Source organism: Heteronotia binoei, chromosome 5, assembly GCF_032191835.1.
Source record: "Heteronotia binoei isolate CCM8104 ecotype False Entrance Well chromosome 5, APGP_CSIRO_Hbin_v1, whole genome shotgun sequence".
Lineage (NCBI taxonomy): Eukaryota > Metazoa > Chordata > Lepidosauria > Squamata > Gekkonidae > Heteronotia > Heteronotia binoei.
The window spans coordinates 113,305,528-113,377,100 of NC_083227.1; the positions used below are offsets into that span (position 1 = coordinate 113,305,528).

Here is a 71,573-nt window from a genome sequence, read left to right on the forward strand (position 1 = left end):
GCGGAGGTTCAGACCCAGATGGCTTGGATTTAGCCACCTTTCTGTGTTCCTGGTTCTGTTGCTGGTTCTTACTGGCATCCCATCCTCGTCGCCAGTGTAAAGTACTGGGGTTGGCGCAGTAAGAGACCAGAGTCGGAGAGTGATTTCAGCAAGCTTTACTTCAGGAACGCACACACAGACTGAACTCTATTCAAACTTCCCGCTCTTTTATACAATTCTTGCCCCCTTCTGATTGGTCCTTAACTATCTACATGGATTGGCTATTTACAGGGCCCTAAGGGCCTATCAGGGTACAGTATGAGCCTAGATGTTGATTGGCTACTTATGTTTCAATCCTTCCCCTGATTGGGCACGCTTAGGCCTTCTCTGGAACCCTGGTGTGGGGTACAAGCTTTGGCTTGTTCAGCTTCCCTCCAAAAGTAACAGTTCCCTCCAAAAGTAACAGTTCTCCCATTTAAGCCTAGGACACAACAAACACCATCTCCCCACCTTCTGTAGTCCCATTCTTAATCAGCCTATGTACCTTTTCCCCACACTGAGCTCTTATGTCCTTCCACTAAGCTCTTATGTCTCCTCACTACAGGAAAAGACATGGCCTATAGACAAGAAAGGACAGTGAATTCAGAGCCCAAACATTAGTGACTAGGAGACCAAGGCTGCCATCCTAAAGACGCTTTCCTGTGAGTCAGCACCACTGAATAACATAGAAGTTTCTTCTGAGTAAAGCTGCTTAAATGGTCTTGTACTGCAGATGCCAAAGGAGACCTCCTGCTGGGATCCTCACCAGTGGGATACTCACCAATTACATGCCTGGAGTCTGGTAGGCTGAGAAGCTGCTGAAGAACAAGCCCCTCTATCTGCTGGCCTCGAAATGTGGATATGAATTGTGAAACCTGAAAAGAAGCCAGAACAGAGAATTCTGTTCAGGGTAGAAAGACGTAGCTTCTGTTCCTCCCTATACTTGCCATATACTGTGGAATTGTACACAACAGCCATCTCTACCAGGGAGTCAAGCAAAGGTCTAACGGAAAGGGGAAGCATCCCGATCCCATTGGCTTCCTACAATACATGACAGAACTCTTGATGGAGCTGTGAACTACTGTTGTAATTGCAATGTAGAAAAATCACAGAAAATTCAGCAGAATTGCTAGCCATGCAAAAGTAATGAAATTCCATTTTAAGTATATTTAGGGGATAGCTTGGGGGACTAAGGCATATAGTATTGAAGCATCCATGCAGTAGGAGTAGTAACAAAAACAAAAGGGCATTTAAAAAAAAAATCAGACACTATGAATGGGAGAATACAGCTGGGGAAATTTTAAGAGACCAAATCTGGTCTTAATTCTATCTGATACATGGCAGTTAAGAAAATCAGAGTAATTTTTCAATATGAAATGGATGTATATGTTATTAAATTTTTGACAGATTGCTATATAGGTAAATTAGAACCAGTGAAGCATGAAGGCTATATCTCCATCTATATCTGGTACTATGTTCCAGAGACCTCCTCTTTATATAGTCAGCAGAATTATGGAGTAAAGTTTTTCTTTGACTGTACCACTTGCAGCTGCTATTGGTAAGGGCTTGCATGTTTAAATTCTTCCCACTGAATTCTTATACTTACCTGCAGCCTCAAATGATATGGTCCTTGGCAAATTTTGCTATTAAATTCTATTTAGTGTATAAATGAGGTGAGTGACAGGGTTCTGCTTGTAGGTCCCCTTATAGAAGAACTATGTATTATATTTAATTGTGTGATCATTTTAAATATTTATTTTTTATTCGAAATAGCTGCCTTTTCAAAAAGTAGAATGAAACAGCAGGGTATGTTTGTGTGTGCTCTCTAACTCTCTTCTCTCCTGCTGTTTTTCTACTGAAAAACACCAGCCTAGGCCACTGTAACCCATGCCAGGAAAAAAATATAGATGGGTTCCTACAGTGAACAATATGTCCAAGCCGTTGGTAATTCTTGTTTTTCTATATGACTGCCATTTTAGCAGGAAAGAAAACTGGTCAGTGCTAATATATATAATCTTAATACATACTTGAAATTAGGATCAAACTGAAAAACAAGCCAGTTTGACTGACTGACAATGCCTAGCACTGTATAAGGAAAAAAATCAGCTGGATGATCATCTTAGTTACCACCCAGAATGGTGCTGTCAAGTACAAGATGGGAAGGAAGAAAGGAAAGACGAGCGTATCTTTCTGACATGTGTAATACTAAACCCCTTTCCTGACTCCAAAATTGTTTTGCGAAGTCACCCTTCTTCACTGTCAAAACTCATTGAAATGACAGCAATAACCATACGATGCCAGCAGAGGGCTCCTTATAACAGCAAGTTCTCTATGGAGTAGAGATTTTGAGGTGGTCCATATCCATAGAGGGAAGCACCCTGCTGAGTCACTCACTATCTCCCCAGATTGGGGCTCATAGAGTGTGGGTTGAGATGTGCCACTGGCGATCCAGACAATGCCAACAGTTGCCACATAGCACAGTGCCGTAATGTTACTGGTGAATGGGCCAAGGCGATGGATCAGCTGCCCATCCTGGGACCAGATTCCAACTGTCTGATCAAAAGAACCTGAGAGCATTCTGCAAAAGAGAACACAGAGCAGGGGTTCAGTGAAGTGGGAACCATCAGTGTAGTGGAGCAGGCAAGTATTCTATAAGTAGTAATTCAGTTTTCCAAGCTACACTTTTCCAAGCTACAATTGTCTTTCCAGTATACTGTAAAAAGCATTTCACCCTTTTCTATATATCATAAGGTCTCATGCACACTCTCCCATTCAGTTCCCTCCCTTTTCCCTGCCGTTTTCACTTCCTCTTTCCCATAAGTATCATCCTTCCCAAATCCTCTAGCCTCACATTTTTTTACAGTGCAATCGGAGCAATACAACCCATTCAAAAAAAGAGGCATTGGGGCAATTCCCCAAATGAACTGCTTCCAACACAGCACTTAATAGGCAAGAATGGATGGCCAAATGGAAACAGGGTGTCTGCCTAGCACTTTTAAAGTGAGTTAAATGTGCATTCAGTGCATATATTGCAAAGGTCAATATGTCTACAGGCGACAATGAAGAGGAACCCCTGAATAATTAATGAATACCTCAATAATAATAATAATGGAAAATATGGTTGTGCCTTCAAAAGAGAATGTCTGATGCAACATTTAGAGTGACAGTTAAGAGGCCCCTCAGAGGAGCTTCTGCTAAACTGTTAAAACCAGAGAGGCTAAGGGTGTGAATCCAAGATAACAGGGGCCCCGCAGAGAAGGAGCTTCTTGCTGATAACACAGAGGGACAGAGCAGGGGAAAACTACAAGAAATTACTGGAAGGAAAGCAGGAGGTGGAGCATTTGAATTAGATAAGAGGGGGCTTGTCTGCTTGTTTTGGGGATGAATAAAAATGGTCAGAAGGCTGATGATTTTAACAGTCATTTTGAGCTTATGCTGACAAGTTCTACTTTGATGTCAAAGTAAAATACCTTGCTTCAAACCAAGCAATGTGTGGGGCTTCGTTATTTACCTGCTACAACAACAGTGTTAGTGCACACATTCTTCAGATACAGGACCAATGCGGGCTATGTAGTTTGGATAAGTATTATTGAAACTTGTGATAGAAAAAAGCAGAACTTTCTTTTCCCAGTAAATGCTTTGACCACTTCTCCATGAGTCTAGTTTTATACTAATATGAGTGGGCACAGCCTAGGGTGCAAGTCAGTATAATTTGTAACTATCTTTCTGCCTTGGAAACTCCCTTTCATGGGGTACCTGTTGGTGACTAATTACTTGCTCTTCATTGATTCCTTGTCTTGGGGAAGGACACTCAGTTAGATACTTCCCCTCATCCAGACACCCCTTTCCAGATCCCCTTTCTGAGACTCCATCAATTCCACCTGTCCTTCATTTCCCACTGGGCTTGTACCGTGTGGTTTCTTGCTGGCGCACTAGCAGCAGATGGGTGATGGCTGCCTTGTGGGCATGTGAGATACAGTGCTTGGTTGTTAGGCCTTTCCTGCTCGGAGACTGGTATGTGTCAAAGATCAGCAGCCTCTTGTCATACCTGGGAAAGGAAATGGAGAACTGATCTACTTGAAGGAGATGCTGGTCTCAGTAGGTTGGATTTAAAACTCTTTCAGAAGTAGGACCATTATAAACGAGAGCTTTCACTTGTAAAAGGGAATTGCGTATCCCTCCAGTTTGCAAGAAAGCCACATGACTCACTGCATTGTACCTCAAAGTCACTTGGTGAGCCTCATTACTGTAGCATTTCACAGAGTTGTCATTCTCTTCTAGTGCTCTTCAGTGCTTTGGTAATGCTCTGCATGACGCAAGTGGATAAAAACAGCAGAACTAACAAAGCAGCAACATCAGCTGGTGTCTAGCCAATGGCAGTACCTCTCACTGGCATTTGAGAGAGAGCTAGTGTTTGAAGCCTATGTGCAGATGAAAATCAAAGTCTTCACCCTCACCCCCGAACTCACCCTGCAGTATATATATTGTTGTCTAAACAGGCAATGCAGGACACGATATCTGTGTGGGTCTGGTCTGAAAAGCCCTGGCTCAGGTTGACTGCATGCCCAGACTCTCTCCTTTCATCCAAGGGGAAGGCCACCAGACGTCCCTTGCTCCCACACAGCAGTAGGTGGCGAGCCAGGCTGATTGCCAAGGTAAAGATGGGGTAGCCTAGCTGGAGAGAAAGGGCTCCGCTGAAGAACAGCAAAAGTGTACATAAAGCAGGGAGTTCAAGGAACCAGGGATGGGTAATGTTGCCACAACAAAACCTAGCCAAGCAATGGCAGACTGGCCAGGGTGTCAGCTTGCCCAATGGCAAGTAGGCCCTGTGGGCCCCTGATGAAGTGGGCCCCCTTAAACAATATGTTAAAAATGTTAATTACCTTTTAGTAGCTTGAAAATATAATAGATGTTCCAATATTATTACTGTAATGCAACTAAAATTTATTTTGCATTACTATTTTAATGTATTTTTTTAATAAAATCATTTTTCAAGGATACCTCTGTATTTCTCTTCTGCACTTTCCCTTTCCTCTGTAGTTTCCCTTCTACCTTCAAGTTTCCTTGCCCCCAGAGGCAGGTCCCCTCCCCCCCACACAGACAGAGGCATGAAACAAAAAGTTCTGCCAAGAGATGGTCTAGCTGGTCTAGCAAACCTTTTTTTTTCCCTTCCCTGTGCTGTGACCCCTGTGTTTGTAAATGAAGGGCACCTTGCTATCCTTGGGACAGAGCATCTTCAGTAGAGCTACTAACCTCAAGATGGAGCCTAGAGTTCTTATGCTGATCCAGCCCAGAGAAGAGGGGCTGGGTAAAGAGACAAGCAGTACATGGCCCAAGCAAGCATCATGTAGCCAGATGCTCAGCCCAGAGAAGGCAGCACCCTAGCTCAGACAAGTTGCAGACATATGTGCGTAGCCTAGCAGAGCCTGGTTTAACATACTGATGGACATACATAAGTTTGGCAGGGCAGTGGGAAGTGCCCAGTCAAGCCATGCAAGCTATAAGACTGGCTGGTTTTTTCTTCTCTTTCTCCCTCTTTTCTGGGGGTGTGGCCAGGCTGGGATGTGGGGCAGCCCCTTTCCAGAGCTATTTTTCCCTCTTGATCTGCTTTCTCCTACCTGATAAGTACAGGAGAAATGACCCATGAAAAATACCCATGGGGCTTCTCATCACGCTCCTTATCTCAGCAGAATAACTTTCCATACTCTTCCTCTGGCTGGACTCTCCACACAATTTAACCACAAGTAATCTGGGTGGATGTTCTGCTGGAGGGCTTTCTGTTGTTTATTCCGGAGCTTTGTGTGCCAGTAATACATTTAGTAAGTTTTTTTATATGTACAGTCCCTTGAGTTGAGGCAACTGACATGTCTTAAGAAGATTTCCCTTCCCAGACCATTAGTGCAAGTGTGGACATTTCCATCTTGTCTTACTTGAATCTTAACTGGGAGGCTGAATCACAGACTATGATTTATTTCACAAAAGTTTTAATTGTACCTTACGTGTTTTTTGAAAATTTTATTTATTTCTTATTAAAAATTGATAGCCTTATAACTGTGGGTGGGCCCCTTTGTCTCCTGGCAACCAATATTTTTAGACCCAGTCTGCCACTGTAGCCAAGTCATTGCCCTGCAGGATTCTTAGGAAGGTCCCGTACATTGTATAGATTTTCATGGCGCTGGACCAGAAGGAAGTCAGTACCATCTAAAGTTGATTTTGTCTTGCAAAATTACCGTCTTGCTGCAAACCTAAGGGCTCCAAATAATAAGCACAGGCAATACCATAGTTTCCCATTGATGGGCAAGGGTCTGGCATGGTCATCATAGGCTGTGTGATCAGTCCTATGCAATGATGTATACCTTGTGATGAGTTATTTTGGGTCCTCCTGGGGTAAAATAAAGAGGTGGTTCTTACCTGAATACGGTCAAGGACTGTGCCTCCTGGAGCCCACACAATCACAGAGCTATCATTGGAGGCAGAGAACAGGAGACGTGCCTGTATCCAAGACAGGAACTGTGTGACCCGGCCAGCATGCTCCTTGGTGCACAAAGACATGCGGCCATTGTCCATGTCCCACCATTTGATCACTCCATCTAATGGGGCAAGAAAGAATTATATAAGGTTTGGCCAGGGAGCCATTTTTTAGTAAAAGCCACAATCCATTCATTTCCATTATATCTGAAGAAGTTATACAGGAAAAGGTTATCAGCTTTTGACAAAGGATACTATGTTAATATGGTATTCCCAGGTGAGCTGAGGCATGCCTCTGGAAGGAGCATTTGGATGTGGGTTCCTGCTTGTTAAACATATGCTGAAAACACATGGATGAACTGGGCTTTTGCTATGCATGGTGATCTGCTCTGGGGATATTTAATGGACCTGTGCTTTATTGCAGGCAATCAAACAGCAGCTTTAGTATGTAGATACCATTACCCTCAGATTGCGCACACATATACAGAGGATGTATGGCCGTGGAAAACCACTCCTCTTCATAAGGCTCAGAAATAATTGAGAAAGATGTTCCTTTCCAGTTCTGACTTACCCTCGAAGCCAGTGAGGCACTCACGTCGAGCTGCATGGTAGCCAAGAGCTGTTATAGGATGGCGATGATGTTCCCTTATATACAAATGCTGTTGCATCGCCATAGCTATGGTCACTACTGAAGAAAGACAATATGGAGAAGTTTCCAAATTCCAAACACAATATGACAAGTTTCCAAATGTACAAATGTCAGAGCTTCAAAGACATAAGTGACCATGTGATCCTTAGCAGAATCTACTCAAAATTCTATTCAAGTCTACCCAATGGGCTTACTCCCAAACATGTGTTCTTAGTGAGTTTTTTGCAAATGTGGAGACTAGTTTAAACTGAGGTGAATTTACCACAAATCCTTAAAAACGAAAAGAAACCTTGTGGTACCTTTAAGATCACTACATTTACTGAAGTGCAAGCTCCAGTCACCAATGTTAGTTTGTCCTTCTATACATCCATTAGTTTTTAAAGTGTCATGAGACTCCTTTTTTCTTTTGCCACAGACTGACAGCATGGCAACTCCACTTGAGTCTGCAAACAGCAGTAGTATTATTTTAAATAATTGTTTAGCCATCTGTGGCATGATTTTTCAAAGGCCACACAGCAGCAGTGTTTTTGCATTGTGTCTCCACAAACTGTATGCCATTTATTTTGATCCATCATAGATCCTCAGACACCATGAGAGGAACCATGTTCTGTAAATGAAGAGCCCGGTAGGAGAAAGACCTCAACCCTGAGAAGGAGTGGGGAGGCAGCAGAGAGGTGTTTCCTTTCTCCTGTTGCAGTCCTGAACCATCTCTAAAAAAGGCAAGGCTGAGTTTCTGTCAGGGATAAAGCAAGCTCTTCAGTCCCTCTCTTGTTCCTAATTGTTCTGGCTTTACAACTCTTCAGCATTGGCTTTGTAGAAGGGAACAAGTGAATAGCTTCCCGAGGAAATTCTCTCTGGACCCATGTAAAAATAATACTTGGCTGGTATATGTCTTATGCCTGGAAAGCATTATAGAGCTGGGTGGGAAGGGGATCAGAGCATACAGGGGCAAAGGAACAGACGGATCTTAACTGTGAAAGAGAGGGAATTTCAGTATGTGGGACTTCCCGTGTTCGGCTGCACCGAGTTTTACCGCCGAGCGTTCTCTTTTACACAATCGTCGAAGGTACAGAAAAAGCCCCTGTCGTCCTCGGCGTCTGGCCAGCCAGCGGGACAAGTTACTCTGCAACCTTAAAGGACTCGGCAGACATCGCGCCCCCAGTCCCCCTCCCCTCGCTCTGCCTGCGGTGAAGGAGGGATTGCACAATTTCCCAGAAGTTTCAGAGGCTGCTTACGTTGTGGTGCTCCCAGTCTCTTAAAAACATAGATGATCCTAGTTTAGTCAGCCCTTCAGAGCTCCCCAATCGTTTTTCCTGAGACTTGCACAAATATACAAGGTACAGCCAGGCGGCAGGGCTGCAGAGGGTTTCTCCGGAACCTCAGGCTGCCTGAAGAGTTTCTCGTTTACTTCCTTCTCCTGTCACCATGGAAATAAGAGGGCGGGAGTGAGCTAATCCCAGGGTTTAGGCAGAAGCAGTTCATGTCGTGAGAATCCGAAGCATACCATTTTTGATTGACGTCAAGCGCACAAGATTTTGTCTTTATCCAAAATAAGTTTTCCCCACCCCCCAGAAGCACTGCAATGGTAGGAAAAGTCCCATTCGTTTAATATTCATACCCTTAGCTACTGTAAGCAATTTAAACTTGTCTTCACACTAGGGCACAATTAGGGAATTCACTGCTAGAAGATGGCTGCTAGTTTAGATGGTTTTAAAAGGAGGTTAGACAAATTCTTGGAGGATAGATCCATTAATGGGTATTTGTTCTCATGGTGCAGTGGAACCTCCATGGTTTGAGGAAGTGTACCTACCTCTGTATGTCAGTTGCTACTGGGGGCAGCAAAAAGGGGAAGCTTTGGCCTCTGTGCCAATCTTGTACATTTTCTGGGTGCATTGGGGCAGGGTTGCCAAGTCCTGGTTGAACAATTTCTGAAGATTTGGGAGTGGAGCTGGTTTGGGGAGGGGAAGAATGACCTCAGCAAACTGACGCCATAGACCTTGGCCTCCAAAACAGCCATTTTCTACATGGGACCTGAAACCTGTAGTTTGGAAGTAGTTGTAATTCTGGGAGTCCTCTGGTGGTTAGCAACCCTAATAGGTGGCTATTGGCCTCTGTGGAAAGCAGAGTTGTTCTAATATAGTGAGGCTTTTCTTTTGTTCTGAGTGTGTTTTCTGTGTGCACTCAGGTAATGTGGGTTTCTCTGCTCACTGGTTCTTCAGCCAGTTCCATACCTCCCAATTTTTGACAAAAGCAGGAAATTTGGGGTAATCCCTGTAAAAAGAAAATGCTAGATATATAGGCTATTTGGATAATATTGGTTTATTTGTAAATATATAAGTGGAGTGGCCAGGAGGTAAGTGCAAAAAAACAGATAGTTGTGGCCTTTTTAGCAGCCAAAGTCCCCCATATCATTGGTCTTTTTTTCTTCACAGGTAACTGCAAAATGAGACTCATTCACAATGCAACCCCATGCATGTTTATTCAGAAAGACGTCAATTTTTTCCAGCAGAGCTTATTCCCAGCAAAGTGTTTTTAGGACTACAACTAACAGTGAACATCAGAAGGTGCCTAAACAACACTAGCACAAGCACCTGCCACTTTTCAAATAATGGCTGGGGTGGAGAAATTGTCATTTTTTCAGCACCAGTTAGGAGGTTAGGGAAATGCCCTTCTGAAGAACAGGTTTACTAGGTAGGGTAAATTCTTTAAACTGCATTGTACTTTATGGGTAACTACTGCAAACATCATATTGCTGGGGAAGCTTCAGAGACTACTTTATCAGGTGCATGAATTATATAGAGAAGATGGCAGGTCTGTTGGTCTGTCTATCTATGATCTAATATTCCATGCAGGACATAAACCAAATTAACAAATGGGAATTCAAGAAGTGTGGGAATAAAACATGAAAACCGGACGCTGATAGCTGGGATACTAAAGATTAATGCAGAATGTAACCTAAACATTTGCTGGAATATCAAGTATGAATATTAAACACTTACTGAAGAACTATATATAGTTACAATTCATAGCCTAGTGGGAAAGAACCACCCACGATCTTTGTCCAAAAACCCTGAGGAATGCAGACAAATTTGTTAGTGGATCTGTTCTGTTGTCTCTTGTTCCAATTGCATTAAGTGTTCTAGAGGCTACCGCTTGCATATCTAATAGCAGGTTAAGGACACATTGATTACAGCATCTGTGACAGTAGGGAGGTGGGAAATGTGGGTTTAGGATTTAATCCTTATTGTAGCACAGAACACATCTATATTATGGCCATATTATCTGTATGGAAGCAACTGTATATTAACACAAAACCCAGCTGGGGCTGTAGTTTCTCTCAAGGAGTCTAGGCATGGTAGTTGTGCTGGTGTCATGGACTTATAGAGCCACTGCCTTGCCCAGTAATTATCATCCTGCTTTGCCCCTGCCATTTTGTCTGCAGGCTTTACAAAAACAGTCATCTCTTGAAACACTGATAGAGGAGGTGATGGCTTTTTCACTACTCCTAACACTAAAGTGGCTGGTCCCCAATAGGATAATGAAAGCTGCAACACAAGCAGTTTCTATACACTCAGGGGACAACCTCCCCCACCCCCATGTATGCAGAAAAATATGACTTTATAAATCTACCAAAAGATAACAACACACACACACACAAACACCACCAAAAACCCCCAGCATAATGAGGACCAAATATGCTGTAAAATGTAGGGAATACTGAGAGCAACTAAAAGAGAAATTAGAGGATGGGAAATATGCTTATTCAAGCCCCAGAAACTTCAAGAAATTTCTGAGGGGGAGTTTTTGAGGGACTGAGGTCTGATTTCCAAATCATTCCCACCACAGTTCCTCATAGCCTTCTAACTTTTTAACAAATAAAAATTGTTGACTTCCGGATTTCAGCACCTTGAGCTCAGTGGTGGTCTGCGGAGCTCGGCTCCAACGACCCCCTTGAATCGGGCGGTAGGAGGGGTGCCGCAGTCGCGGCATCTCAAGGGGGCTCTGGAGGGGTCTCCTGACAGCAAGGAGCTCTACAGGAGCCAGGGAAACAACACTGGTGCTCTGCTGCCACAATCATCATTATGGCAGCAAGAGGTGAATGTCCGACTGCTTTCCTCTCTTAACAAGCTTTTGATGCATCATTCTTCTACCTTAATCACTAAAATTTTACCATACAAGTAAGTCTACTTTCCAATACTACTGGCTAATGGATTTTTTAATATAACAACAATTGGGACTGTTCAAAAAGAAAGGGGAAGAGGAGGATAATCCCCCCCTTCTCCGCAAGGGAGGCTTCAAAAAGACAAAGAACAAACTTGAGAATTTTCAATAACTTAAATTGGACTGAGCGCAGATATTCAAATTGATTTGGTTTACAATTAAACAAGTTATAATGAGACCACCACTAGGATTTAGAAGGGTAGAAGATTTGTTAATACTAGATAAGTTAAAACCATTACATGAGTTTCAAGAAGTCGTAGGAATACAATACTGGCTTAAGGCTACAGGATTGTATACTAAAGTTAAGAAGGAAGTGGAGAAGAGTAATTTAAATGAAGAAGAACCTATGGAAAAGTTTTACAAATTAATGGGCAAAACAAAAAAAGGATTAGTAGGCATCCTATACAGGAGTATGAATTCAGGCAACGAAGGAGCAATAAGCTACCTTCAACGGTCATGGAGTTTAGAAGGCAAAATAACGAAACGAACAGGGGAGAAGATAATGGAAGGTTTTAAAAAAGTTAAGATACATAAGGTTAGAGAAATGGAATTGAAATTTTTTACCAAATGGTATAGAACTCCGGCTACTTTAGCCAATATGTTTCCTGGGTTGAGCCCTAAGTGTTGGCACTGTAAGAAAGAGAAGGGATGGTATACCCACATGTGGTGGGAGTGCCCTGAGGCCAAGAAACTATGGGATATGGTAGTGGGAATGATAAAGAAATTCTTTCAGGCAGAGCCGAGAATTAACTTTGAACTAATGCAGATGAGTTTATTAGGGAATGAAAAAATAGGGAAGAATAATCAAGATTTACTAAAAGCAATGATATCAGCGGGTAAAGCGGTAATAGCGGCAGGATGGAAGGATAAAAGTAAATGGAAGGAAAGAACTTGGCATAACTATCTCTTTGATTTTGTCCAGTCAGATATAGCTGCTACAATGTCGCAAGAAGAATCATGGGAGGAAAGAAGATCAAGAATCAAAGAAAAGTGGCAGACCTATCTGAAATGGGCGAAGGAAGAAAGGAGAGTGGACATTCAGTGGAAGCTTCAAGTCCTTTGTTCCTGGCTGGAAGAAGAAAAGGATGTATAGACTAAGGGGGGTGGGTTGGGGGAAAATGTAAAATGGATATCAGAAATCATGTAGAGAAATGGATAATGTATAATAATAATAATAAAAATATACATTGGGAAAAAATAATGAGACCACCACTTGGTTACAATACGGTCTGAATAAAAACGGGATATACTTTTAAGAGAAATGTATGTGCTGCTTGATCAGGACTGAAATGACTACAATTGAAATGCAGGGGAAAAGCACACAGCTGGAGGAGATTTAGAAAGACAGACTAACTGGGACTGTGAGCTACTTTTTAACTTTGATTATCAGACTGAGTTATTCTGTGGAGAAAATAGCATTGCAAATTAAAGCGTTTGATAAAAAAAGATGTTAGGACTACCATAATCTCCTTAAAGCAGGAAATTGGTCTGTTAACAGAGTTGATACAAATGCAAAAGGAAACTTTTATTCTGAAATACAGTGAAACTGAAAATTTATATGAGCAGAGTGGTAAAGAGACCCCAGTGATGTCTGCTGAGTCGAGAAAAATGGATAAGGTGGGGAAAGGTGCTGAAGGAAATCAAAATAGAGACAACGTGCGCAGTTACAAAGAAGAGGCGGAAATCAAGACTGATCAAAGTTCTTACAGGAGAAAGTGACGGTGTGGGGGCCTTATCATTCTCAGCAAAATGGAGGAATGTGCCAAGAGGAGAGGAGGCACATTTCAGTAAGATCAAAACTTGGAAAGCCTTCAAGAAGAAGGGATTATAAACTGTTTTTTCTGCATGTAATCAGTTAACATTGAATCAGTAAAAGGAACTGGCATGCGATTTTGAAATAAGCCAGGCTTTCGGAACCTGGATGTTTCTCTTCCATTTGTTATTTTCATTTATGGAAGCTAAATAGAGTAATGTAAATAGAGAGTGGGCTATGGAGATTGTATGATTTTTCCTCTGTGTAAAAATAAACAAGTGTGGGAGATGTGGCAGTTACTGCATATTAAACTTGTGCCTCTTAGAGTAATATGAAAATAGGAGTTATAGTCTCCAAAAGTTTTTAAAGAATTTTAAACATCCTAAGTAGACAAACATTTAACTTGGATTAACTTGTAACAAGGCAGACAACACAAATATTTTATAATCTTAAAGATTGTTCCTGATATTTCTGACTGGAGAAATTATTTATATTAAAATAGGCAAAGTATTGTGTTTTTTGTTCTTCTTTTCTCTCTTCTGCTAGAAACCAGTAAGTTAGTATTAAGGATAAAGAAACTATGTTTATCTTTTATGCTTATGTTAATGGTTAATACTGTTAAATTAACTAGTTAGCTCTTATTTTTAATATTGCTACATTTAACCAGTTAGCTCTGTTTCGTGATTGACTTTTTTGTTTTTCTCACTTGTATGTACTGAAGATGAACAGTTTAGATTTATATCGTAAGCAATAGAATAGTTAAAAGTATATAATGAAATAATAAGACTGTAGAATTTAATGGTTATACTGCAGGCATGTCCAACTTCGAACAAATCATGATCTATTTTTTCCGGACAAAAGTGCTGGTGATCTACCACCATGAAGTTTCAAATTAGTTTTGAATTAGATTTTAACCCACCAAAGTTGGGTTCCACCGCCGCCCTTCCCCCCACTTACAATGCACTTTCTGTCATTTACTGGTAAGCAAAATAAGCAAAAACAAAACAGAGATGAAGATCCAGAAAGAACTGCAAACAGTTTTTCTTAAATTTTTATTGTTATAACTTTCTTTAACTGTCTTAATAACTTTCTTTAACTTTTATTGAGTAATTTGTGTTAAATGTAGGTCAAGTATTGATCCAGGCTGATCTTGCACAATCTTTAAAACTTCGCTCTTGCTAATTAGTGAGACGTCTGAGCCTGCATTTCATCCACCAGCTTTTTGAAGCTGGGTGAATACTGCGTAAGGGCCAGTGTCAGGGAATCCTGGAGATGTTCATCTGTCATGTTGGAATACTGTGTACTCTTTGTCATTTTCAGATGGGAAAACGCAGATTCACACAGATAAGTTGAACCGAAACAGGAGTGTACAGCTTCACTGCATCTTCTCAAGCTGGGAAATTTGTCTCTAGGCACTAGCTTCCAAAACGATTCTTGCTCAGCACGGGTCTTGAGAAAAATGTCATTTTTAAGGGTTACTATTTCGTTTTCAAGAGACGTTTTCAAGTTACTTGTTCAGTGAGTAATTTTTACTGATAGCAGCTGCAGTTTCCTTAATGTCCATATCTGCTTTGAATGGGTATGACAAGTACTCCACAACTTTTTCAATTCTTTGGAAGTCACAAAATCTTTTTTCAAATTCCTGGATAACAGAGCAGATTTCTGTCACATACTTCTCATTCTGAAAAACAAAATTTGGATATTGTCCCAGATGGTTCTGCGTATTAGGAAAATGATCGAAAGTGTTGTTTGCAAGGGCAGTCATCATTAGCTCAAATTTGCTCTTGTAGGATGAAACTGTACTCATCATCTCGCCAATGCATTTGTTTTTACCTTGTAGTTCAATGTTCATATCACTTAGTTTTCCTGTAAAGTCAGTGAGAAATGGCAGATCACATAACCACTCCTCATCTTCCAACTCTGCTTTGTCATCTCCCCTCTCCTTCAAAAACCTTCTTATTTCATTCAGCAAATCATGGAATCTTTGCAGAATTTTGTACCTACTTAGGCACCTTACATCTGTGTGCAGAATGATTTCTGCTGCCCCTTCATCAAGAGTAAGATTGAAAAGCCGTCTTTGAAGTGATCTTCCACAAACTGAATTTACAATTTTGAAAGTGTGTCCATGATAGTCTTTGTACTGAGTCCTTGCTTGCCAAAACTTGCTGGTGAATGATGTTGTGGTAAGAAAGGAAATCTGGAAAGTCATCATGTCATCTTCAGAGGTCTATGAAACTGTTAACCTCACCTGTCATTGCTCTTGCTCCATCAGTAGTGATGGAAACAAGTTTATGCAATGGAAGATTACACTTTGTCACAAAAGAATGGAAAGAGCTGAATATTTCCTGACCAGTAGCTCTCCCTTTTAAAGAAATCATTCCAAGTAGTTCTTCTTTAACACTGAAGTCTTCAAAAACCATCTGGATAAAGACTAGCAACTGGGCTGTGTCTCTTATGTCTGTAGATTCATCCATTTGGAGTGAGAAAGCAACACAAACTGAAACATCCTCCAACGATTGTTCAGTTGTGTCTCCACACATCTTTTCTATTCGGCGCACGATGGTGTTTCTTGACAATTGTACATCTTGAACAGCAGCTATGATCTCTTTCTTATTCTTAAATCCTTCAAAAAGATTGTCTGCTGCTTCAAGAAAACAATCTTTTACAAATTCTCCTTCATTGAAAGGTTTGCATTTCTTTGCAATCAGGTTGCTAACCTTGATGGATGCCATGGTTGCATTGATAGAATGTGACCTTGGCTTCGCCATCAACTTGCTGTGCAGCCAATTTAGATTTAAGTTCTTTGAGCTTCAGTTTACGAATTTCACTTTTAGGTGGAAAATCAGCATCAAACTTATTGTTATGCAGAGCCTTATCCTTTTTGGGCAAGGATACAGTGGCGTTACAAAGTAGACAACACTTGTCTTTCACCATGATGAAGAAGTAGTCCATTTCCCATTCATCATGGGAAAGTGGCAGGTTTTGCTCTTCTTTGGAACACTCGTCTTCGTTTTACTGGGGTAGCTGGGGTGCTAAGTTAACTGTGGCTGAATCTGGTCCAAAACTGTCACTGTCCCAAAGTATTAAAGATCAACAGGAACGGAAGACCTCTGGATGATGCCAAAACCACACATGCAGTTCTAAAAGTAAAAATAAGAATTCATCATACTGGCACCAGTAATCAAATACCACCACACCAAACAATCATCAAAAAACCCCCAAACACCTGTCCAGCAGACCATAAGTGGGGCTGGTGATCTACCTCTGACCCCTCTGCGATCTACTGGTAGATCGCGATCTACCTGTTGTACATACCTGTTATATTGGGTAAAAATTTAAAGACTTGCTGGTAGAAGGAATTTGGTATTATGTTTTGAGGTAGAAATGTAACAAATATATTTGCTGCTATTCTCTGTTCTTTTTTTGTTTTTCTATCTTGTACCTCCCCCTTTTATTTTTGCTTCTGTAACCCCACATTATTCTCTCTTTTTATACCTAAACGTAATAAAAAATTTGAAACTGCAACAAATAAAAACTGTTAAAAATTACCATAAGACAAATGTACAGCTTTAATAACATGCATTATTATTTTGACAGGCTGTCCCAATAGAACCTGGATGCTTTGAGTCTACACTCAGGCTGATTTCAATCAGGGATGATATTCTGTATAATGTCATATATAGCCATTTTATGCTGTGGTTGCATGTGATTGGTCTGACTGTAGATTTTTAACTCTTTTTATAAACCCTGGCCTCCACTGAGAGCCCTGATTACACACCTCTGCATTCAATCCTGAGAGTGTTTACAATACAAGAGTCTCCCTGGGGGATTTTCCTCCAGTGTTACCTGCAGTGCCAGCTGTAGTGCCCCCCATGGGGACTAACATTGAAGGTGAGGTGTTTGCATTACATCCTAGAATCTCCAGCCTATTCAGATTTGCAGAGCCAGCGCGTCCGTGAGGCAAGATTCGGCAGTTGCCTTGGGCGCCGGCTCTTGGGAGCACGTTATTTCTGGGGGCACAGGGGTTGGAAGAACTCTCCCAGTCCTTGCGTGCCCAGAAACAACGTGGCGCCTATCAGTCCTGGGGCACTCTCCGAAGGCAGGGAGCCTGGGGACTGTTACCTCGTAGAGTTCTTCTGAAGCCATGCTGAGGCGCCCGCCCGGCTGCCTGCCTCTCAAGGTGGACTTGGGTCCTGGTTTGGAGATACTTTTTGTTTCAGCTGGTGTCTGGTGTGGTCTTTCCTTTTTCTCCTTGCCTGGCCACTGCTTCTCCTCCTCCCCCTCGGGGTGTCTTCCCCCCCCCCACTCTAAAGGGCTCCTCTTTCCCCCTCTGGCCAAATACGTGTCTTTAGTACTGGTGGTGCCTCTGCCGCCCTCCACTGCTGCTACTGCTGCTGCTGGTAGTGCTTCTGTGCAGAGCAAGCTGTGTGATGGGACTCGTTGGCTCACTCACACTCACTCTCGCACACTTTGCTCATGAGGCGCTGCGGGGGGGGGTCGGAGGGAGGAGAGGGGGCGGCTGCAGCAGCAGCGATGATAACTCCACACACCCACTGCTGCTGCCACCAGCACCACCATCCCTCGCTCTGGCGCCTCACTTGCCTCACATACTGGCTCCCCCTCTAACCTTGCTAATCAAGCACCAAGAGAGCACCACATGGCTCTGCTCCAGCCTTGCCTAGTGCCATCCTCTTCCTTCTCTGTCCCCTCCCCTTCTTTGATCACCCATTGTCTCCTCAACTTGGAGAGTGCCCACGACTGAAAGGCGCCGTGTTGTTTCTAGGCATGCAGGGGCTGGGAAAGTTCTGGCCCCTGCGCGCCCAGAACAGCACATAATGATGTCATCATGTGACATCATCATGCCACGCGTGTGCGGTGGGATTACTGGGGTGGCTGGGTTGGGCGCACGTCAGGATTCTGCCTCAGATGACAGAACCCCACACGCCAGCCCTGCAGATTTGCTTATTCATATTTACAGCACTGCATTAGATCAGGGCCCACTAATATCCTCCAGGCAATAGTCAAAACATCATAAGAACATAAGAGTCCTGCTGGGACAGGCCAGTTCATCTAATCCAGCATCCTGTCTCACACAGTGGTCAACCAGTTCCTCTGGACAGTTAACACCAGGGCATAGAGACCAAGGCCTTCCCCTGATGTCACCTCCTGGCTCTGGAATTCAGAGACTATAAGCCTCTGAATGTGGAGGTTTCTCTCAGCCACCATGGCTAGTAGCCATGGATAAGACTTATCCTTCGTGACTCTATCTAATCCCCTTTTAAAGCTGTTTATTCCAGTGGCTATCACTGCATCCTTGCAGTGAATTCCACATTTTAATCACTCTGTGTAAAGTAGTATTTCCTTTTGTCCTAAACCTACTGCCTATCAGTTTCATTGGATGCCCTCAAGTTCTAGTGTTTTGGGAGTGGGACAAAAACTTCTCTTTGTCAACTTCCATCCCATGCATAATGTTACAAACCTCTCCCATGTCCCCCCTTAGTCGTCTCTTTTCTAAACTGACTCTTCAGCCTTTGCTCATAGGGAACGTGCTCCAATCCCCTAATCATCTAGGTTACCCTCCTCTGTTCTTTTCCCAGCTCTGCAATACCCTTTTGGAGATACAGTGACGAGTACCGTACAGTATTCCAAATGAGGCCGCACTGTAGATCTGTATGACAATCTAGACACCTCATGGACAATCAGCCAATTCAGACTCCTCGTGGATGGCCAGACTGTATAATACAGTTGATATTAAAGAGCTGTGTAAGCAGGGGTCCTGAGGAATTAATGTATTTCTCAAGAGGCAGAGTGGCTGTCATCCTCTACTTTTTCAGCAAATGTATTCAGCACCAATACAATAATATTTATGTAAAATGAATATGGGGATTCATTGTAAGCAAAACTGTAGATTTGGATACCACTTTATCCTGGTACAAGAAGACTTCCCCTCACATAGAAGGTTTTTCTGCCAGCAAAAGAGTGGATCTAACCCTAAGAGGTCTGTTCTGGACCACAATGATTAAAATGTGATAGGAGTACAAAGAACCAGGTAAAACTGCATCAGGGATCAAGACCAGCTAAACTGGTTTTGGTAGTTATTAAGCTATGCATTATATCAAACAGATAGGCTGGATATCACATCTATGACTATTTGGACTAGGCTCCACACACACACAATGGTCCTTTCATTTTCCAGTCAGGATTTTAACAGGTTTTAATTATTATTGGTATCATATCCCTATTGCCTCATTGCTGCAAATGGTGTTATTATTAGGAACATATTTTTCTGGTGACTCGAGGGACCCTTCTATGAAGGTTCCACTATTCTGTGCTGAAGCCCAGACACAGAGTGTCCCCATCAACCTCTTGCCTTCTTGCTCCTTCTCTTTATACTGCTTTTCTGAAACATGCCCTGTTACCTTGCTTGCAGTTGTTCAGCTCCTGCCTATGGAGACTCCTTGCTTTGGATGCCAGTAAATTTATTTGGCTTCAGCTTCTGATGCTCAAGGTTCCTTTTCCTGAAACCAGAGTTTTTCCCTGAGAACCTTGTGCCCCTGCCTTGGCCATTTTATAGAGCCCTGGGCTGTAGGTGTGGGGCTTTGCTCTCAAAGCGAGGGAGTCTCTCTTCCAAACCCCATTTTGAGCTGTGGTTTTGGTTTCCATAGTGACACTTCCTGTGGTAGAGAAAAGAGGTAGTGAGTGCAGCGCTGTGAGCGTGGCAGGCGGCTGCACTCCTTCTTTCTCTCTCTACCGGGGATGCTCTGAGGGCTCAGCTGCAGCCTCAGGGAGGGGCTCCTCCTGGGCTGATGGTCCTGAGTTTAAGGGACTACCTGTGACAGCAGTACGAGGCATGCTGGGAAAACCCAAACACCTGGGTGTCCAAAATGGCCGAATGGTGAGTGAGCACCCTGCTACTGGGGGTGGGGGGATGGAAGGGCCAGAGGCCACAGGAGACTCTGAGGCAGTTAGAAAACAAGCTTCTCTGTGTTTCCTGTAACCCTAGTAAAGGATGCTCCAACAAAGCTTCTATGATCTTGGCATTTGAAGGTGAGGCTGTTGCCTCTCCAAGAAAGCTGGATTCACTACCTTTCTCTTGGCAGCGCCTTTGGGCCAGCTGCAACTTTTAGGGTGTCTTTTGTTTGGAAGGGTTACTGAGATCCACAGAGTTACAGGGGAAGCACTAACAGTAAAATTTCTACAGTTGAGACTGCAATATGACAGAAAGATCACTTTCTTTTCAGCTTGTATTTAATCTGTTTGTCCCACCCTATTTGTTGTAACTTGTAGAAGTACAAGCCCATTGTAAATGGTCTGTGTAACAAAGCAAGAGGTCTGTGTAGTGTCCTAGAGGTACTTACTTCCCTTGTGCAGAATTTTTTTTTTAAGTAGCATTGGATATGAGTAGTCCTGTGACCTACAGAATCATAGTGCTTTTTAGAAATTTCCAGTTTGCACTGAAGTGCACCATTGCGAGCACAGAGACAGTGCTGGCATTTGAAGCCTCTGATGTCACATTGCACAACTAAGCATGACTGGAAGCCACAAAAGGCAAGAAAGGGCTGTAATCACATTAGATGGGTTGACCGAACTGTGTGTGGGAGTCTCACATGGTGAGCAAAACAAAAGCAAGAGGTGGGGGAAGTGGTAGAATTTGTTTGAGGAATCCTGCTGTGGAATAGCAGGGCTCTGCAGGTATAAGTGGGGGAAAATACTGACAGCCAAGCTCAGAAGCTCAATTAGTTGCTTGGAAAGTAAGCATGGCCTTTTGTTGTGCCAAGTGGGAAGGAAGACAACCCCAGTATGTGGTAGCAGTTGCAGAATCTTTCAGAGATATCTCAGATCTGGTCTGTGAATACATTTCTTTTGACACACAGAATCCTGTAACCCTGTCCTGATCATAATAGAATTTTCAGATAGGCACCTTGGGACCATGTATGTTGTAAGTTTCCCCTAACATGTAGCATTAGATCAGATTCATCCTCACTAAGGTAAAGCCAGCTGTGAGTCTTGGGGGGGGGGGGGGAGGACGGCTGCTCATGAGCCAATTTGCAGAGGACAAAGCTATCATGCATATTCCACCACATGGAAACTGTAGCATTAGGACTTAGAACATGTCATTTTGGAGGTATGGGCTAATGATACCACTTACCTTATCACATTGCCAATATGTGATTTGTCTGAGTAAATTATAGCAGTTTGGTAGGGTTTCTATGTAACATCTGAATGGTCCTTGTGATGGGGCTCCAGGCTCCTGATTCCTGGCTGTGGTTTTTTGGTACTACAATTATATACAGAGAAATCTTATGGCTATCACTGACCCTGGTTCAAACCACCAGACGTGGGCCTGGAAACACTGGCTAAGCAAAGTCTGCACCTTCCTTTCAGTAAAAACAGCAGCATACAGCCAGTGACCATATTCTTGTCAAAGGCATCAGAGCTTCCTCCTCACACCATCTTGTGTTACTTGCAGGTGGTTTTGATTATACAAAATTGCCATAGTAGCATATAGGTGTGGGGTAAGGCTGTTCTGAGGCTCCTGTGAAAGGAGATAGTTGGCCTATATCTATGCAGGAGGAAATATTCTGTGAAGGTTTTTAACACAGAAACAGGAACCCCTGCCAGTCAGTGTGGTAAAGTGGTTAGAATCTTGGGGAGACCCAAGTTCAAATCCCCATACTTCCATGAAGCTTGCTGTAGGATTGCCAGCCTCCAAGTAGGGCCCAAAACTCTTCTGTTATTCCAAGCATTTCCTCACCCAGAGCCAGCAACCCTACTTCACTGAGACCCTGGAACGGTTATATTCTCTCAGTCTACAAGGTGGGGCCTGGAGTTCTTCTGCTTTTACAACTGATCTCTAGCTGGCAGAGATCAACTCCCCTGGAGAAAATGGCAGTTTTGAAGGATGGACTCTATGGCACTGTACCATGCTGAGGCTCCTCCTCTCCCCAAAACCTGCCCCCTCCTGGATCTACCCCCAGAGTCTCCAGGTGCTTTTCAACGCAGACCTGACAACCCTACAGTCTACTCTATTTCACTGAGTACTGGAAAGGTTAAATGTGGAGGGAAAATTATACACAGCACTCTGGGAAGGAATGGGGGGATAAAAATGTAGTATCTATCTTTCTCAGGACTGCTTCTGCTTGGATTCCTCTTCTTCACCTCAAAGAATCTTTTGATCATGCTCCTCCTTCTCTTACAGGGCCTGGCTGTATCGGATGGGGGTAAGTTGAACCTTTGTGTTGGAGAGTGATGTTGGAAACTTGGGATCAAAGGCCTGAAGTGTCTTTGCTCCTTATGAGGATGCATGGACTTGTGAGAAGGTCGGCAGACTCATTAAAGAAGAGAAGAGAAATATTCATCAATAATTTGGCACTATGGGCCACATAAAATTCTTGCTGCTAAGTGTAAAACAATTTTGGCCATAGTGTCCCAGGAGGCTGGATTTGACTGGGAACTCAGGTCATCATAGGTCAGCCATTTCCAGGCCCAAGACCTTTAAACAGAAGCCTTGGCCATTGTCAAACTGGGCTGACTCTGCTGGGTAATTCCTCGCAAGTGTGGTTTTTGTTGGTGTAAGGAGCATAGAGTGTGCTGTCTCATGAACTGTAATTGTCCATGTGAAGCATCTGAAATATCTCTCTGTATCATAGAGTTAAACAGTTTTGAGAGCCGGGGCAGCAATAACAGTGTGGCCAGCTTACCAACTAACCAGAGTGCCACCCATTCCTTGGGACAATCAGTAGTCCGCTGGGCTGAATCCTTTGAGACACTGCTACAAGACCGGCTTGGAGTTGCCTACTTCACAGTAAGTTCCAATGCCTTGCTTTTGTCTGTTTTGGTCTGCCTCTACATGCTCTGTGTCTTTTATTCTATTTCTTTCTTGATGTCCTCTTTTTCTGCTGTACCACATACACAGGACCTGTTTAGTCCCTGATTACTGCTGTCTGATTGGAATCATCCCATTCCCATCTCTTCACTTTCAGGCTCTTCTCATCTTGGCTAGATGTTTATGTTGTTTATGTTTAATTCGATTTATACCCCGCCCTCCCCACCGAGATGGCAACCTGTTCTCTGCTCTTTCTGGGCTTCTCCAGATACATATTTCTGTAAAATGTTCTATCAAGCCTGTGTTGGCTACATTGCTAGGGTTACTGTGCACTGTTAGGAAAGATATTAACTAAATCTAGTTTAATGCTACATGGATTCTTTGATTCTGTCTTGGCCATCACAGAAGGTTTCTGGATTAGAGGTGGACAATTATCATTCTGATCTTTCTTTTTCCAGGAATTCCTGAAGAAGGAATTTAGCGCAGAGAATGTGTATTTCTGGCAGGCATGTGAACGGTTCCAACAGATCCCAGCTTGTAGCACCCAACAGGTACGAAGATTGCCTGGGGTAAAGGAAGCAGCAGAAATCCAAATTCTATATCGAGTGATTTCCAAAACCTGCACTCAGAATAAATTATTTCACTGGTGAAGTTTAGGTCAGTTTGCTACTAATATGCACTGTCTATAATGAGGGCTAGAAACTCCTTTATAAAATGAAGACTGAGATTATCAGGAAGAAAAAAGATTCAGTACTGCTTGTAGCTAGCTCATTTGTGAAATTATGAGAATACTGACAGTCCTTGTGAGCAGAAGAGATGTGGACACACCAAGATGGAAGCCAGATTCTTTTGCAAGAAAACCTTATTTCTGATCCCCTCCTCATTTGTTTTAAACAAGCAAGGAGTTAACTTTTATTTAAGGTTTGAACATAACTTTGGAGAAAATCAGGTAAAGTTACAAAAAAAATTTCTGTTGTCATTATTGCTGCTTTTGCTATGAAAAGCACTGAAGTTTCACACCTGATGTAAGGAAATCCCACTGATAAAAATGTTTTTATTGAGTATTGTCTATACACTTTCAGACCTATCTGCATAGTCATAAGATGCAGAAACCTTATTTTAAAATAAAGATTGAAGTCTCAGAATGATTAATTCTACACTCAAATTAACGCTAAAAACTTAGGCACCACCCTATGAGAGATAAAAACAACCAGGATTTCTTTCTCTTGCATCCTGCTCCAAGGGAGGCAATAAAGTAGAGTTGCCAACTCCAGCTTGGGAAATTCATGGAGATTTGGGGGCAGAGCCTGGGGAGGATAGAGTGTGGGGAGGGGAAGGAGCTCAGTGGGAATGTGATACTAGACAGTCTGCCTTCCAAAGCTACCATTTCCTCTGGGAAACTGATCTCTGTGGTCTGGAGTTCAGTCATAATTCTGATAGAGGTCCTGGCCACAGCTGGAGGTTAGCAACTAACCATATAGCACAGATAGCAGCAGTGCTGGGTACTTTTTCTGCTTCTCTAAGGTAAGACCAGACTGGTAATAGCTTCAGTGTCTGACTCTCATCCCACATCCTTTCTCCATAGTTGACCCAGGAGGCTAGGAGGATCTATGATGAATTCCTGTCAAGTCATTCAGTAAGCCCAGTAAATATTGACAGACAGGCCTGGATTGGTGAAGAGATGTTGGCTGCACCCACCCCTGACATGTTTCATGTCCAACAGCTCCAGGTGAGAACTACCTCCCCTAGACCTTGGAGTATGTGAGGAAATGACATGGTAGGAGCCAGGGACTCTTATCTGTTCCTCCGCTCTAATTTGAAGTATGTTGCTTTGGTACTGTAACTATCTCTACTGTTCACTTTTTGATAAGGCTGCCCTAGGAGCTGATAACAAGGGAGGGCTGCATGCAAGAGGACCCAGGATAGCGCTAACTCAGTGTTTCTTCCTTCAGATCTTCAACCTGATGAAGTTTGATAGCTATGCACGATTTGTCAAATCTCCTTTGTACCAGGCATGTGCAAGGGCTGAAAGTCAGGGACAGCCTTTGCCAGAGTTGAGGCCCCACTCTCGGAGCGGCAGCCCCCCATCTGATCATGGAAAGGTAGAGAGAATCATGTGGCATTTAGAGAATTTAAGGGATATCATTTCACTTGTCCTCCTAATCGTGTCCAGTATGTTCTTAGCTGATGTTCTCTGACTTTTCCCTAGAAAACAAAACTAAAGCCTGGGAAATCACTACCACTGGGTGTGGAGGTGGCTGGCAACTTGGGCAGTAGGAGTCCTAGGAGATCCTTCCGAAAACCAGATCATAGGGAACGACCCTGGGGAGGTGAGTCAAATGCTGAAAGATGGGGGGATAGAACCATTGTTTAGTTTATTTAGGGGCATATGTGGATAAGAATTGCTTTATGGTTAAGGGTCCTGTGCCCTCTTAAGTACCTGATCTAGCCTGTGATTGTCTGTCCTACCAGAGGAGAGAAACGGGAGTGAGGGGCCATCTCTTTGGCGTGAATCTCAAGGCTCTTTGAATTCCTCTGCAAGCCTGGACCTGGGTTTCCTGTCATCTTGTGCAACCAGCAGCTCCCAGACAGAGGTGAGTGCTTCTGGGATGCAGGCCCTCCCTAAAGCAGCAACAGATGAAACAAGAGAATTAGTGCAAATAAAGAAACACATTTTAAAATGCTCCCTACATTCATTTCTTAAAAAAAAAATATCTGCAAATGTGAGCACAACAGGGAATAAGATGGGCTTTCTATGTACTTTGATTGCTTTTTATATATTTGAGACGTTATTACTGGGGGAGTGTTCAAAAATGGCATCCCTCCACTTACATTCTGAAGTGCATTCTACTACCCCATTCCACTGCCTCTCCATACAGGCCATACTTTAGCCTGGAGACCTTGGGTTAAAAATGCGCTGATGGGTATCCTACTCATTTGGTCAGACTCCCTTCATTAGTGTGGGTGCATGACTCTTGCCTAATGTTATGTCGTGACTGTCACCACAGGCCCTGCCCAGCCCACCCCCCCTTCAAGGCTATAATGGGCTATGACTGTGCAGTGTGGAGGAGTTCTCCACAATATGAAATTCTGTTACTGCTACTGAGGCAGCTTCAGTATTTCACTGAAAAAACTTTGCTTACAGCCATACACATTTCCAGCTTCTGGAAACACAGTCTGTTCTCCTGAATACAAACTCCAAAAAAGCAAGAATTGAGAATGAAATAGATCAGGAAGAGACTCCTGGAGAGCTGAAAGTGCATATGTGTTTCGTATGTGTGTATGTGTGTGCATGTAAGTGTTTGAATACAATAGGATTGCCACATCTGCATAATAGGGGTTATTTAAGACTGCCTCAAGGCCTTTTCTAGTGAAACCTGCTTCTTGGGAACAAAGAGGCATGTTCTTTTGTGGCCATGTTTCTTTCTGAAGGCAATGTGTGTGCATGTGCTGGTGGCATGCACACAGCGTTTACTTTTGGAATGGCGAATTGGATCCTTTTGATTTGAGAATAAATGCCAGAAAATGACGTGTGTGTTAATTTGTGGCATGCATGTAAAAGAACTGAGCACTGTATTGACATCATCAAATGCAGACCCAGGGAAGAATCTATTAATAGGGCTGCCCACAGAGAGTGGGAACGCATGGAGATACCAACAAGGAATGTTAATTCTGATTATGTAATATACAGGACTTGGAACTGATCTACATGTTACGCATAATGAGTTGGTAGTTTGAAGTGGTAAAATTCTGGACTATACTATTTCAGTCCAAGTGTGAAGCGGGAGTACTATATTTGGATACTATATTTGGATCATCTCCTCCAAGGAAAGGAAAGGTCCCCTGTGCAAGCACCAGTCATTTCCGACTCTGGGGTGACGTTGCTTTCACAACGTTTTCACAGCAGACTTTTTACAGAGTGGTTTGCCATTGCCTTCCCCAGTCATCTACACTTTTCCCCCAGCAATCTCCTCCAACAAGCTCCCTATCTAGAAGATACTACAATTAAATGGATAGGGAATGGGTTCAGAACAGACAGAAGAATGTACTGGAGAAAATGGTTGCTGGAGAGTGGACTCTATAGTGTTATACTCCATTGAGGTCCTGCTGGCTTCCCTAATCCCACCCTCCTCAGGTTCCTCCTTTAAATCTCCAGAAATTTCTCAACCCATAGCCAGCAGCCCTAGCAGACACGACAAAAACATATTATGTATTATTAGACTATTATGTATTAGAGATCCATAGTTGTAGGAAATCATACAACTCTGAGATTTTAATCTGGGGATCTAAGCAGCTCAGTGTGTTTACAAATGATAGTAGTATATACTTCTCTTCTCTCTAGACCCACAGGAAGAGCCTGACTGGTCCAGAATCTGACAATCAGAACCAGCCTATCAAATACTGTTGTATTTATCTGCCTGATGGGACTGCTTCTCTGGTCCCTGTGCGTCCTGGCCTCTCCATCCAGGACATGTTGTCTGGAATTTGCCAACGGCGTGGCTTCCACTTGCCTGATATCAAGATTTATCTTGTAGGGAATGAGAAGGTAGGCCAAACCTACAGAGAGGCCAAACCTCTGACAAATTCAGAGAGAGAGATCTGTAATTTCTTTTGTCTGGCAGACTTGGCATGGAATAATTTTAGCTCAGTGGCTTCACACATGAGCTGTAAATTGGGAAGTCCCATGTTAGAATTTCACTGCAGCCACAGTCTATGCTTGCCCAGGCAGGGAGGAGGGTAACAATCTGGTTGGAAAGATATCTACTTGCTTAGGTGGAGGGTATCTGTTCTAGTTTACAGAGAATTGCTGATTTTTACAGACTTACACAGAGATCAGTTCCCTGAAGGAAATGGCAGCTTCAGGGGCAAACTGTTAACCTCCCTGTTCTCCATAAACACCCTTCCCAGGTCCTGCTTCCAAATCTCCAGGAATTTCCTGAGCTGAAGTCAGAGCTGGGTTTCTAGAACAATTGAAAGCCTTGCTAGGGCTGGGGGTATACAAAACCCAATGATTTGACTGTCCTCGAGGCTGGTTTTCATTGGGAATAAATTTTCTAAAAACCCTTTCCAAAAAAGAAAAAAAAGACCCTTGTGTGACACCTTCCTAGTTCTGTGGGCTGGTTACATTTTTGCCCTAGGTATTGACTTCTGTACAGTGTGTGTGGGGGGGGGGGAGAGACCAGATGGTCTCAGACCCAGAAGAAACCCCACTTCTCACCTGCCCATAGTGGGTCATTGTTTAGCAGTGCTTAGGGAATGGACGCACATGCTAATCACAGTGCGACATTGGTACCGTACCGAAAATTTTTGTTCTGAGAGAGATCAGCAGTATTTGTCTCCTCCCTCCTCTAGACAGGTGCAGGAAGCCATAGATTCCGCTCACATGCAGGTCCCTTCTTTCCCCCAATGCTTGGTTTTGACCCAGAGAAGGCAAGGGGAGAGAAGCCTCCAGCTAGGCCTGAGATCTCCCTGGGTTAGATGAATTTATTTCGTGACAGATTCTCAAGGAAACCTGGATGAGAGAGTTGGTGTTGTATATCAGGTGGGGAAACAGCTGGATTGGTGAGTGGCCACCAGGGATATGGATATGCAGTTTTAGGGCATTTTATTGCAGAATCATCTGTTCTGAAATGGTGGCCAAATTCCTGCTTCTTTTTGGGAAACAGCCAGAAAAACCCTAAACCCATAATCTCAGCCAGGTGGTTGCTCTAGTTGACATAACAGACTCATTGCACTGATCAGGGCTTTTTTTGTAGAAAAAAACCAGCAGGAATTCATTTGCATATTAGGCCACACCCCCTGATATCACCACTGTTTCACATGGGGCTTTCTTGTAGAAAAAGCCCAGTAGGACCTCATTTGCATGTTAAACCATACCCCCTGACACCAAGCCAGCCGGAACTGCATTCCTGTGTGTTCCTGCTCAAAAAAAGGCCAGGCACAGATCAGTGAAAGCCATAACATTTTTAGAAGAAGATGAAGATACTGGATTTATATCCTGCCCTCCACTTTGAATCTCAGAGCAGCTCACAATCTCCTTTACCTTCCTTTCCCACAACAGGCACCCTGTGTGGTGGGTGGGGCTGAGAGGACTCTCACAGCAGCTGCCCTTTCAAGGACACCTCTGCCAGAGTTATGTCTGACCCAAAGCCATTCCAGCAGGTGCAAGTGGACGAGTGCGGAATCAAACCCGATTCTCACAGATAACAGTCCGCACACTTAACCACTACACCACATTGACTCTCAATTTTACTCCTGTATTTGCCAGTAGATTAGCCCATCTGATGGCTAAACTCAGTACTTAAAGGTCAACCTGGTTTTCTGCTCAAAGGGAAAATCCCTGCCACCCAAATGCCCTGCTACTTTCACTTTCCATTGTGTCCCCATCAGTTTGGGGATAGCCTTGCCAAGCTGCAAAGTTTGGTTCGACCTGGCTCTTCTGCTTCAGGAATGTAGTTGAGTGCCAGCACAGCCAGTTAACTGACCCGCCCCACCCCCATGGGGGCTCCACTCAGCACCCCGGCCACTCAGGTGCCGCAGGGCAGCAGCAGCAATCTGAGGTCCACCTGGACTGGAGCTCCCTCAACCATGCTATGAAGGAGGTGGTCATGGAGGTGCTGCAGCACCACAGCTGGACTGTCACTGTCTCTGACCTCTACGCCATGTGCTTCAACCCCATCCTCACCCGCAAGAACATCACCGGTAGGCAGGCAGGGACCCCCCCTCCATGGACCCCCCTCCCCAACCTTGGAGCCCCCCTGGCTGAGCGCCTTCTGCTCATTTGCAGGCCACCTCAGGGACCCGGAGAAGTTCAAATACACGACTGAGGCCAACCTGACCTGGAAGGAGGGGTGCCTGAGTGCCAACATAATGGCTAAGCAAAAGAAGCTGGACTCAGATCCTCCCCTGCCGCCAGCTCACAGCACTGGCTGGACAGCGAGGTGGAGGAGGGCAGCTGCAAGGGCGAGTGTGATGGTGGGGTAGGGGAAGCAGGGGTAGCGGGGTGCACACAGAGAGGGGGTGCCCACCACCCACCCCTGTGACCAGGTGATGCCCTAGGTGGCCACCTACCTGGCCAACAAGCTAGTGCCAGCCCTGCTGCCAACCCTAAGTGAATGCAGTTATATTCATTGCAGAAATATTGGGGTGAGGGTGGGTGGGAACAATCATGTTTTAATTCCCTCAGAGAAACCAAGACATAGGCAACATACCCACTCTCTGTTTCTCCTCATTTGGGCTCTGAGCAGAATGAGAGAAAGCCAATACTGAGAGAACTCTGTAAAATAGTTATTAACATCAAGTTTAATTTTTTTCCTCAAAAACAGATGTTTTAATATAAAGACAGAAATAACACACTTTGACACATTCACAACAGAAAGGCAGTCTCCAAAGTTTCAGTAACTCCTATTTATTTTGCTGCTTCTGAGTAGCATGGCTACCCACTGGGAATTATCATGCTAGAGAGAAATATTTACTTATCAGATATCCCTAGTATGCCCCAGATAGCCATCCATATCAAGTCTTTCCAAGGCATATTTGTCAAAGACAAAGAATGTTCTGCTGATAGCTGATTATGAGACTTTCATATAATCAGGGATGATTTCTGAATGAAATTACCAAATCAGAGTTCCTTGTTACAGAAAAAATTAACATGAAATGGTTTAAATCATTTATGAATGCCAAATGCTATAAAATCATGTTAGTATTAATAATTTACAATAAAATTTAGAATTTACATACCATTTTATGAAAACTCAGCATACTTCACGTATACTATTGTTGCAGAAACCCTTACAATAATTGTGTAAAGAATAAACAATATTATGGAAGAATAATATGCATGGAAGAAAGGCTGAGCAGATAGCACGAACTGTAAATTTAGCCAAGAAGACCCAATGCTGCTAAAAATGCATTTTTCCCCCCAGTCGCCCTCCCAATGTAAGAATTTGTAAGGAAAAGAAGAAAGGCAGTTTTAAATTTACTTTTATCTGGTTTCTGAACTGGTGGATGATGGGGTTACCAGCTCTAAGTTGGAAAGTTCCTGGAGATTTGAGGGTTGGAACCTGGGAAGGGCAAAATTTGGAGATGGGAAGGACCTCACTGGGGTACAATGCCATAGAACCTGCCTTTCAAATCAAAGCTGCTATTTTCTCGAGGGGAACTTGTCTCTGAGAACCAGTTTGGTGCCGTGATTAGGAGCATGAACTCTAATCTGGGAGAACCGGGTTTGTTTCCCCACTCCTCCATGTGCTGTTGATGTGACCTTGAGTCAGTCACAAGTTCTTTCAGAGCTGTTCTCTCAAGAGCAGTTCTCAAAAGAGCTCTCTCACCTTCACCTATTTCACAGGGTGTCTATTGTGGGGAGGAGAAGGGAAAAGAGATTGTAAGCCGCTCTGAGACTCCGACTGAAGGGTGGGGTATAACTCCAATTTATTCCCTTCTTTTTCTCTTCTGTTGCCTGGAGTTCAATTGGAATTTGGCAACCCTAATCGATGGCTAAGCAGGAAGCTGGATTTACAATAATCTTTCAACCTTCCTATAGTGCACTTGGGATTTCTACCTTACACTATGGATGTTCTCGTTTACAGGTCTCTCCTTTCATATAATACCCCTCAGGGGTTGAACAGGGATTGACTTTTATCTCACTACAGGTGTTAAATATTTTAACAAAACTTGTAATTCCCCACCCATTACAAGTGTTAACTCATTTAGCTTAACCAGTGATTGGTCTCTGCATTTTTCTTGTTGTAAATCTGAATTTTATATAATTACATTTCACTCTGCACCATGTATTTCATGGCTCTTTGGCCACATAGGACATTTAAAAAAACTTCTACATAAAATGTCTGTATAGTGAGGATCCATTAATGATATCTGAAGAACTGACTTTAGTCCACAAAAGTATATGCTGGAATAAAATCTTTATAGCACTTCAAGATTCATATTTATTCCTCCAATAAATTACAGTAATTCTCTATAGTTACAGGCAGTTACCATTTCTGCCAAAATGCACAAATCAATAAATCAAAATATTCTTCCAAAATAGCCAAGACAGATATTTCTAGGTAAAATACAAACAAAACATGATCTCAGGGAAAGATTTCTGGGAGATCACTGGGCAATGTTGTGGTTCATAAGGAATGTAGGAAAGAACTGATGTCATATACCCACATGACAATGCTTTGAAGCTCATATTGGAAGGTGATGTCATCCCCAGGCAGAGGAATATAACCAATACAATGTAATATAGTAGTAAAGGAAATATGTAGTATAGAAAATATATAATGTAATATAGGAAAAAGCTGACATCACCAGGAATCCTGTCTCTCATAATAAGATGCTGTTAATACCATCCTGTTAAAACTACTTTCTATTCATTTATATATGTTATCTTATTCTATAAATTTACAATAATTTTATATATCACAAACCAAAATGTATACATACAATAGTATGTAAGAGTTTCCCTCCCACACACACACGTATTAATATTTCTGCCTGGCTTGGGCTCCCCCCCCCCTCCTCAGAAGCCGCTGGCACTAAACCAGGATAGCGTAATTCTGATGGACCAGGAGGTGAAGCTGGAGACCAGAGTCAGCTTTGAGTGAGTATAATCTCTGCTGTAGACTCTCCTACTCTGTGTTGACTTGTGTATCTTGAACCTGGCAGGAACAAATTGTGCTTCACTCTTCTCCACATGGGGCCAGGGTTCCTTGCCCAAGGAGTGCAGCCAACCCCCTCTTCCCCCGGCAAAACCCCACTTCTTTATCTCTGTTGTTCCTCTGGGGGCTTTGTTTTGGTGGCTGGACAGTACCTGAGCAATTACTCCTGAGAGCTGCAGGCTGTCCGTGTCTGAACAGATACCTGAACAAAATAGGAGTCAATGGCACCTTTAAGACCAACTTAGTTTTATTCAGAACGTAAGCTTTCGTGTGCATGCACACTTCTTCAGACGAGGAATGAGGTACAGTAAGAAGAGCCACATATAGCTGGTGGGGTTTGGAATGCCTTGAACAGTTCCGCAGGGCCTGCAAGACCTTCCTCTTTAGGATGGCCTTTACCTGACTGAATGATTGATGGACTCGTCCTAAGGGATTCCACCATCATATATACTTGCATCTAATAGAATAGCACCAGAAATGTTAATTTTAAATTGGAATGTTTTAAGTTGAATGTTGATTTTAAAATTTGTTGTATAACTTATTGTATAGACTGATTATGTTGTTAGCCGCCCTGAGCCTGCTTCAGCGAGGAGGGTGGGATATAAATAAAATGTTATTATTATTATTAATGCCAAGTGGTACAAAGTTAAAAACCAATAGCAGAATAGTAAAATTAACAAACTCAGAAAACCTTTGATCTGGGTTGAGTTAACGGGGAAGCCATAAAACAGTAACATGTCAGAATGTGAGAATGCCTGTTAATTATTCTATTGCTAATAAACCTGAGTCAAAAAGAGGGCATTTCTTTCCCAGAAGCTTTTCCTGTCCCAACTAATTTACCTTTTAACATGTAGCATAAATATATACATCATTCTAGCTTGCAATTAGGAAAAAATACATTAAAATATAGTAGAAGATGGGTTTAATATATGTAATGAGATAAACAGACAATATCCCTAGTTTGAGTATGTCAATACAAAAGCATTATTCTGATACAGTATCCTAAAAGAGAAATACATTGGAATACTGTGGCTATATCGCCCTACTTGGTGAAAGTGGGTTGCATATGTAATGAGATAAAAAAACAAAACAACATCTCTGTTCAGTCCTGGGGAGGTGTTTGTTCCAAGTTTCATAATAGTTTGTAATTCAGCAATTCCCCTCTCCATTCTGTTCTTGAAGTTCTGAGAGTGGGTTTAGTATCTGTAATGAGATAAAAAACCAATATCCCTGTTCAGTCCTGGGGAGGTGTTTGTTCCAAGTTTCATAATAATTTGTAATTCAGCAATTTCTCTCTCCATTCTGTTCTTGAAGTTCTGAGAGTGGGTTTAGTATCTGTAATGAAATAAAAAACCAATATCCCTGTTCAGTCCTGGGGAGGTGTTTGTTCCAAGTTTCATAATAATTTGTAATTCAGCAATTTCTCTCTCCATTCTGTTGTTGAAGTTCCTTTGCAGTAAAACAGCTACTTTGACGACAACCATTGAATGCTTTGGAAGGTTAAAGTGTTCCGCCACAGGTTTCTCAGTTCTGTAATTCCTGATGTCAGATTTGTGTCCATTTATCCTCCACCAAAGAATAAACTAGGGATATTGCCTGTTTTTCTCATTACATTTATTAAACCCATCTTCTACTATATTTTAATGTATTTTTTCCTAATGGCAAACTAGAATGATGTATATATTTATGTTACATGTTAAAAGGTAAATTAGTTGGGACAGGAAAAGCTTCTGGGAAAGAAATGCCTTCTTTTTTACTCAGGTTTATTAGCAATAGAATAATTAACAGGCATTCTCACATTCTGACATGTTACTGTTTTATGGCTTCCCATGCTAATTCAACCCAGATCAAAGGTTTTCTGAATTTGTTAATTTTACTATTCTGCTATTGGTTTTTAACTTTGTACCACTTGGCATTCCAAAACCCACCAGTTATATGTGGCTCTGCTTACTGTACCTTATTCCTCGTCTGAAGAAGGGTGCATGCACACGAAAGCTTATGTTCTGAATAAAACTAAGTTGGTCTTAAAGGTGCAATTGACTCCTATTTTGTTCTACTACTTCAGACCAACACGGCTGCCTATTTGGATCTGAACAGATACCTGTGTGAGATCACTCACTGCCTGTGCTGGCTTGGAGATACTATTTTTTCAGTATTGCAAATAAATACATATTTTTTAAAGAAATAAATGGACATTTCAAGACCAGTATGAATGAGGAGTGGGTTTGCAGTCTCAGAAGAGACTCAGCTTCTTAGATCTCAAACCAAAAGAAAAAGAAAAATCTCTTCTTATTTGCTGCATGCAGATAAATATTAAGATTTTAGTTCAGCAAATCTAGAGGGGTTTTCTTCTCCCCGTATCATTTTGCATAGCTTGGTTTCCATAAAGGTCCAATATAGCATCTTGACCCCATCTCATATTGCTTTCCTTTGTTCTCAATTTCTGTGATCCTGCCCATAGGGGGAAATTAGTTGTATTGACATAAGCCCTCAGAAAGGTAAGATGCATCCTATCATCTTTCATCTGGGGCTCCCTCTACATTGAGGTGATTCTCTGTTGTGAGTTCATTGCTACTGCAAATGCAAAGATTTACAGTAGCAACAGAAAATCTGCACTGGGAGATCCAGTATGGTGTGGTGATTAGAGTGTCGGATCAGAATCTGGGAGATCCAGGGTCATATACATGTTCTGCAACTGTGAGAGGCATGGAAGCTTGCTGAGTAACTATGACCCAGTCACTCTTTCTGTGTCTATTGGTCTCCACTGGAGAGAAGGGCAGGGTATAAGTGAAGTAAATAAATTCTGTCTTAATTTCCTTGCGTCCATTATTCCCCCACCCCGCCAATGGATGAAGGACTTTCCCCAGCTTAAAAATAGGTAGTAGGTGTATTGCTTTAATGTTATAGCAATATACCTCATAGTAGTTTTTCAAAATTACCAAAAAATCCCCTACCAGAGTGGTGAAATGGCAGGGAAATGGGAAGGGAAAATGGCACTGGATGTCAGCAGGGAGATGAGGAAATCCACACTGCACAAAACTCTGATTTGACAAGGGTTTCCATCCTCAAGCTGGAGTCTAGAGCTCTCCCACAACTACAGCTGGTCTCCAGACTACAGAGATAAATTCCCTTGGCGGAAATGACAGCTTCAGAGGCAGCACATCCCCTGCTGAGCTCGCTCCCCTCCCCAAGCTCCACTCTCCCCAAGTACTGTCCCCAGATCTCCAGGAATTCAGCATCCCTAGCTCTGATCCTGGTCTTCCCAGAAATATTGGCTCAAAGTAGGTTCCTGAACAATCAGAGGAACTGAGGGGAAATCACAAAAGGTGACAAAAGAGTACCAGAAGCAGGATGACATTAAGTGGATGCTTTGAGAAACCCTGATGCAGTATGGGAACCAGGGCAGAGCAAAGTCCATGTGGAAGCAGCTGGAGTAGATTAAGGAGGATGAGAAGCAAAAGTGCTGTATGTTGTGTGCTGTGTCCATGGGGGATATTCAGACAGTGTCCTCTTCCTGCAGGCTGGAAATCACACAAATCAATAAAACGGTGCGCATTATGGCAAAATCTACTAAGCAACTGCGAGAGGCACTGAAGCCCATTGTGGAGAAGTATGGCCTGGATGTTACACGGGTGCTACTAAGGCGGGTGAGAGTGGTCTTGAAAGAAGTGGGATGAGTAAAATGAAGTCTAGGTAGCCAAAGTATTAGGTAGTAATAGGATCTGGGTAGTATTAGGATCTGTCAATACAAAACTGGTAATTATAGGTGCTCTCATCACCACCTCTTGTTCAGTATTAGAAGAAATGTTCATCAGAAGGGGGAGTTAAGAGGCAGGCCAGAAAAGACTGTTCCCAGACTGGAGTCCATGGTGGTGTACTGTTAGTGTTAAACATACAGATCATTTTCAGGTCCAGTAGGTCCCCAGGCAAGCAAAAGAATCTCCAAGATCTTGGAGCACATACATTATTTTTGGTGACTGACAATATATAGATAGTTCTATTCAGCCTCTTGTTGAGAAGCTGCCTGCCTTTGCAACATGTATGCAAAGTGTCCATGCTGGCATGAAATCCTGGCCTTTCTCTATTTCTAACTCTATATTTTTCTTGCAGCCTGGTGAGCTCCATGCTATAAATATGGAAGAGAAAGTTAGCACAGTGGCTTCTCAGAAGCTTGTGCTGGAGTCAGATAATACAGGTATGTGAAGGTCCAAGGCATACATATAAGATCCTGTATAGTCCCTATGCATAGCAAGTGGACTGCTCAGCATCACTCAGTCTGAGAGAAGGTCCTTGTCCCAAGGTGGGGAATAATGACCGTGTGGATCCCAGAGTGTCAGGAGGACCAATGTTCCATGACTGCCTTGCTTGTTGTGGCTCTTTTCTTGGTACCAGCTTTAGTGAATGGGTTATCTTCCTCATTCAGAGGCTTCCACTGGTGAAGGTGGGTAAACACCACAGAAGGCATATTTTCTGAGGTACCACTCTAGTTATAGAATACCCTCTGCCTCTTTTATGACACTTTAACCTGCTCAAAACTATTTTGTTTTCCTAAGTTTTTAATAAAGATGCAGCTTCTTTTCAGAGATTCTGTTTTATTGATATTTATTATTGTTTTATTGTATTTTATCATGTTTTGTACACCACCCTGAGAAAAACCCAAATCATTTTGAAATGCTATTTGAATAAGATAACGAATAAATAGTTTGCCATGAGTGGTAGTTGAAATGTAAAGTCATAATAAATAAATGTTGCCCCCCCCCCCAGTCTGTGGAATGTTGGGAGTAGAATGGCATCTAAAATTTAAGCTTCCTGTCATGGTAAAGAAGTCAGATGAAGAGCGGGCAGCTGTCACATAAGCAGGCAAGGACCAGAGGCTCATGCTGAAAGAATATTTCACATGCAGAGCAGTCATGGGCTTAGGTACTGAGAGTAAACAAGACATCAATGGATAAAAATTGTGCCTGATAAAAGGCAATACTATACCCTGTTCTCTGGGTGTATTCATAATGGCCCTCAGCCTCTCTTTCCTATAGGCACTAGCCTTCACCTCCTACTCCTAATCTATGGGTTGGATCAGTGTTCCCTCTAAGCTGAGTTAGTGTGAGCTAGCTCACACATTTTTAGCCTCCAACTCACACATTTTTGTCTCAGCTCAGGAAGAATGACCGCAGAGCACAATAATTTATGCAGTAACTCACAACTTTAACACCAGTAGCTCACAACTTTAATACCCGTAGCTCACAAAGTAGAATTTTTGCTCACAAGACTTTGCAGTTTAGAGGGAACATTGGGTTGGATCCAGACTAAGTTTTCCACTCATACAAGACACTTCTATGAATGGAACACAGCCTTCCTGCCTCCCCCTTCCTGCTGCAGCCCATTGATCATTGCCAAATGCTTCTCCTGGGGGACAGGGAGCACTCGGTCGGGAACAGCATGAAAGGCAAATGGGGCATCTGCAGCAGAGGGAATCGATGGAAATTTCCCTTCCATTTCTATTAGCAGAAAATTTCATTTGGATCAAGGTTACCAACTTCCAGATGAGGCCTGGAGTCAATCTCCCTGAATTACAACTGGTCTCCAGCGATCAGCTCCTTTGGAGAAAATGTCTGCTCTGGAGAGTGGCTCCTGTGGCATTATAGCCCACTGAGGTCCCTGCTCTCCCCAAATGCTGCTGTTCCCAGGCATCACCCCCAAATCTCCAGGAATTACTCAGACCAGAGTTGGCAACCCTATCTGGATCAAAACCTGTGACTTTTGTAATTTCAGGTGCACTAGAAAATGTAAACATTTCTTCTGCTCCTTAGCCCTATTTTTGAAATAGAGCTGATCAGTGTTCCCTCTAAGCTGAGTTACTATGAGCTAGCTCACAAATTTTTAGCCCCCAGCTCACACATTTTTGCTTTAACTCAGGCAAATTGACACCAGAGTACAATAATTTATGCAGTAGCTCATAACTTTAATACCAGTATCTCACAGCTTTAATACCTGTGGCTCAAAAGGTAGAATTTTTGCTCACAAAACTCTTAGAGGGAACATTGGAGCTGATCCATGTCTCTTATCCCAGTGCTGTCTTGACTGCTCACTTCAAGATGAGTCAGCCTGTGATCCCTCTACTCTCTAGAGTTGTCAGCTTCAAAAACTCCTGGGAATTCCAACAGAACTCCAGGCTCCACCTGGAGCTGGCAGCCCCACTACTTTCCCAACCTCCATCACTGAAGTTTCTGTCACACTGGCTCCTCTAGAAAGTTCTTGGACACTTCCACCAGATTTTCTTAGTTACCTTCCCACTCTGTTCCTACTGTTGCCAGAACTGCCATTCATTGCTCCCTGAACCCACCAGGATTTTATATTCATGTGTTTTCTTGCAGAGGTGAAAGCTGTTGGTGTCAGTCATGCTGTTACAAGTCCATCTTGTGGGCAGAGTGAGGTGAGCTTGACCACAAATGTGGTATATCTGTTGCTAGAATGGTTTTAATTCATCCTGCAGCTGGGGGATCATTAGAAGTGAATGCTTTTTATAGTTAAAAAAAATTACACCTAACACTGTCTATGCACCGAAAATCAGACTCAGAGAGAACAGTTCCAGCTTGTCTTCTCCCTGATTATTCTATTTTTAGATGTGCAGATAATTTGTTTTCTAGCCTTGAAATCCCTATACCTGCAATATGATGTAGCAAAATCTAGGAAACGTTTGCCACCTCACTTACAGGTTGTGTTCATTGTCATTGTCATGGAGAAGGCTTCAGAGATCCTGTCACTGAGTTGTTCATCTACTGGCTATATTTTAAAATTTAATTTAATTTAATTTGTGATTTATACCCCGTCCTATTCTGTTAGGTGGGCTCAGGGTGCCTTACAACATTAAAACATCACAGTAACAATAAATAAAACATCCGACTAAACACAACAAATTTAAAATATCTCATAAAAATAATACATAAAATAGAGGGTCACAACTCCAACAATAACACAGCCAGAAGCCACCGTCCAGCAGTTGGTATGACTTCAGCTGGTTAACACCACTTAGCACAGTTTCAGGTCATTGACACCACTCAGACCCTTGACCAACTCAAGCACAAGGATAATAAAGTGCTGGGGGAAGATTTCAGAGGATGCCCGCTAAATTGAAAGCTTGAGAGCTCTGTCTTACAGGCCCTGGAAAACTTAGGTAAGTCCCACAGGGCCTGGATCTCCAATGGGAGCTCATTTCACCAGGTAGGGGCCCAGATTGAAAAGGCCTTGGCCCTTGTTGAGACCAACTGGGCGTCCTTAGGACCAGGGATCACAAGAAGATATCACTAATCTCATCCTCTCCCACTGTGGTTCCAGGATGATAGCTCTGTAGAGACAGAATCGGAAGCAGAGTCACTCTCAGAGATGCACTGTTCCTTCACCAGACCCACCAGGAGTAACCCGAATCGACGCACATATGACCTGGAAGGTAAGTAATCACTTCTATTACTCAACATTTCTTTCCCTAGCAGTTTGGCAAAAGAAGTCAATGAATGCTGATTATTGGCCACGAAGCAATCAGCAGAGAGGATGGGGAAGTGGGTTTGAACATATGAACATATGAAGCTGCCTTATACTGAATCAGACCCTCGGTCCTTCAAAGTCAGTATTGTCCACTCAGACTGGCAGCGGCTGGTGGAAGTGGCGACAGCTAGCCTGTGCAGAACTACCTGTGTGCATTTTTATTTATTAATCCCTATAAATGTAGGTAAACATGGTATTATGATATTTAGCAGGGCTTTTTTGTAGAAAAAGCTCAGCAGGAACTCATTGGCATATTAGCCCACATCCCCTGCTGTCACTATTGTTTCACGAGTTTTTTGTAGAAAAAGCCCAGCAGGAAGTACCATAATTTGCATATAAGACCACACCCCCTGACACCAAGCCAGCTGGAACTGCGTTCCTGTGCATTCCTGCTCAAAAAAAGCCCTGATGTTTAGTATGTCTGGGAATGATGCAGACAAGCTAAGCATTTTTGAGTTCATCAGTTTCAAAGAAAGAGCAGAGATTGTTTATTTCGCTGTTCTAGCACTGGAATGCTCATCTGCTTGCTCATTTTATTTTTTAAATGCACAAATAACAGTATGGCTGTCTCCACAAGTAGGTCTATCCTTGCCCCTCCTCATAAGAAATGGATACAACTCTATTGCCATTTATTTGGGACTTGTGGGACTATCCTGCAAAGAATCTATGTGTGCCAGTATAAATTCCCACAGAGTTCAGTCAAACTAATTTTAACCACTGAATGCAGGAGTTCGAACTAATGCAAATTGGATCTCAGACCTTCACAAATTAGCATGTGAAGCTAGGCTATAGTAAAAATACCAAATGCATATTCTATTTGTAAAAGCAAGAAAATACCTAGTTCGTAACATATGTAGGGTATGTTTACTGCTATTTGACTTTATTTAGTGATCACTGAACAAAAAAGTGGCACAGTCCCTATCCAGACTGGAATTAACAGGATAAGAGAGTGGTGCTTAGGGCTGGGCTGGAAATGTCAGGAGGCAATGGAAGTAAGAAAAGAAGGCTACAGCTTTGCTGAGAAAAGGCATCTCCAGCAATGATGGTGGCCTTCCTCATTCACATTATCCAGCTTGGGAATGAACACAGAATTCAGAATTGTGAGAATTGTAGCTTCCTTCTGAAAAGTCTTCAGCCCTTCAGAGTATAGAGAGGCTTCAAAATATGTGGGCAATGCTTGCTGTAATCTCAGAAGCAGGAAGGGAGACTGAGCAAGCAAGGTTTCCAGTTGTCGCAGGGCTAAAAGTTAATGCCCCTTGTCCCTCCTCCTCATGAGCAAAACTCTGTAAGTAGATATTAGCCAACTGTGAAAAATCTGTTTAATTGATATAGGTCACAGAATGTAGCTATCCTTGAGGCACAGTTTTCATTACTTTAGCACTGATAACAGGCAACTCTGGTGGTCGTATTTAGCACTGATGTAGCACAGGCTCTGTGTTTCACATACTTTCTCTCAGCAGTCCTTACAACACCCCTGTGAAGCATGCCACCATTATCCTCAAATCACAGATGGGGAGGAGCAGCTGAGGCTGAGAAAACAGTGGCTTGCTATAGCAGGCAAAGTTCCAGTTCAACCCTAAGGACATTTTCCACTGCATAGACTTGAACAGGATTTTAAGTAGATGCTCTCTTCCATGGTTCAGATGAGGTTTGACCTAGGGACCCACAATAGTCACATTGATATAAAACTGATAAAAATTAGTTGTGTAAATGTGTCACAAGGGTAGGGCAGTAGTAAAGATCAAAATGTTGGCTTGGAGAGTCACAGCCCCAAGCCAGACCTACCATGAATTATTTCTTGTTCCCAGGGTTAGTAGAGCTGCTGAACCGGGCACAGAGCTGCAGAGTCAATGACCAGCGTGGGATCCTGTCCAAAGAGGATCTAGTACTACCTGACTTTCTTCAGTTGCCTGAACAAGATGGGGTCTCTTATGAGGTCTCATCCTCATCCAAACCTGACCTAGAGAAGAAGTGCACACCAGAAGTCACTATCTCCCATTGTCAGTCCCAAGAGCAGTCTGAGACTCAAGCTTCCACTTCAAAGCAGAACACAGGATGTCCATCGTCACCTAGTGCTGCTGGGAAAACATCAGCCATGTGATATCTTCCATTGGTCCCATCCCCCCCACCTCAACCAGCCAAGACTTTTAGTCAGTCTTCTGTTCCTAGCCCTACAGCCACATCCTTCCTGTCTAATATCTGGTGCAGTGTCATGCCCTGCCTCACAGATTCCTTCCTTGGCATAGGGCTATGATTGTTTTCAGGGGCTCACGCCCAATATTAGACTCAGCATTAGAGATCCCCAGCCTGTCTTCCAAGAATGGAAGTGTGTACTGTTAATGTTCTGGCAGAGTCTCACTCCTTGGAACTGCCCATATTGGCAGGGCAGGGAAACACCAGTGTTGCTTACTTCCTAAATCAGGCTATTGTAAGGTGTTGCTCTGTGTTGTAAACCAACTGCTGCCCGTGGCCGCACTAGCGGCTACTGCACCTCTGTGACTCGTGGTGATGGTGCCTGTATATAGTTTGTATTTTTTTGGTCTCTTTGTAAAGCATTTTGGAATTGTAAGATACACTGCAAATGAAGTCCTAAGTCTCTGTGAATCTTTGCACACACATTTCCAGGCAGCTATGGTGGTCACTGGTAAATGTATAAGCCTTCCAGGCAGACATGTTTCTCTCTGTACATGCTGTTCTACACCTCCCCAAGCAATATCCCTGGGATCTCCACATCTCTCATGTATGTTGGGACAACATGCTGTGTGATAAGCAAAAGACAAAGGGGAAGGGGAATTAAGCCTTTTCTCCTTTAATCTCAAGGATTCAGTGCATTTTCAGCTTTTCAGTAGGTGCATCCATCAAGTTTGACAGGCCCCGTGAGTGTGGGTATCGCAGGCAGGTGGCTGCTCCAGCTTTATACAGACATACATCTTGCTGGGAACATGTCTTTTGAAATCTCCAAAATACACCTTTGAACTGTACCCATTCTCTTCTGCTACCAAAGAGAATTATTATATTTATTTATTTAAAAGCTCTCACCCCACTTTTTCTCAATGCTCAAGAAGTCAGCTGTAGGCATGCAATTTCTGTAACAAAAGGAATATTTTGAACACCTGGGAGACCAGAAGCTCTATGATTGTGGGTGGCTGCACAGCCACTTCCTAAAACCTCCCTTAGGCAGTGGTGACCCCCCCACATCTTTAGGCTCTACTTTGTCTGAATGTGTTGGTCCAGACACACAGTAGCGCCAGAGACGACCGACACTCCCTTGCCCTATTCATTCAGACACTGAGCTGTCTGCAGATCCGCTGCCTCGCATGCAAAACGTGGCAGAGGCAGCAGCTGCTTCCCTATTGGCTGCCCCCGGCCGCATGTGCCAGCCCCTCACCATCTGAATGAGAGTGGGGACGGGAGAAGCAAGTGTAGGCTGCAAGTCCGGAAGGCAGGAGCCGACGGTAGCCCCAGCGATAGACAGGTAAGCGCGGGAGAAGCTGACTCTTGTTGGGGAAAGACTGCGGCTGGGCTATCGCTGATGGAAAAGGGGAGGGTCACTCAGGAAGTAAGGGGCTCTCTCTTCAGTATGAGAGCCCTGCAGTGGTAGAGGGCGCTGCGCGTGTAGGGAGCAAAGCAGAGGGCTCGCCTATCTTCACAGGCTCGGCTATCCCCGTTTCCTCTGTATAGCACTAGGGGATGCTGTGGTACAGGGATCCTTAAGGGAGGGGGGGGGGTCAAGAAGACTCCTCTTGGGAGTCTGGAGTCAGACTTGCCTTACCTTTGGGCTTCCTTTTCTAGTGTACAGTTAGTTTGAATTCTACTCACTATTGTAGGATGTTTTGAAGCACTGTGCTCCTGCCAATATAGGGTGGCCATAAATCTGGGGCCCTATTGATTTAATTGGGTAGATTTTGATGGGCACTAGGGATGACTTTCCTTAATTAATATCTTGGTCAGATTCTGTCTTCAGACCGAGCCTAGGTTCTACTTATTGCTCTATCCTGACTACCTGGGCTTCCATTCTCAGGAGCTATGATGTGGCTCCTGATTCTGAGAAAACTTCACTCCAAGGAGGAATCCTATAGGTACACCCCAGAGTCATAAGAAATAAAATAAAAGGGATGGGAGTGTGGGATAGCCTCTGCCTTTGCCCAGTTTGTGCCAAACAAGACATTTAACAAACCTGTGTCGGGCCGGGTTGCCAGGTCCCACCTGGCCACTAGTGAGGGATGAGGGGTAGGGTTGCCAGAGCCAGGTTGGGAAACTCCTGGAGATTTGGGTGTAGAGCCTGGGGAGGACAGGGACATCAGTGGGGTACAATGCTTCCACTCTCCAAAGCATCCATTTTCTCCAGGGGAAGCGATCTCCATAGTCTAGAGTTGATCCCCGAGGCCCACCTGGAGGCTGGCATCCCTAGGGGCCATCTGTGTAGGAGAAAGTGCTTGCACACAGATATGTGCAGCGTATCAGCATCATGAAGCCAGCCCTGCCCCCGCAGTCCACAAATGGACCTGATGCTTTCTGTTTACTGCACTTGACTTTTAAAGCAGATTCCCACTGTCCTACATGTGAAGTATACTTCAGCAAGGGAGTGTCTCTTTCTTGGGCTGGATGAACAAAAGGGTAATAAAATGTGAATTTAGCTCCCTCATCACCTTTGTACACTGCAAAGATGGAAAGGGGGTAAAGGACTGTTTGTTCAACTACAGAAATGCACTGTTTCTGCTAATGACCACTTGGCATTTCAGGGACTTTTCCACTGAGCAGTAGAAAAGAGTAATAGTCCAGTAACACCTTAAAAGACTAACGTAGTATGAGCATTCATGAGTCACTGCTCGCTTCTTCAGATCTTTTCCACTGATGAAAATGGCTGAGCTGAAAACAACATTTCCCACAACTGAGCTATGATGATGAGGAAGGTGGGCAGAAGGTAGAATAGAGGGTCAGGGCATGCTGCTTTCCTCTTTGTTACAAGTAGGGTTCAGTAGCACCAAAAAGCTCACAATAGGAAATGCGAGTGGGGGTAAACAGCAACCTTTTTGCAACACAACATTGTATGTTTTCTATGTGGTAATGAAGAATCACATGGCTTCCTCCTCCGGCAGCTGTAGTACCTGTTTTAGGGTTGGCGATCTGGCATACTTTTTTTTTTTGCTGTGCAATCTTTGGGTACAGTCCAGCCAAAGCTAAGCACTTTTATTTCCCATAGTTTTCACTGAGAGAGACTTATAGTGCCATCCTAAGTAGAGTTACACCCTTCTAAATCCACAAAAGTCCATGTGCTTAGATGGGTGTAACTGCTTAGGATGGCATTGTAAACCATGTGTTTAATTCTACCATTGCTGCCAGTGTGCTTTACTTTTGCTGAATTGTATGCCACATTTATTTTAAACTCACCTTTCATGCCAGGCAAGAGGTAAGTTCAAATGTACACCTAATGCACTATGATGATGAGTTTGCCTTGGCTCTGTACTCAATGTTTTGTATCCAATTATGATCAATCCAAATGGAATGTATTAAAGGGGTGTGAAGGACCAGTCAGGGTCAGCATGGTAAAAGGGACCACTTTGAATTTTTTTGTCTCCTTCTACCCAATACCTCAGAGAACTAAAATAAAACTATGAAGCACCAATAGCATTTTAAAGTTCAAAACCAAATAGTATGTTTATTAAATACAGAAGGCAAAGAAGGGAGGAAATAATAACTATTTGGATGTTTATGGTAAATCAGTTGGCAGGCGGGAGTTCAAATAATAAATGATCTGAGAACACTAGAAATGTTGGCAGGCTGAAATAATATAAAACAAAAACAAGCAGTGTTTTCCTAGCTCTGGAAAACACTCTAATTCAGAGAAAGATTTGTAAAAGTATATAAATTGCAGAAAGTCTCAGAATAACCAGCACATTCCACAGAACAATCAGCACAGTCAACAACCATCTTCCTTATCTTCACACCCCTTCCAACCCTCCCAGCAATTAACACAGAACAATGGTCACATTCAACAGCCAGTTTCCTTATCACTACCCTTCCAGGAAGCCCCACCAAACAATGGGCACATCTACAAACCAATTGCCCTTTCATCACACCCCCTCCAGCCTAGAAATAACAGCTCTCCAGCAGCCCTGGCCCCACTCAATGCACAGCAGCCAAGAAGGTCAGAGCACCTGCTCTGGCTGTAACACCACTGAGAATGTTCTCTGCAGCTGAGAACGAAACATCTGGAAGGAAAACTTTCTCCAGTAGAACACGGCTCTTGAGCCCGAAAGATTCTACAAACCCTAATGATGTTACCAGCCGTGAAAACCTGAAATCTTTGATTTGTAAAAGTAGTTTCAGGCTTTTTAAATATAAAAAAAATCCACACAATCTTTGTCATTCACTCAGAGGACTGTCTGAACTTGTGACAAAAATATTCCCACACAGACACTTTCCACTAGCACATATGTATACTTCTGTTGTTGAGTAATACCTAGGAACTAACACCCTTGAGTACTATCACACCAGCACCTCAATTCCCTGTGTTAAGTCCCACACAGCTAGTATCTCTGTCTTCTGGGATTTCTTCACAGCCACAAGAACCTTAGCCTCTCTCCCAGCTGTTTGTGTTCTTTGTTTGAACCAGAAGTTTGTTCTTTAGCACTGACAGGACTCCTCAGCAGAGTCTTAAAATTTTCCTCTGCTTTAGTGCCACCACCTTGAGAATTTTCCCTCAGAAAGAGCTTTGGTTCTGCCCCTTCTCACAAATTAAAACTCTCTCTCAGACAGAAACTCTAAATTCCAGTTCTGTCTCAGGAACTGAGCTGATAAACTGCTCTTAGCTTCTTTCTCCAGTCAATCTTCAACAGAACTCCCCTGTGAGGTGATTTCCCCCTTCTGGTAGCCTCCTTCCACTGGTCTTCCATTAATCTCCATGGAAGCAGCTCAGTCAATCAGAGTGAGTTGTTACACACCCAGGCAAACTGCTTTCAGTCCATCACAAGGGGCTTTGAGCAGCAAAGCTGGGGTAGATCTTGAAAAGCCACTGACAGTCAGAAAAGACAATACCAGGTTAAGATGGACCTGTGTTCTGACTGTGTCTCAATGAGAGGAAGTATGGTGCAGTGACAGGAATGTTGAAAAAGGACTGGAGAGATCTATGTTCAAATCCTAGTTAATCATGGTGCACACTGGGTGAGCTTGGGCTAGTTACATTCTCAGCCTAGCCTACTACGTAAGGTTCTTGAACAAAGTTTGAGTCCAGTAGCACCTTTAAGACCAGTAGAGTTTAATTCTGGGTATAAGCTTTTGTGTGCATGTACACAGAACCTTATGAAGTAGGCTGGGTGCCTCTGGACTCAAATTTTGTTCTTTTGCTTCAGACCAACACAGCTACCCACCTGAATCACACAGTTCTTGTGAGGGTGAAGGGGAACCCTGTAGGCCAGGGGTTCCCAATCCCTGGGCCATGGACTGGTACCAGTCGGTGGCTGGTTAGCAACCGGGCCATGAGTTGTATAATTATTTCATTATATATTACAATGTAATAGAAATAAAAGAGCCCCATGGCGCAGAGTGGTAAAGCTGTAGTACTGCTGTCTGAACTCTCTGCTCATGGCCTGAGTTCGATCGCGGCGGAAGCTGGTTTTTAGGTAGCCAGCTCAGGGTGACTCAGTTTTCCATCCTTCCAAGGTGGGTAAAATGAGTACTCCGCTTGCTGAGGGGAAAGTGTAGATGACTGGGGAAGGCAATGGCAAACCACCCCACAAAAAGTCTGCTGTGAAAACGTGAAAGCAGCATCACCCCAGAGTCAGAAACGACTGGTGCTTGCACAGGGGACCACCTTTACTTTTTTAATAGAAATAAAGTGCGCGATAGTATCATCCTGAAACCATCACCTCCACCCTCCCTCCCCACCCGGTCCATGAAAAAATTGTCTTCCACTAAACTGGTCCCTGGTGCCAAAAAGGTTGGGGACCACTGCTGTAGGCTATCCTGAGCTATTTGGAGTAGGAGTGAGATGGAAACCTAACAGGTAGATATCTTCATATGGCATAAAAATAGTAAAGACAATTAAATGGGGCAAAGTGAAATGAAACAGGTGCACCTCAGTATGAAACATATTATTTCTTAGCTTGTCCTGATTCTTTGTTGAAAGTGATTGTATTCAGGAATAGTTCCTGTCATACTAAAAGCACCTGCCAACACAACTATGCCGAATGAAGCTCTAGTATCTTTCTCTGGGGTTTATATTTTCCCAGTTTCTTCTTTCAGAGATTATCTATTTAATATTTTTGTCTCTTTCTTGGAAAAGTTCATTGCCAAATCAATTACAGCTCAGTCCCCATCAGCTGTGGCTTTTGATAATCTCGTTGGCTTGAGTTTGCAGGGGCATTTTTAGTCTGAAAACTAGATTAACTCAGCCATAAAAGAAGCTGGGATGATTTCCTAGGTGGTATAGATTTTGATGGAAACACACAACCACTGCATAATGTATAGTAAAAGGTGTCACAGTAAACACTGCTTCCATGCTGCCATGTAGGAGTCACCTCTTCACCCAGGAGCAGATGGAAAATGTCTTCATAAGAGCACAGCCCTTTTGTGTTTAGTGCAAAAGGGGCTGTCCTGTTACAGAAAACCTTCTGCTTAAAGTAGTAGTTCTGCTTGCATTCTGAGCACTCAAATGTAATAAATTGTTTCTGGGAAAATGGGGAATTTAATCCATGTTCCTTTGATGTTAGTGCCACTACTAATGATTCGGTTACTTTTTGATGTCTGTCATGCCAGCCCTACTCTTGGCAGAGACCGAGAGAAAAGAGCAGGGTGAGTAAGATGATGATTTGTGTTTTCCTCACAAGAATCTTCCTTCTGGCAAGAGAAAGACCTCAGTACTACTCACCAGGGAGAAATCATGGACCTGAACTCAAAGGTAATGCAAGGAAGAACTCATGCTGGGGAGACTAAAATCATGTTTCAGATAAATTCTTTCCAAAGGGTCTGTTCACTCCCTCATTAGAGATGGTGTTAAAGATGCTAAACAACTTTGAGGAAGAGACCAAACTATGTTTGGCTGTTCTCAACCAGAGCAAGGGCTTTTTCAGTCCTGGCCCCAACCTGGTGGAGCTCTCTACCAAATGACATTCATGCCCTGCGAGACCTAATGCAGTTCTGCAAGGCCTGCAAGGTAGAGATGTTCTGCCAGGCCTATGGTTGAGAACAGCAATGGTTTCCACCTTGCCTGGCTTCTCTTCTTCTGTCCACTCCTCCACATAGTAGTGATAAAATTGATTTATTTTAACACCATACAGAATTGTTATTTTGTTATTGTTTTAATTATTTAACTTGATTTGAATGTTATTGAAACAATTGTTCACTGCCCTGAGTCTTGTTTTCAAGGGAGGGTGGTCTATAAGATGGATTTATGAATAAATAAATTTCCAGTCCTTGAAGGCTGGAGCTGCTGTTGTCAGGGGAGAGATCCTGAATTGCTAAATCTTTCTTAGTTAGTGTTGAGTTGCTATAGAGACTTAGCTACACTTATTGAGGAACTTAGCTACACTTATTGAGAATCCCATGAAGACATCTAAATTTCTGCATCATTCTGTCTAGCTGTTAGGTAGTATTATTCTTCCCATTAAATGACAGCCAATCCTCTGTACCATCATAGGCAATCTCAGGAACTTTGCATACAGCAACTACCAGAAAAACAGTATGCAGCATGCTCTATGACATTCAAGAGACTATGTGACTTGTCTTTTGAATCACATGGTTTTGTCTGCTTCCCTAAGTCACCTCTTACAGAAGGCCAACGCAAGAAAATATTTTGCTGTAGGTAGGCCATGTATAATGGAATGAGGAATATGCAGAGCATGCATATTCTATCTGTTCAGTTGGTCACATTCACTCATATGGTTTATGACACATGAGAAAGGCTTTGCTGTGGAAAAATCTTATGCATTTGAATAGTCACACCATGTGGCATAGTCAGTTGCATGGATCGCTCTCACTATCCAGCTGGACATAATCTGATGGATATGATCAATGCAACTAGCCTGGCCCAAGTCAGATGCACAGCTCAATGGTATGGAATGTCACCATAAGGTGTTAGCAGGACCTTTGAATGGTGCACCCATGAATCCTTTCCATTGGAAGTGGAGGTACCAAAGAAGGGTAAGAACTTTAAAAGCATTCTCTCCCAATCTGATGTGCCCTTTCTGTGCCACAGGAACAGCCCACCTCCCCACAAAAGCAGGGTGTCAAAGCTCGGTCCAAATCCACAGAGGAGATCCAACCTGCCAAGAAGGTAACCGTGCCAGCCCAACTCCACTTGAGTGAAGAGTCCAGAATGCAGGGTGAGATTCACAGGTGGTCTGTTAGATGTCTGCCTGGGAGTAGACAGGTTCCAGTTATTAGGCCAATGGTTAAGCTGAATATGATGAAGAGAAGGTTATGCCAAGGATTCAAGGATCAAGTGTTAAATCTGATAACAAACCCAGCACTTGGTTTAATAAAGGCTGGTGTCACCAACTGCTCCCTTCAGATTAGCTGTCTTCATAGTGCTACAGCTTAGAAACGAGCTGTGTTCCTTGGACAGTCAGTCTTGATCTTGAATCCCTTCACCCTTGAGCCTGTAGTCAATAATTTCTTGCCTTGCAAGCAGGTGAGCCTCCTTTGGAACACCCAATAGTTTATACCAGGGGTGGCCAAACTGTGGCTTGGGAGCCATGTGTGGCTCTTTCACACATATTGTGAGGCTCTTGAAGCCCCTATTACCTCGTTGGCCAGCTTGGAGAAGGCATCTTTCTCTTCAAATCACTTGTCCAAGCCAAGCCACCCAGCAGCTTGAAGAATGCATTTAAAGTTGCTTTATTTCACCTCTCCCTCCCTCCCTTCATCTATTTGCTTTCTTTCCATTTTCCCTCACTCCCTCCCTTCCTGCCTTGTGGCTCTCAAACATCTGACATTTATTCTATGTGGCTCTTGTGTTAAGCAAGTTTGGCCACCCTTGGTTTATACTGTGTTGCCTTGTCAAGTGGGTGGAGAATTTCTCTGGAACCTCATTCTACAAGAATCTGGCCTCTGATAAGGTAGTCTCCTGGGAGGTGGCGGCTTTCCACCCTGGAGTCCAGTAGGCTTCCTGGAAGGAAGTTCTCTCTCACAGTCTGAAGAATAAATTGGGGTCTTAGTTGGGGTGGCTCATTACAATAACCCTACTGTGTATAGTCAGGCCATATGATGGAGTGGAAGGCAGAGGCCCTGCATCCTGGGTATAAGTTTCTAGAGCAAAACTATGCCAAAGCCAATGCTAGGGCAGATGCTCATTCTCCTACAAATTTATTGGGACAGGGTTGCCCCTGCTTTATTACTATGTCTGGATGGTAGTGCAGACTACGCTCTAGGCTGAAACAACTGGGCAACTTGGCTGACTTTACCCTCATTACAGGCCTTCCACACTCCCCAGAAGTCCTTACCAAACCAGATGGATGCAGATGAGTCCAAGGTATATTCACTGCCTATCTAAAGATGATAGTTTCCGAAGTGGAACAGATCCATAAATGCAGGATAATTTATTTGACAAAACAAGGTATCTTTTGCTGCATTGTAGAATGTGACTGTCCAGAAAAATAATGGTACTTTTCAGCTGGGCTCTAAGAAGGATTTTTTCCAAGACAATAATTTTATGAGGACTAGAGATGTTTCTTAAGAGGGTGGGAGGGTCCAAGAAGTGTCAGTGGGGAAATGCAAGGAGACTTATAGGGGTGAGAGAAATGGCATGGTTTTCCTTGTCTTGTGCTGGCAAGAAGGGATTCCACAAATTGGGTTTCCATAAGAAGACCAGGCGTTTTCATAGGAAGAAAAAGCATATTTACTAGTCTGAGCTTCATTGGGTTATGGAGTTTCTATGTTATCTCTCCCTGCCACTGAATGTGTCCTTTGCTCTACAGGGTTCCTGTCCTGTGCCAGCACCCAATACTGCTCAGCAGCAGCAGCAGACCTGAGGAACAGGTCATGGTTGTGAGAAGTGAAGTTGTGACTGTTCCTTGTGCTCCTCCTTGGCCCTGGTGTGTTACGTGGGCTTCATGCCCTTGTGGATGTCACCGTGGTGCTGTCTGTCCAGCTATTTCTGTCTGACTGTCTGTCCCCCTTTGTGATATGAAATCTGGGTAAATAAAGCTAGTTGGAATCTGTTTTATTCTCATTGGTCACATTTATACAGTTGCTATTTGAAGAGAATGGGGAGGAGGGAGCATGGGATTGGAGACCAAACTTGCTTAAAGACCTTGCATGGTTGTCTCCTGGTGACACTGCTAGTCTCTTGCTTCCCATCTATTAGGTACAGATGGACATCATACAAAATAATGTGTAGGATTATTTTATGAAGATTAAAAGTGTAATTGGTGTGCGCTTGAACTGATCACCCAGAAAGGCCCTCAGAGTTAACATCTCACCAAAATACCAAGGTATCTGCCATGACAATCTTCTTACATAGTTCTAGTTCCTGTTGAAGAAACTGGTATCAATTCCAGCCTGGTTTATTCTTCTTTTGATCTATTTGCTGGAAACACCACTTTGTGGAAGTGTGGGATCCCTTATTTGGTAACTTTTGAGCTACTAACACTTATTAGCAATTTTCAAGATAAGCTCTTGCTCCACCCCCTTTTAGAAACAGTTCGAATGTATAAGGAGGAGCTTGGCAAATCCACATCATATACCATCTTGGAATGCATGTGAGGCACTCCCTCATCCAAGTCTTCTATCATGTCTAAAGTTAAAAGTTTTTAGACCCATGAAAAGTTGACATGGGGCTGTTTTCAGTCAAGAATCCCTCTACTGTAAGTGGAACTATCCCATGAAAGGGCTGTACCACATGTCCCTCCCAAACCTATGAATCAATTCTTAACTTCCTCAATTGAAGACAATAAAATTGGAGAAACCTCCTCTTAGCTTGCATGGCACATGCCTCTGGGATAAATGGTTTTTCCTGAGGGGGGTGGGGAATAGATATACTGCCATGCTGCAAACCAGAGAGCACAAAAGAGGGATGATTCACTGTGTGTCCATAGAACAAGATGTATCATTAAAAAAGTACTGCCACAGCCTCTACCTTTTTGCATCATATCCCTTGACTTTGCATGATAGAAGGGGGTGGGAGGCAATGTCTACAGGCAGACAGTGTCAATGAAATGTCATAGCACTGGGCCAGGACTTTGGTCCCAAGTCAGTCAATGAGTGATAGGCCAGGACAAAACAGGTTAATGATTGTAAGGGGCTCTGGAAAGAGTACTGCTTGCTCCCTGAGGTGGACGCAATGCTAGCATGTCTGAACAGGTACATGCAGATGTTAAACACAGCTCTCTGCGCCAGTGTTCTTCCCACTGTTATACAAAGTGATCCACATGCCAGAGATCTGGAAGCACTGTAGAAACAAAAGTTGCTATCATTGTACTGATTTCAGCAGTAGGTGAAATGTCTGTGGCCTTGGGGAATTTCTCATGAGTGTTGCAGAGTATATGACTTTGATGTGCACTTACTAGCAGTGCTTTTACATTTATTTGAAATGCACAACATGAAGCAGAGGAAGTCCTCAAACCCAAAATTCCTAATTTGTACTTGCCTGAAATCTAGAATTTCCCTTGGGATGCATTCCTCTGTTGGGCACAGTCAGAGCAGCGGCATGAATGTCGATCATACCAGTCTGTCTATCTACAAAGGGTTTTAAGTTTTCTTTTTGAATTATTCCTTATCCCATCAGCCTTAACCACAGTGTTAATGGGGTTTTTAAAAATGATTTTGCCATCTGTTTGCAGTCAATGCCAGACATGAGTTTCAAAGGTTCTTTCCTCACTCTTTTGAGATGCTGCTCATATCCCCAGATAATAAAATATGGCTATGGATATTTCTTTTACAATTGTTTAAGAAGTGTCTTGAAAATGGAAAGAAGCAGCCAGTTATCATGGGAAGAAGTGTAAATGATAGAAACTATGCACAGTGCATGAAACTACGATCTACGGTTGACTGTGATCTTTTGACCCATTGCCTCACTGACGTGGGGATACGAGGGATTGCCTTACAATGACTTATTTCTTTTCTCCAAGGTCAGAGACAGAGAGTGGCACCTGGGGAGAGGATTTTGCCACATTACCCTTTGGTATGTGGCATTGCCCAGGGGGCAATCCTCTCCCCTGTGTTATTTAGCATCTGCATGTGCTCTCCTTGCCCAACTGGTCTGGAGATCTAGGCTGGGGTGTCATCAGTGTGCTGAAAGTTCTGAAAAAAAATGTTTTAAAGTTTGTGAGAGGCATCCATGTGTTTTTCCTTAATTTCCCTCTTGAGAGTTCTGATACCTCTTTTTCCAGAAAAAAAGCTCTGGATACAAGTAAAAGAGGTGAAGCTGGCTACATGGGCTACTTCTTGTAAATGGGACTCTACTTCCTGCCATTGATGTTAAGAGCTTGGGAGTATTGCTGGATCCTGTGTGCTGCTGGAGAAACAGGTGTTCACGATGGGGAAAAATGCATTTTCTAGCTACATCAAGCTAGAACTCTGGCTCCATATTTGTAAGTGTATGTGACCACACTGATCCATGCTTCCATAACCTTTAAACGAGATTACTATAACACACTCTGCATGTGGCTGCCCTTAAAGATGATCCAGAAATTTCAAATGGTGTGAAATGCAGCAGATTTTTTTCTATCTAGGGCTAGTCAGTGAGACCATGTTACTCCTATTCTGAAGTCTCTTCACTGGCTGTTGATAAGTTTCCAGGGCCAATTGGAGATGGTGGTGTTTACTTTTAAAGGCATTCATCACCTAGGGGTCGCAAACTTGAAGGACCTCTTCTTACATCTTCCTGTGATGCAGCTTTGATCTTCCCAGAATGGTTGTTAGTATTCCCCTCATCGAAGGATCATTTGGCAACAACCAGACTCAAGTCTTTTCAAGGGCCACCAAATGCCTCTGGAACAGACTCCCAGAAGAGGTAGTCCTTGCTTTCCAGCAAGGCTGTGAAACAGACCAGTTCTGAGAAGCTTTGGGTACAGTCTGAGCCTAGACAGAGGGTGAATGTCTGTTGGTGAATAGCATACTGTGATTTTGGACTGATTGTAATGCTTTATGTCTGTTGTTCCTAATGTCTGTTTTATAAAATGGAATTCTATATTGTTACTGACCTTGAAATGTTCAGGAGAAAGGTGGACACATAAGAAATAGAATTCTAGAATCAATACTTCAATACTCTTCCTATCCCACAACACTGGCAACTCCACTCATCTTTTCCATGCTACAAGTGTTCTTCAGGACGATACATTAGTGGAGTTTGGTACTCGGCCTCTCAGAATCATTCCCACAAAGAGTACCCCTCTGGCTATTCTAGAGCTTGTCAGGTGGATGGAAAGTTGGCTACCAGAACACAGAAACAAGTAATGATAAACAGCAATGAGGGTGGAGTTTGGGCACAAGGATTGGAGCTGAGGTTATGTGGGTTTAATGTCTTCAGGGGCTTCAGTAAGGAAATGCTACAAGCAAGATAGAATGGCAAGGTGGGGGGGGATTATACTGAGAGAATTATCTCTTTTTGTTTGGGGCCAGTTGCCAGAATAGCAAGGGGACAAGACTGCTTTTTCTCCTTCAGCAATTTCTTTTTAAAAAGCATACAAGTGGCTTTTGCATTGGGTTCTGGACCCACCAAAAACCACTGAACTTCATCCCTGGAAAGGAAGCTGGGCTTTATCCACATATTGAGAGCCAGCTTGGTGTAGTGCTTAAGAGCAGCAGACTGTAATCTGGAGAACCAGGTTTGATTCCCCACTCCTCCACATGAAGCTAGGTGGGAGACCTGGGGTCAGTCACAGTTCTCTCAGCCCCACCTATCTCACAGGGTGTCTGTTATGAAGAGAGGAAGGGAAGGCAATTGTAAGCCAAGACTCCTTTGGATAGTGAAGAGTTGAGTATAAAACCAACGCTTCTTCATCTGTCAAAATGATAGCCTCCACCACTAGCATTCAGTGGATCCTCCCCAGGTCCTGCCCAAATGGCAGATTAAAAAAAAAAAGAAAGTTGGCATTTAATAAGGTTGCCAACTCTGGGTTGGGAATTTTTTTTGAGATTTGGGGGGTGGAAACTGGGAAGAATGAGATTTGGGGAGGGGAGGGAGCTCAGAAGGATATAATGTCACAGAGTCCACGTACCAAAGTATAAGGGTGTGGCCACAATACAGGCTTCGGCATGGCTCTAATTTCTCCTGAACTATTTGTTCCAGATAAATGTGATCAGACTGATCACTGACGACTGCTGCTGCAGTTACCGCAAAGAGGGTGGGAGGGCAGGTTTGTTTTTTCAAAAGTCTACTTTGCGCATGTGCATAACCACTTACTTGCTGTTGGGCAGTTACGCACATATCACTAACAGCAAAGAAAAAAAAAGTTGGCCAGAGAGTGGAAGTCAGACCTCCTAAAGGGCTCACGTGTGCTATGGAGAGATCAGATGCTGAAAACACTGGACTTTATCTGGTGTCAGGAAAGTCGGGGGTGAGGCTGGGTGGGCAATGAGAGGGGAATGGGGGACAGATGCGGATGTCTGGGTGAGCACTTTAAATCCATTGGGGAAAAACAATGACAATGGAGCAAAGTGCTCGTCTTACCGCATCCTTAGTACCCAGCCCCACCTGGAAGTTTGCCACTCTACAGATGGCAACTCCAGGGAGAAATACTGTGTGCAGAATGCAGAAGTATTGCACGGGTTCCTGCTCTTCTGCATACGTTAGTACTTCTTGAAGCATCTGAAGAAAGAGTTCTGACATCATATAGTAACCAAGGGAGCAGAGAGCATGATGGGAAAGTGATGGGGGAGATCACACAACAGAGCTGCTTGCTGACTGTGCTATTCAATTCAAGTGACAATGGCAGATTTCCAGCTGTCAAAGTCTGAGACTCCCTTACAGCTCATTATTATGCTTGAAAAGTCTCACAGATGGGCATAGCCAGAGAACACATACGTCAAAAGGGCAGGAGGGGAATGGCTGCTGTTGCCTCTGCCTTGATTGTAACTGGTATCTCTTCTCTCTGTCCTCTCTTTGGCCACTGAAATGGAACTGATGTTGTGGCCCTTGAACTTGTTGTTCATTAAAGTACGTACTACACAAGTAGGGGGCGTGTTTTCCCTTTATCCTCTGTGGCCTTGAGATTAAAATATATTATTTTCCCTCCCTCCCCCTATTTGTTCAGCTTTCACAAACATTGGGCATGCAGGTGTTACCTGTCATTTTGATGCACTGGTTACCTGGGTAAGTTGCCAGTCAAGATTAGTCTAGAATGTGCTGCTTTATTACCTCCCACTGGGAGGTAAGGGGTTAGTACAAATATAATCCTGCTTTTACTATAATAGACCATCTATTATAGTCCCCTGACATTCAGCTCTTTTATAAACAGCCGGGCTTACTTGTGGCTTGGGAACTTGGTAGCTGTTCCCATGTCCATACATCTCTCTCTCTCTCACACACACACACACACACACACACACACACAGAGTAGGGGGAGTGTACAACACAAAAATATCTTTTCTTGACACCACAACCTAACAACTGTTTTCTTCTGCCTACATGTTTGTATCATGTTCTGATGAGGACTTGGTTGTAATTGGATAGAAGGGATATAATTGGGTGGATGGGTGCCTGTGTATTAAAAGGTTGCCCGGCGAACAACTGATGAACAGTAACTCTATTACCTCTTCTACACCATCTTTGCCTGCTGTTTTTTCTTTGATTGCCAGCCTCCAGGTGGGATGCAGCAATTACAATTGATCTCCTGGAATTACAATTGATCTCCAGAGTACAGAGATCAGTTCTCCCACAAAAATGGCTGCTTTGGAGAGTGGACTCTCTCTATGTCATTATACCCCAGTACAGTCTCCCCTCAATTCCAACCAACCCCATGCCCTGCTCCCAAATCTTCTGGAATTTCCCAACCTGGAGTGGCAACCTTTTCTGATCCCAAGCATAGCAAAAAGCAAGCTTTATTTTCTAGGCAGCCTTCTACATCAAAAGGACATGGCTGTGGGGTGCACTGCAACTCAAATAAGCTTCACACCCACTGGGTCAGAAAAAAAGGTAAACCTGGCTCTCAGAAAACCGATGCAACTTTTCTTTCCTAGTTAGGAAACCAGTAGCAGCATATAGGGAAAGAAGGGAAGGTTGGTTCAAGGGACAGCAGGGGTACACAGCCACCTGGACAGATAGGATGAGAGCTGCTGAGGCAATGAAAAGGTAAGCAGGCCTTGTGCAGAGCCAGAATAACCAAAAGCATTCCTGTATGTTATTTTCTCTTACACTTTTCAGCTCTTCAGCTTCCACAATTAAGATGGAGTGCTTAATGGTACAAAATAAGCTTGTGTTCTTTACAGATTCATATTAAAAGCTGTCAAAATGAACCATTTACACCTTACAGGCTGCAGGTAAGTCAGAGGGCAGTGCTGATGTCTTGTTTTTGTTTCATGTGCAACAACTAGACTTTGTAAACACCTTAGAAATAAGAATAATTTAAATCTTATTGAGGATGGGCACTTTAGGAACCTACAACTCCTGTTAACTGAACACAGGGTTTGGGTGCAGTACATATGCATATAATTCATATAATTCAGGTGGGTTGTCAGAGAGATCTACTATGTGCTTTCCCTCCCTGATGTCAAGTGGAGGGAAGGCAGGGAACAGGGAGGGAAGTATATGTCTTGTCATCACAAAGTGATGTGATGGCTTCCTCATGTTTGATCAGGTTGTTGTTAAAGAAAGTAAGCCAGCAAGGTGGTTTCTTCCTTGGGAGAGAAGCAGAAGGGAATAACAGGCATTGTACTAAACAGCTCCAAGTATTAGTAGGCAGCATATAGGGTCAAAGGTGGGCCATGGTGATCCTTGTAGATGTTATGCAGTTAGCAGGGTCTTTCCTATTTGCCAGCTCTCTGGTATGATGAAGATATAATTCTGTATATATGCGTATGTAATCTGAAAAATTGCTGATCATTGTAACACACCTCTAAAGTCCCTTAATCTCAATGTGATTTTCCTTGCACCATCTTACACCTACTGTCCCAGCCCTCAAGGTATTTAGGAAAGGGGCCCTAAGGGTTTGGAGCGTTTCACCATACTGTATTTGATGGGAAAAGTAACAGTGGGTGTCCCTTTTGTGATCTGAATACACAGAGAGGTATGTCAAGCATCCATGGAGTCAGGAAAAGATTTGTGTCCTGAACAATCTCTATTCTGTATTTAGTTTGAACATGTGGGCTCTAGTTCATGAAATCTTACACTAGAATAAAATTTTACTAGCTTTAAAGGTGCCACAAGACTCCTGTTTATTTTAGTCTGTATCACTGACTTTCCAACAGAGCACAAACCATCTTACCTCAACAGAAGATGATGCAGAGGTTAGCAATTAACTAAAAGAAGTTCTGGATGGAGGAGAATGTGGAATGGTTGCACGGAATAATACAAGACTCCTTAGACTTTGCTCCTATCAGCTGTATAAAGGACAATTGTAGTTCTCCAGCCAGACTGTCTAGTGAGGAACAAGTGCATGCACCCTTGAGATGTTGCTCTGAGTGACTTACCTGCAGCAGGTAAGAGAACTGGCATGAACCAAGAGCCCCAGGTAGCACCGGGGAGACCAAACAACTTGGGGCAGGTTCAGCATGCACAGATTTGGCAACTGACCTTAGACCAGTGGGGTTTTGGTCATCAGATGGGATGAAGTCCAGAGTAATTTATGGAATGAAGGATGGTCAGCACAATGCAAGGCAAGGTTTCTGCCATATGATGCTGCACTCATCTAACCTTTTGGAACCTGAGGAGACCCGAGGGAAAGTCTCAGATTGGAATTCCCTTCTGTTACTCAGATGTAGTTTTAGAGATAATATAGAGACAACCTGAAGTGGTATCTAATCCATGATAATCTCTGAGCCTGGAAAATCACTGTTGATTAGCCTTCTTGCTCTATGTGGGTGGAGCAGCTGAAACTTCCTCTTAACAAAGAGAGTAGTCCAGCTCCCCTGTTTATGTTGTATGTCTGTTCAAACTGGCAGGCAATAATGCTACCTTATGGAAGAGAAAGTCCACTTCAATGCCGTAGACCTACAGGAGGAGGAAGAGTCTTGCGTGCACCATCTTACACCTACTGTTCCAGCCCTCAAGGTACTTAGGAAAGGGGCTCAGCTACCCTTCTACCATCCCTAAGGGTTTGGAGCATTTCACCATACTGTATTTGATGGGACTGATATGATGACTTATCCCTTCTGTCATTCACTTTCCCTTCTTTGTATCTTTCCTTTTGCACCTGAGTGTATGTTTATTTTCCTTTTGCACCTGAGTGTATGTGTATGTATACTCAGGACTCCTAGACAATTTTCATCATCAGGAGTTCTTGGGGGGAGCAGCTCCTGCTACATGTGGGTGTGGTGCTTCTGCTGGCTATTATTTTTTAACGTTTGCTGTGGTACAGTGATAAAACAGAAGGGCTGCAGAATCAAGCCGCAGTGGGTACAAGAGGCACAGCAACACAAGGCCTGGAAAGGTTAAATATGGTGCTAGGAATTGTTTGCTTCTTTGGACATTAGCCTAAACTATTGTTGCTCCCCTTCATATTCTCCAAGATGTCTGGATGATAGCCTGCTGTTGATGATACTGGACTTTCATGAGCTGCTACAGACTACTACCAGCCTTCCATTTTTTGATTACATTTCTGTGTCAGGGCCAAGACAGCCCTAAAGGATGTTACTAGGTCCCCTCCCCCTTTGTGAACTCACAGCAGGGAAGGCCTGCTGTTCAGGGGATACTGGTGAATGATCAGCACCTCTTTCTCTACAGCTCTCCAGAAGCCCTCTGATCCTCGAGCATATCTGTTCTCCACAGTCAATACTGTGAGTCATCCTGGCCTTGACTGCTTATGTCCAGATACTCCTGAGTGTTTGACTGAAAGCACAGAAAAATATGAATTGGACAGCTGTTCTTCCAAACTATGGCAAGACTCCCACTCAGGCTTGGATGAGATGCAGAAACAAGGTAATTTAGGTTCTTTAGCTCAGAATGAGCTAAACTTCAATCATCTGATGTAGAGACAATGACTGCCTTTCAGACACAACATTCACTACAGTTTTTAATGAGGATAGCTTTGGAGAACACAGAGAACAGGAAAACTGAAGTGTAATCCTAAACACAGCTGCAACCTACTAAGTCCATAGAAGTCAGTTGGCTTAAAGGTATGTGACTCTGTTTAGGACTGCACAGTAAGTGACGCATGTTTCCTCTCACCACGTTTCTCTGTATCATCCAAAGCTTGGAAATGTGTGTATCTTTCCTGTGGAGAAGCACCATCCCACACATCTGAAGCATGGAGAGAATATGAGTCTTTCCAGGCTTTGGGGCTCATCCAAAACCACCCTGAAAGACAATTCTTCACCCAGAAAGTGAAGATAAATACATGGTCCTGGCCCTCCTTGCATTTAGTATCTTGCTGCCAGGTCTTCTCCTGCCTTGTTGTACTGTACTGATTCTAACTAAGAGGAGCCACTGGTTTAAGCTATGTTGTAAACTTCCTTTTCAGGCAGAGGGACAAGAAATAATGCCAGACTACAGGAATCCTTACTTATACGGCCAATTTTGTTCACTGCCTTGCAGCATAGGACTTGCCTGGTTTATTTACTCTTCAGCTTCTATTCTGTTGATGCCTAGAGTTTCTAAGGATGTCTTTCACTCCACCATTTGTAAGGTGGATTCAGAATGGCTTGAACTGGCACCGGATGCAAATAAGTCAGAGAACAAGTTTACATATAGTTCCTTCCAGATTGGAGGTGATTGAGACTGGACCCAAGTCAGAATTTTTTTTTCTCAGCTGGCATATGATCATGTTTCCATTTATTAACAGGCAGAAAAAACTGTTTTCTGTTAAACTATATTGTGGGTCAATTTGACCTACTTTGCAAGTGCTTAACATTTTCTTGGCAAATATTCTCCTTTTAAGGCAGTAATCCTATACACACTTAACTGGGACAAATTGTTTTAGTGAAACCAGTAAAATATGCATCAGATCGGGCTGCACAAGGAAAGAAATTGGCCTGTTTATTATTGGTCAACAAGTAATGAACAACAGTATCTGAATAAGGTTGATGAGGATTTCCACATAACTCATAACATGAGCCCAATCAAAAAATTTGCCATCGAACCCCAGATAAGCCCATTTCCATCTCTCCTGCTCCCTTCATTTTCACTGCCACCTGTGAGCTCAGTTAAGCAGGGCAAGACTGATAGACACAAAGTCAAACAGTGAGTCTCCATGGAGGACTGAAGATCTGAATGTGGGTCATCCAAAGCCTAGTTCCAGAAAATATAAACACCTGAAAAAGCAAAAACAACCGTCACGATGCCTGAACAGTTGTCGTATGCCAAGCCATAAATGGAACTTGGTTATGAATCAATAATGATGATCTGCTTGCTAGAATTTAAACATTGAGGCTGTATAATACCAACAACTGTACACAATCTGCTTCCAGCTGATAAATATTGAGAGAGAGAGCTCTTTCCACAGGAAAGTCTCTTCAAAGAGTCACAATTGAGGCAAAAACTGTGCAAATTAGCTCAAAACTGTGTTGACCTTCTGTCTTGCACTGCTTTGGGGTCAGAGTTAAGGTGCTTGTGTTGTGTCAGAATGCACTTCCTTGGCTTTATTCTCAGTCACCCATGCTGATTGCGTGGGCACTGTAGGATTGCTGTACCCAGTTCTGTCCATTTCCCTGCTGTGAAGTATTAGGCATTTATGGAAAGATGATTGGCAGGTTCTTTATTGTTACTAAGCAACCCAAGCTGGAATGGAAGTGAAATGGGTTTGTTTTTAGAACTGGCATGCCAGCCTAATGGGATGATGCCCCCCCCCCCACAACACACACACACACACACATAAACATTTATTTTTTGTTGTAGAAAGGTCTTTTCATTCAAGGGATGCTGGGCATAAGCTGACCCTGTGATCTTTTTGTGCCTCAGGTTTTAACTCTTCCTTCCCTTTCCCGACACTACTCCTGTGACAGACACAGCTCACCATGGCCTTTTACAGGAGCCTAAACATTCCTTGCACAGATTTACTGGAAGGTTCTACATAGGAAAAAAAGGAAATAAAGTATGAGACAGGAAGCTGTTGCATATATGGGGGAGAGGAGAAATAACTTTGGCTTGTCCAAAATAGCATTAATGCACTTCTGATGTTCAATATGTATCATTCCCTTGCAGTACTTGGCACATGTGCAAGAACCAAACCCATCTTCATGTCCCTTCTCAAGGTGCCCCTGATATTTGGATTTTTGTACCTGTTTGTGTGCTCCCTTGATGTCCTGAGCTCTGCCTTCCAGCTGGCAGGAGGTGAGGGTTATGATGCATTCCTGCTGCTTGCTTGTTCTGTTGGGATCCTGGGTGGGAATTAAACCATTAGATATTCTTCTTATCATGCCTGCTTCCTGCCTTACACTGTAGGTGGAGTGGATCCTGCTAGGTTCAAGTGTTGCTATGAAAAAGACCAAGGTCGACAGCAGCAAGAATCCTCAGCATCTTTCCAAAACAAACTGTTTTATTTTTTAGTAGTGTAGAACTAGAAAACAACTCTTCCAAATAGCACACATTTTGCAAGTGTTTCTGGCTTGCTTTGTCCTGTCACTTTATCAGTTGTGTTATTCTGTAAAAGATAATCTAATATGTTTGCTAATGGTACAAGAACATTTTGCTTTGCATAGGACCCCCTACCTGCCAATACTTCTTTCCAGTACAGAAATCAGCGGTCTTATCATTTTGTGTTCCTAGCATTTACTGGCAGACTGAAACCAGTATGTCTTCAGCTAGGAATCATCCCATTAATTACTCTAAATTAATCTTGAGAATTATTCTTCTTTGTTATATCTCCCATCGGGCCTTCCTAGCTTTCCCATTTCCACCTGCGTTCTTCTTGGTGTCTTCTAGATTTCAAGGAAAAAATGTCCTTGTGCATGTTCTAGAATATGGCACAGAACTGGTACTTCAGTTTTAGAAGAAATTTGGGTTGCCAGTTTGGGGCTGGGAAATTCCTGGTATTTGGGGGTGAAACCCAGGGAGGGATCCCAGCAGGGTATAATGTCACACAGTCTACCTTCCAAAGCAGCTAGGTATGCCAGCCTCCAGGTGCGGCCTGGGGATCACCTGGAATTACAGCTCATTCCCTGAAGAAAATGAATGCTTTGAAGGGTGGATTCCATGCACGGTACCCCACTGAGGTCCCTGTTCTCAGGCTCCATCCCAGATCTCCAAGGGTTTCCCAAACTGGATCTGGCAACTCTAACCCACCCATTCCCTGCCAGTGGCCAGGGGGGAGCTGGCAACCTTAATAAGCAGCCATGAAGAAACCAAGCGTGCTCAAGGTTCAGGCACCAAAAAGGAGGCCTCTAGTGATCTGCAGAGCTCCCTACATAAGCCTTCCCATCTATACTGCTGCACCACCCATTCCTCTATTTCTCCCTTGTTCTCAATCCTTCTAGTCTTCGCTAAGATTGTTGCTTTGCATTTTGAGAGTGGTTATCTTTCTTTCTTCAGTAAAAAAAAAATTAAGCCTTGTGAATCAGGATTTCTAGTGTGTGTGTGGGGGGATAAATTGTAATTCTGGGAGATTTCCAGGACCCACCAGGAGGCTGGCAACTGTGTCACAGGAGAGAAACTGTATGGTGTCCCACCCTTTCCCCCCTCTGCAGGACAGGGAGAAAAGCAGATTAGGGAGGGCAGTTTTGAATGGACGACACAGCAGGAGGGGAAAGAGAAGTATCTCCCTTCCTACTGCAATTGGCAGCCTCCTGGGTAGGATTGCAAGCTCCAGTTTGGGAAGGGTAGTTTGGGGAGGGAGCTGAGCAGGGATGTGATGCCAGAGTCCACCCTCTGGAGCTGTCCTTTCCTCTAAGGGAAGCGGTCTCTGTAGTCTAGAGGTCAGTTATAAACTAAACCAGGGGTCATTTTGTAGAAAAATAGGTGGTGGAGCTCATTAGCATATGCCCCCCCCACAGCCAAAAGCAACCTGGTGCAAGAAAAGAGAGCCCCGGGTGAAAGCGGCCTGATTGGGCTGGCTAGAGATCCAGCCAGCCCAAGCAGGCCTCGCTCTCCTGGGCTGCCCCCCCCCCCCCCCGCTCCAGTCAGAAGGTCAGCAAGCCACCCGCAGCCCAAAATCACATAAGAAGTGGAGAAAGGGTGGCACAGGCTTCTCCAGGGGTTAATGAGGGCTGCTGGGGGTGTGGCAAAGCTCCTGGTGGCTGGCTGGCTGCCTGCTCTCCTAATCCAGGGATTATTGTTATGCAGCTGCACCTCCTATTCAATGGACAAGGTAGGTGGGGAGGAAGAGGGGGAACCCTCAGAAAGGTTCAGGAGCTGCGCTCCTATGAGCTCCTGTTGAATCTGAGGCCTGAACTAAACAAGCCACAGTTTAAGGCCTCTAAATATAATAAAGAAATTGCAATGTTAGAATAATTTTGCTTAATATTATGGGGCCTTGTAAATTTAACACACCTCAGAATGTCTCAGCCCGGCACTGCCGTGACTCTGCATATCTGTATATTCCCAAATGTTCATCTTGATGCAACTGGAAGAAATATTAGCTGATCCAGGTTGCTGGCAGTAAATTGCATCCAGGGGGTAATAGTTTATGCAGACTGTGGTTGCAGTATGAGGGAGAAGGGGAGTTTAACCCTAAGGTTGCCAATTCCAGGTAGGCCTGAAACTCTCTAGGAGTTAGAACTAATTTCTAGATTACACAGATCAGTTACCCTGGAGGAAATTTCAGACTCACAGGATGGAGTCTATGGCATTGCATACCCGCTCAACTCCCTTAATCCCCCAAAATCTCCCTCCCCACACCAAAATCTCCAGGAATTACCCAAATCAAAGTTGGTAATGTAGCAGGAAAATAACGGAGCCGCACACTTGAAGGCAAAAGCATATTTTCATTTATTATTATAGGGGTATTAATTAATTATTCAGGGGTCCCCCTTCATCCCCCCCTTTCAAACTCTGAAAGCTTATTTGAGTCTGAAAGAGTCTGACCATTATTACACAAATTAAAGAAATATTGTTTCCTTTCCTCTGGAGACATGTACAAAATGCTGACATTTTTTCCAAAGGGAGTAAGTACCTTTACAGCATTATTAATATTGTACCTTATAACAGGAATTAAACATGGCAATAGCCCTAAACCTCCTAAGGAAATACCAATTAAGAATAAAATACGCTTCCAATCTCCCATAATTTGTCCAAACCATGATGCATCCAAATTTTTCCATGTTTGGACTGGTACATGAGCAATTTTACGAATTTCAGATGCTATATTCTGCACAGCCTCTCCATTATCATCTATATTAAGACAGCAATTTGAAAGATTAAACTTCCCACAGACACCACCTTCTGCAGCCAGCAAATAATCCAGAGCCAAACGGTTCTGACATATGGCTGCACACATCTGGGTCTCTAGCCAACAGTTCTAAAGCCATGGCTGTTTGATTCATGATGATTTCTACCACAGTTTGCAATCTAATAATACGGTTAAGCATATACACAGGTGTTCTGTATCCCCAAGACCCATTTTGTGCCCAAGTAGCCGGGCCATAGTATTCAATGATCTGCTGTGGGGGCCATTCATCTCCCCACTGTGTACCTCCAATGTCCAAGGAACGTTTTGATCTAACATAATCATCAAACACTGGGGTCCCCAAAGCAGGACCAACATTTAATGGCAAAAGAAAGAAGCTGGGACGTATTGTTCCAATGATGAAAGTCCCATGCCCTTCAGGAGCCATCCATTGCTCAGAGGAATCTGAAGCAGCATTAAAATATTTATTTATACTGCTAACATTTTCCCATGGCTGAAAATCCTCTATAACAGCACCCTTCGCCTCTACCCATTTTGTTTTTTCTTTAGTGGAGCTAGCTAACAAAGTTCGGTGGCACAAAGTGTGCCCAACATGCTTTCCATTCGTCCACAGCCCGGGAAATGCATAATTCTTCATTCACCACTGTCTGCAATTCCCAGATCTTTCTCTCTTCTGGCTTTGACTCTGATCTAGGTTTATTCCATCAGACTAGGTCAGAAGGCAAGACCTCAGTGCCAATCCAAGGCCATCTCTCACTCATTAGTGGACCTCCGCACACACAACAGTTTGAAATATTTAGGGAGGTGGCTATTTGCTCAGCTAAGGCTATAAAAAGATTACTCCCAGGTTCTGGAATGATAAATTTCTCGTCCTGAGCATCAATAAACACAGTCTTATTCTCCTGGACAAGTAGCTTAGGGTTGGGCTTTTTTACCTGGTTAGACTTTAAATCAACTGGCCAGCATACTCACTGTGATGTCGGGCAACGGAAACTTCCTCTAAAAGTTATTGTCCTGCTTGATCCAGGATATTCAAATTTTTTTGATAATAAGACACTCCATGTTCTACACAAACTATCTGAGTGTTAGGTTTTATGCAGACTCCATGCACTCCCCTAGATTGAACACGCAACATACGTTTAGAATCCTTTCCTTCCCAGCATCTAGTACATCTCACTGCTTGAATACAGCACATTGGCACACTGGCAAAAATATAGCAAGAAAGTGCAGCAATAAGAGCTTTTGAAGCATGCATGATTTTTTAAAGTCCTACAGCGAATGCTTATAGCGAAATAGCACTATTGTAATAATATATTCAATACAGAAAAATAAGCAATTCAAGAAGATCAGCAAACTAATACAAAAGAATATCTAACTCTGTATGGCTCCAGAAGACCTCCTCAAGCTTCAGCCGTGCGTAGACCATCACCGTTCTTTGATTTCTGCCATTCATTCCTTGCCCTCGAGCAGCCCCTCTGCCTCGTATAGGTGGCTGCCCAGCCAAAGCTGCTGCCAACAAATCAGCCTTCTTTTTCATTTTTGTTTCTGCCTCCCACTTCTGGTCTACATCCCGATTGGCATAAACTTTCTGGGCAATCTCTAACAGTTGGGATAAATTCATGCCAGCAAAGCCATCTTGCTTCTGAAGCTTTTTGCGAATGTCAGCATAGGACTGAGCAACAAAAACTGTATTTACCAAGCGCAAGTTCTCTGCAGCCTCAGGTTCGAATGGAGTGTACATTCGGAATGCCTCCATCAGGCGCTCAGCAAAAGCTCCAGGGCTTTCATCTATTCTCTGGAGTACTTCACTGACTTTAGACATATTAATGGGCTTCTTGCCTGCTTTTTTCATCACTTCTAAGATTGCCTGCCTGTATTCTGGTAGACGCTCTTTGGAAATCTGAGAATTGGGGTCCCAGTTTGGATCTGTTGCAGGAAAACGGGCCTTTATCCACTCCTCTCTGTCTGCAGTTCCCTGAGGAACTTTTCCTTCTACGTTTCCTTCTACATTATGCATGATACAGCTTCTCTCCTCAGTTGTGAAGAGGGCCAGTAAAAGCTGCTGACAGTCTGCATAGGTAGGCTGATGCGTAGCCATAATATTGGTTAGCAGATTTGTCATTGGGGCAGGATTATCAGAAAATGCAACAATATGGGTTTTCCAGTTTACTAGATCACTTGAAGTGAAAGTCACATACATGTATCGAGCCTCAATACCGGGGCCAGGCTGTTGAGGGATATGAACTTCCCGAAGGGGAGCTAGCAGTGAGCCCTCTGTGCTGGATGTAAAACCTGGAAAAGTTGGGGTTGAAGCCATAGAAGAACTGGAAGTTTTCTCAGTACTTCATGAGAGTTCTGTATGCAAGGGAGACTCAGGAGCTGAATTAAAACTTGCAGCCAACCTCTGACTATTAAACACAGGTGTGGAATAACAAGGAGCTGTTGCAAAAAATGGTTGCTTTGAAAACAACTGCTGAACCGAATTTAGAGTTCACTGGGGTGTCGCTCGCCCTTTTCCAGCTCTAGCTCCTTCATTCATCTCTATTTCCTGACTCTCTTCATCAAAGGATATGAAAGCGCCCTTAGCAAGCTGCGCTTGATCCTTGCCATCAGTACCTCCTTCTGCTGCCTCAGCATCTCCTTCAGCTGGCTGCATCAGGAGAAGAGGGTATACTGGAACATATGGCAGGGGACTAGCCAAGGGGTCTTCAGGATCGGCATCCAACACTGGAGGCTTTTCCTTCTTTGGAGGGATCATTGTTTTTACTAACACATCCTGACGCAAAGCCATAACTTGACTTCCAGCTTTATTAGCAGCCCTCTGAGCCCACTTTTTCTTCATGGTCTGTAACTTCTCTGGCCACCAATAAGACTTCTGCACTGTAGCTGCCCAACTATCAATGTAGGGAAACTGACTTTTACAAGTTGGGGACTGTACCACGCTCTTATAAACTCACTGAACCAAGCCTTGGTCAAAGCTCCCCTAGGGCCATTCTACATGTAAGGCCACCCAGTTTTTCTGACATAATGCTTTCAGAAATGCTTTCAGAGTTTTAGGAGTCAGTTTGACTCCACAATCATCACAGAAATGTTCCTTAAAATTCTTACACATATATTCTAGTGGAGTTTTTGACTGAATTCCACCCATGGCACCAGACGTTTAGACAAGACAAACTTTGAAACACAGAGGGTAGGGAGGGTGAGCTGCCAGTGGGATTCTGACAGCTCCAGACACAAAGGAAGCCTTATCCAATCACTTCCCCACTTCCCCAGCTCAGATGCACTCGCGTGGCTGAGAACCTCGGTACCGGTGGGTACAAAAACCGCTTGAAGGCTACGCCTCCTCTCATTCACACACACACACCACAGAAATCCATCCAGATCCTAGCCTTTGTGCTTCAGCGCCAGAATGGAGCCTACTGAACAGGGCTTAAGGGGTGATCAGACCCTTCTTCTCTCCTAAGGAGAGGTAATCCAGAATCCCAGACAGTTCATACTCACAATCCTGAAGATCTTCCAATTCCCTGCACATGTCGGTTCAACCAGGCGTGGGATCTTGGTTGGCTGGCCGGGTACCTTCCCCCACCAGGGCGAAGAGAGCTGGACTTGATCAAAAATATGACTGTGGTGCCTAGTCTGTTCTTCCCGCCACGAGGGTGGAAGGCAAACGGTTTATGCAGCCAGCCCAAGGGGTAGGAAAAATCCTCCCTGTCATTTCCCGACCAATCACACCATTGTAATGTAGCAGGAAAATAACGGAGCCGCACACTTACTGGTATGAAACGAGGTATTTTGCTACTGGTACCATTAGCAGGGTCCAGTTGAGCATTATTGCTCCAAAAATATTGAACCTCCCCCCCAATCCTCAGACTGTCTTTTTAAGCACAAAGCAAGCTTAGCAGGCAGGCGCTACAAATTATCTGATTTAACATTCCCCCACCCCCTTGCTTTCCTTCTAGTATTTTTCGATTCCTCTTGTCCCCCTGCATTATCAGCTTTAGCAAGAAGCTTCTCAGTAAGGCCTCTTTGTTATCCAATACACATCTGTGAATCCACACCCACTGAAGGCTGTCTGCTTCCAACACATTGCATCAGATACCCTTTTTGCTTTTGAAGGCAAAAGCATATTTTCATTTATTATTATAGGGGTATTCATTAATTATTCAGGGGTTCCCCTTCAGTAACCCTATTTAATACCCATGCCAATTTCATGATTTCAGTTGCTCCCCTCCCCCGGGCTGCTATCTGAGGTTGCCAACCCTGGTTTCAGAAATATCTGGAGATTTGAGGGTGAAGCTTGGGAAAGTGGGGTTTGGGGAGGGACCTCAGTGGAGTATAATGCCATGAAATCCTCCAAAGAAGCTATTTTCTCCAGGAGAAGTGGAATATATATTTAAAATAAATAAAAAATAAGCAATTTATGTAGTCTGGAAATCAGTTATAATTCCAGGAGACATTCAGTCTCCACCTGGAGGCTGGCAGCCCTACTCCTATTTGCCCCCTGAGGGAAATAAGACCATCAGCAGTTATCAAGGAAGAGGAATTTTGAAGTGCTGCTACTGGAACTACAGTGGTAGTCTGATCTGCAGATGACCATTGTATGGATCAATGTGGCAAGGTCTGACTCAGACAAATAAGGAGCCAGCTGGCAGGCCTGGTGCAGGTGAAAAAACACTGGCTGTGCTACCATCCAGTGATAATGCAAAATCCAATGATAACACAGAATTCAATCATACCCTGAAGCTCTTTACAGAGTCTACAGCTGTCAACTGGATACCATTGGGTTTCCAGAGTGACCCTCTAGCTAGCATCTCATTCTTTTCCAGCCACATGACCTCCATCTTGGATAGATTCAGCTTCAGCCAGCTCCCTTTTAACCACTGGACTGTTGCATCTAGGCACTGGGGCAGTGCCGACAACCTGCCAGTGGGCTACTTATACAGCAGAGGAAAAGCTGAGTGTCATCAGCGCCCAACTTCAAATCTGCTGATTCCCAACAAGAGGATGCATATATAAAATAACATCAAAGAAAGGATCAAACCCTTTGGGATCCCATAATTCAGGT

At 43.5% G+C, this 71,573-nt stretch overlaps 3 protein-coding genes and 1 long non-coding RNA gene across 5 annotated transcripts in view; 3 read left to right on the top strand and 1 right to left on the bottom strand.

Annotated features, from left to right (window-relative positions):
- Window positions 1–7,222, bottom strand: part of LOC132571507 (uncharacterized WD repeat-containing protein alr2800-like) — a 20,174-nt gene extending 12,952 nt beyond the window's left edge. For both annotated transcript variants that reach the window (XM_060238308.1, XM_060238309.1), the window contains exons 1-6: window positions 7,058–7,222; window positions 6,430–6,608; window positions 4,488–4,693; window positions 3,929–4,066; window positions 2,413–2,596; window positions 800–893 (exon numbers count right to left, since the gene is read on the bottom strand). In XM_060238308.1, coding sequence (XP_060094291.1) covers window positions 800–893; window positions 2,413–2,596; window positions 3,929–4,066; window positions 4,488–4,693; window positions 6,430–6,608; window positions 7,058–7,160 — 904 coding nt within the window. In that variant the 5' untranslated portion in view covers window positions 7,161–7,222. The remainder of the gene's footprint in view (window positions 1–799; window positions 894–2,412; window positions 2,597–3,928; window positions 4,067–4,487; window positions 4,694–6,429; window positions 6,609–7,057) is intronic.
- A 12,578-nt stretch (window positions 7,223–19,800) lies between these two features.
- On the top strand, window positions 19,801–42,390 carry RGS14 (regulator of G protein signaling 14). The gene is given in 15 exon segments (XM_060238827.1): window positions 19,801–20,004; window positions 22,309–22,330; window positions 22,760–22,914; window positions 23,394–23,486; window positions 24,521–24,664; window positions 24,888–25,037; window positions 25,145–25,265; window positions 25,408–25,529; window positions 27,278–27,481; window positions 32,463–32,539; window positions 36,118–36,244; window positions 36,708–36,792; window positions 38,969–39,027; window positions 39,930–40,041; window positions 41,945–42,390. Coding segments are annotated over 15 exon segments (1,962 nt in total). The 5' UTR covers window positions 19,801–19,959.
- Window positions 42,391–43,474: 1,084 nt separating this feature from the next.
- Window positions 43,475–52,294, top strand: LOC132571508 (uncharacterized). Its single transcript, XR_009555395.1, has 5 exons — window positions 43,475–43,611; window positions 48,965–49,035; window positions 50,332–50,409; window positions 51,550–51,606; window positions 52,052–52,294. It is a non-coding gene; the product is annotated as an uncharacterized LOC132571508 (long non-coding RNA).
- A 7,776-nt stretch (window positions 52,295–60,070) lies between these two features.
- SLC34A1 (solute carrier family 34 member 1) overlaps window positions 60,071–71,573 on the top strand; it is an 18,538-nt gene continuing 7,035 nt past the window's right edge. The window contains exons 1-3 of the mRNA XM_060240143.1: window positions 60,071–60,282; window positions 60,955–61,149; window positions 63,370–63,498. Of these exons, the coding sequence (XP_060096126.1) occupies window positions 60,087–60,282; window positions 60,955–61,149; window positions 63,370–63,498 (520 nt within the window). The 5' untranslated portion in view covers window positions 60,071–60,086. The remainder of the gene's footprint in view (window positions 60,283–60,954; window positions 61,150–63,369; window positions 63,499–71,573) is intronic.